Source organism: Staurois parvus, unplaced genomic scaffold, assembly GCF_062004578.1.
Source record: "Staurois parvus isolate SC_StPar_1 unplaced genomic scaffold, SC_StPar_1.0 ptg001615l, whole genome shotgun sequence".
NCBI lineage: Eukaryota > Metazoa > Chordata > Amphibia > Anura > Ranidae > Staurois > Staurois parvus.
In genome coordinates this window covers 226,955-299,043 of record NW_028319411.1, presented here as the reverse complement: position 1 = coordinate 299,043, position 72,089 = coordinate 226,955, and the positions used below count along the sequence as shown (strand labels likewise).

The 72,089-nt window shown below is 44.2% G+C and overlaps 1 protein-coding gene across 1 annotated transcript; it reads left to right on the top strand.

The window, feature by feature from the left end:
* The first annotated feature begins 28,390 nt into the window (after nt 1–28,390).
* Nucleotides 28,391–58,758, top strand: LOC149435085 (forkhead activin signal transducer 3-like). The gene is made up of 4 exons (XM_089663036.1): nt 28,391–28,467; nt 28,568–28,638; nt 29,051–29,178; nt 58,022–58,758. The coding sequence occupies exons 1-4, from the start codon at nt 28,391–28,393 to the stop codon at nt 58,667–58,669; spliced, it is 924 nt and encodes a 307-aa protein (XP_089519162.1). The 3' UTR covers nt 58,670–58,758.
* The last annotated feature ends 13,331 nt before the right edge of the window (nt 58,759–72,089 follow it).

Here is a 72,089-nt window from a genome sequence, read left to right as displayed (position 1 = left end):
ACTGACACCAATGACGTGGCACTATTCCTCCCACTGACACCAATGACGGGGCACTATTCCTCCCACTGATACCAATGACGGGGCACTATTCCTCCCACTGACACCAATGACGTGGCACTATTCCTCCTACTGCAAAATTACAGTTATGAAGTAGCAACGAAAATTATTTTATGGTTGGGGGTCACCACAACATGAGGAACTGTATTAAGGGGTCGCGGCGTTAGAAAGGTTGAGAACCACTGCTTTAGAGATACTACATCTAAGGGATGTGGACTATTATCTTACCATGTGGTGTGAAATATAACACCGAAACTCCATTAACGGTATCCTTACATCTTTTGATATTACAATTAGGAACTGTTCAAAGCTTTTCGAAAATTCTCTAAGGAAGTTTTTTTTTTTCTATCATACTTCTCTGCTTGTGACTGTCCAGGGACATCCTTATTTCAAAAAGATTTTTGATACAATATTCTATACCTGTGGCCTACCATGGCTTTCAAAAAGGGTTGTTTTAAATGCAACTCTTTAAAGCTTAAGTGATTTTAATTGAAGATGATCTTTTTTGCAATACAAAATAAAGATTTTTTTTTTCTTTTTATATATTTTCATTTTAGATATGTGGTCATAATACTTTCTAAACAAGAATGAAGGTAAAAAAAATCCAAAATGTTAAATTGTCACCTGGAGAGGTACAGAGGGGAAATCATCATCCAATGGGACAAGCTGTTCTAATGACAACTGTCTAAAGCTGGCCGTACTCTAGTAGATTTTCAAACTAATGTTTGAATGGCATTCTTCAACATATTGAATGTAACAAACAAATGTTCATACAAAGATACTTCAAAATTTCTTTTGCTTTTAACAGTTGATTTTGGAATGAATACATTTTCCTGAACAAAAAAATCACATACACTGTTAGAGATTAGTTTTTGTTTTATTTTAAACATTTTCTATCCTGCTCCTTTCAATTTTGTAGTCACTGCAGTCAAAACAAATGTTGATTCACTCCACTAAATCTAGCCATAGATGGGTAGAATTTAAATGACAATTCTTGGGAAAAGAAGGTTCTAAAGGTCATTTGTTTTTCTAATCATTAGTGCGGACAAATTGCTGTTCATTTTTGACCGCAGTGATGAGAAAATTCGAAGGAGTAGGATGGAAATGTTTCTTGAACAAACAAATTCCTAACGCCTAGTATATATGATGAGAAAATCGGACAAACAAACCTACAAGTGTAAAATTAAAACCTTGTCACATATTGTCAAAAACCAAACCCTTTTATTCTTTTTTAACCTCTCCTCACATTTTAACCTCCCAGCTTCATGTCTCTTGATTCCTGTAGTTGCCCCATGCTCTTGGCTCTCAGTTTCCACACAAATCCCATCCGATCTTGAACACTTAGGACGAAATGCTTTGAGAAACCCACCTGGACTATCTACAGCCATCTCACCCTGCTAGCCATTCCTTACCTGTCCTCAATCATGCAAAAGTGGCTGATGGACATTCTAGTCCTAGACACTGATGATAGGAGGGAGATGTGGGACCTTCCTTCCATGCATTTAGTCTCCATAAAGGATAAACTTATTGCATTTAAAAAGATACTTAGAGCTGATGACACCTTATACACGCTCCACGTGAGGCTTTCCTCAATCTCTTGGCCGGGGTGCTCTACAACTACTCACTGGGGGATTCTCACACATGTCTTCTAGTCCTGCCTGGCTGTCATGCAATACTGGCAGGACGTAATAAATGTTGTTGATGGGATAACTCATAACTGCTTTTCTCCCTCTCTATGGATCTGCCTGGTTGAGGACTTACGTGAATTTGCAATTCCGGGTAGGGGGCACGCACGCCTTAACCACACCACCATTGCAGGCCTTAGCTGTTGACCACCGAGTCCAGGCCGGTGATTCCCCCACCATCACCCAGAGATCACCAAGTATCGCTGATGGGAGAGGTCTGTATGCAAAAAATATAGATCTCTCCCCTGTCAGCTCCTGCACACTGCTTTGTATTGCAAGAGCAGAGCCATACAAAGCAATGTGCTGACACAAGCGCACACACAAGGTGCACAGTTAACCCTTTGATCGCCCCAGATGTTAACCCCTTCCTGCCCAGTGCTATTAGTACAGTGTCAGTGCTTTTTATTAACACTGATCACTGTATTGGTGTTACTGGGGATGTCAGTGGCAGTTAGTCAGTCCCCCCCAGTGTCGGAATGCCTGTTGCAGTCCCGCTATTACTAGAAGAAAAAAAATAAATATCAGTATCCATACCGCCATTGTAAATGCTATAACTTTCATGTAAACCAATTAATTTACACGTATTGGGATTTTTTTTTTTAGCAAAGCCATGTCGCAGAATACATTTTGGCCGAAATTTATGACGAAATTTATGACGAAATGTGATTTTTTTAAAAAAAATTTCTACTGGACATGTTTAATAGCAAAAAGTAAAAAATATTGTTTTTTTCTTAAAATTGTCAGTCTTTTTTTGATTACAGTGCAAAAAAATAAAACCCGCAGAGCCCAACAAATACCCCCAAAAGAAAGCTTCATTTGTGTGGGAAAAAAAAGACATACATTTCATGTGGTTGCAGCATTGCATGACCGTGCAATTGTCAGTTAAAGTAACGCAGCGCTGTATTGCAAAAAATGGCCTGGTCAGGAAGGGGGGGGGGGATCCTCTGAAGGGCGAGGGGTTAAAATCAAGCAGACTAATTTGCTCCAGCCTTTTTTTTCTCTCTTTCACTTTCTCTCTTCTCCTCTTTCTCTCCTGTGCTTTCTGACTTATTGCTCTTTCCTATCTCTTTGTCTCTCTTTTTGTTTAACCCCCCTGGCGGTATGATGATTTCAGATTTTTGGTGCTGAAAGCGGTACCATTATTTTGCATGGAAATATGTAGTTTTTTTATTGCAGGCTGTAATTTTTAGGAATAACTCACTGAAATCTGTCCGAACAAGAGTCTATTAAACATCCCGGGTAGGATAAAATTTGAAACACGAAATCATAAATTATAATTTAATAAATAATCATAAAAAATAATAATATAATAATAATACATTTAATTCAATAATATAATCAAACCAAAAACACTGATATTTGAAATAGAGCGCCAAGTTCGCACATCGCTGAGCAAAGTCGCAAAATCGTTTTCAGTGTCTGATGACGAATTTCCCCCACGAATCATTATCACTCAATTCTGCAAGTGGTTCTGATTTACTATCACTGTTCTCTAGCTGATCTAAACCTGCTTTTGACCTAAAGGGACGCTTTTTGGACGCCATGGACTTTTCTAAGTTTACAGGCGGAAAGAACAGACAAAATACAGGCAGGGCACAGGACAAAGCACTCGGGACAAAATGTATGTGAAATGGGTTGAAACAGCAATGTTTTACTATGTAAAATTTGTTTGGAAAAAAATGACTTTTTTTTAAATTTTCAAATTTCCCGCGGGTTCCGGCACCCGTACTTCCCGACGTCACAGGGACCGGAACACAGAAGCCGGATGCCGGCATCGGCAGGAGGAGATGGCTGGGGACGCTGCAGGGGACACATTGCGGGAGCGTAGGACAAGGTAAGCTCTGCAGGGAATCCCTATGCAGCGCCGCATGGTAAGCCCGAGTGTAGCTCGGCGTTACCGCTTTTGGTACTGAAATTTTACCCCGAGCTACACTCGGGAATACCGCCAGGGGGGTTAAACTACAGGGGGGTTTTGACATTTGTGTGTGCACTGAGTTGCCCTGTACACTGCCTTGGGATTGCATTTTCCCTGTACTACTTTGGAATTTATACATGCTTGTATCGCTTTTGATACCGTTCTTCTGTATTTTGTGTATGTTTATATGGATACATGATACGTGTCTTCTGCTGTTCCGTTGTTTTAAGTAAAAATAGAATTTGAAAAAAAAATAAAATCAAGCAAACTAAATCTTTCAAATGACAAACACATTTTCTGAGAATTTTCGTACAAAGTTCCTATTCCTAGCCTTCCTATTCCTTCTGTACTGAAATGTATTGTAATTGTATTGTCTCCCTTCTATTGTAAAGTGCTGAGCAAACTGTTGGCGCTATATAAATCCTGTATTATAATAATAATAGTAATAAAAAAGTTGCCTAAAAATTTTTGTTCAGAATTCTATTCATTTATGGTCAGCCTAAAAAACATTCAGAACACAAACATTTTCGAATTAGGTTCTACATAGAAACATAGAAAAATGACAGCAGAAATAAGTCTGAGCGGTCCATTGAGTCTGCCTGTTTTTTTTGTTTTTATTTAAACTTGTTTTTTTATTTGTGTTGTGTATTTTTTTCCCTCTTCTTTCTTTCTTTCTTTTTTTTTTTTAACTTTCTTTGTCTGAGTATAGATCTATGCTTGTCCCAAGCATGTTTGAAGCCATTTACTTTAGAGGAACTCACTACCTAGAAAAGTGAGGGCAGAAAAGGACTGAGTGGTCCATCAGGTCTGACCAGTTTTTTTTTGTTTGTTTTTTGGGAGGGGGGGGTTGTTTTGTTTTTGCCCCAAGCATGTTTTTAAGCCATTTACTGTTGACTTGCTCACTGTCTCTTTTGGGAGTTTCTTTCAAACATCAACTACCCTTTCAGTAAAATAATACTGTCTAAGGTTAGTTTTGAACTTTCCTCCTCCAGTTGAAGGTCATGTCCCGTGTTCCTGATCTTGGCTTCATAATGAAAATCCTGCCCTCCTGAGCCTTATTCACCCCTTTCATGTGTTTAAAGGTTTCAATCATGTCTCCCCTTTCCCTTCTTTCCTGCAGACAGACTGTACATATTAAGTTTCTGAAGCTGCTCTTGATATGTTTTATCTCCCAGACCTTTCACAATTTGTTTTACCCATCTCTGGACTGGTTCTATCTTATCAATATCTTTTTGTAAGTGAGGTCTCCAGAAATGGACACATGGGGGGGGGGGGGGGGATATTTGCTAAAACTGGAGCACTCCGAATATGGTGCAGCTGTGCATGGTAGCCAATCGGCTTCTAACTTCAGCTTGTTCAATTAGGCTGCATTCACACTTGAGTGTTTTGTAGTTCCAAGCTCCAAAAAAGCTCAAACTTAAAAAAATCAATTGTTCTCTATGGTGCCTGTCTGCTCAATCAGGTGTGAACAGGCACCATAGAGAACAATTGATTTTTGAAAAGTTTGAGCTTCTTTGGAGCTTAGAGTTTCAAGCTACAAAATGCTCAAGTGTGAATGCAGCCTTAAGCTTAGGCAATAAAACCTGAAAGCGGATTGGTTACGAAGCAGAGTTGCACCAGATGCTGACTGGTTATGATGCAGAGTTGCACCAGATGCTGACTGGTTATGATGCAGAGTTGCACCAGATGCTGACTGGTTATGATGCAGAGTTGCACCAGATTTTACATTTAGTAAACAACCCCCAATATTCTGGTCAGGTTCTACAAGTGTATGGCCAGCTTAAGAGTAGATTTCCATTCTTTTGGAAAGATGTCCTGTGTTGTCTAGATCAGGGGTCTCCAGACTATGACCCTCCAGGTGTTGAGGAACTGCAAGTTCCATGAGGCCTTGCAAATCTTTGACAGCCACAGCCAAGACCTCCAGAGTCAGAAGCATGATGGAACTTGTAGTACTTCAACACCTGGAGGGCCATAGTTTGGAGACCCTTGGTCTATAGTATAGGAAGTGAAAAGAAATCTTTTCACCATTTTCTACTCTATCCAAATTTTTTAAAAAAGGTTTTACTTTTTATACATTTTTATATTAGGTTTTGGACAAAGTGTGGAAGATCTTCCATTAATGAAGGCAGACAGTAAGACATCTGGACAAAAGGTTTTACCCCGATCCCACTCCATCCAAAACTCTGCTTCCTCTTCAGACTAAATTCATTTTCCACTTTTACAATAAACAGTTTTGGCCGGAGTTACTTGACTTTATTAAAGGCAAATAGGCTGTTCACTTTGCAGGATAATATACTCCAAGTGTGATGAGTGAGGTGAACTGGATGGACTTTTGTCTTTTTCAGCCAGACTAAGGCTGGCCATACATTATACAATTTTCTGTTCAATTTCTGCCCAATTTCCTTTATATTTACCTTCAACTATGTAGTGCAAGGGCTTGCTTAATTGGATACAATTGAAAGTGTTGTTTAGGTTTGACCTCATATTATATAGTGTTTGGTAAGTCTGAAGCAAAATTCTCAAGAAAATTGTATAATGTATGGCCAACCTTTGGCTGGCCATATATCATACAATTTTCTTCAGGATTTGGGTTTAGATTTACCAGAAAACTTAAACACTTTCAATTGTATCCAATTAGGCAGGCCCTTGCACCACATAGTTGATGATAAATCTAAAGAAAATTGAGCAGAAATTGTAAGGAAATTGTAAGTCTATACAATATTAGGCTGGCCATACATTTTACAATTTTCTTGAGATTTTTGGTTTAGATTTACCAAAAATAATAAATATAATAGAAGGTCAAACTTAACAACACTTTCAATTGTATCCAAGTAGGTGGGCCCTTGCACTACACAGTTGAAAAAAATACTAAAGAAAATTGGGCAGAAATTGGACAGAAAATTATATAATGTATGGCCAGCCTATCTATGTAACTATGAATCTCTGGACTTCCATCATTCAATCATGTGTATGCGAAAATACAGTTTTTAAAAAATATTATTCTTACACATGGTTGGGTTTTTTTTGCAAAGTGAATTTTTACCATATTCACGAAGTTAAAGGAAAATTCCCTTGCAAAGTGACCACCTGTTTGCCTTTAGCAAGTCAACCCCCATTGCACCCAGTTCTGGAGACCTCACTTACAAAAAGATACAGATAAGACAGTTCGAGTCCAGAGATGGGAAACAAAAATGGTGAAAGATCTGAAGGACCAAGCATATCAGGAGAGACTTCAGGAACTTAATATGTCCTGCCTGGAGGAAATAATGGAAAGGTTGGACATGACTGAAACCTTTAAATCCATGAAGGTGGTGAATAAGGTTCAGGAGGGCAGGAATTTCAATATGAAGGCAAGATCAAGAACACGAGGACACGGACTGAAACTAGAGGAGGAAAGTTTCGCGTAAACCTTAGAAAGTATTATTGTACAAAAAAAATACAGAACAGACATCCAGCGAAGGTAGAGATCTATACAATTTGAAAAAAGGAAAACAAAAACTCAAAAAAACCCCAAAACAAAACATAGAAAGGTGCACACTTGCTAGATTGCTTTGTCTTTCACCATTCCTTTGTTTCTACCCTTTCAACTTGTAATAAGTAGGATCAGTGGGGTTTATTGACTAAAGCTGGTACGCTCAGAATCTCCAGCACTTCTGCATAGAAACCAATCAGCTTCCAGGTTTTATTTCTAAAGCCTAATTGAACAAGCTGAGGTTAGAATCTGATTGGCTGCCATGCACAGATGCACCAACCAGCTGAACCATCTTTAGTAGATCAACCCCACAGTCACTATAGCCTAATAATGGTCAGTTTTATATAATTCAATTTAATATGTGGCCTTTGTTATTTTCCTTAATTTATATAATAGCAAACAACACATTACACCAGGGTTCCTCAACCATGGTTCCCCCAGAGGTTACTAAGGGTTCCTTGAGCGATGAGCAATTTCTGCCTCTCAGATAAGTTCACTCTGACACCAATGATCTATTTATCTGTAAAGGGGGGGAATTCTTCCCAATGATCATAGATAGCATATAGAGCGGGGGTCTCGAAACTATGGCCCTCCAGGTGTATGGGAACTGTGAGTCCCATGAGGCCTTGCAAGACCCTGACAGCCACAGGCAAGACTCCCAGAGGCAGAGGCATGATGGGACTTGTAGTACTTCAACAGCTGGAGGGCCATAGCTTGGAGAAAATTGTTCCGACTCACCTAATGGGGTTTATTTACTAAAATCAGACTCCCTTCTGCATAGAAACCAATCAGCTTCCAGGTTTCATTGCCAAAGCTTCATTGAACAAGCTGAGGTTAGAAGCTGATTGGTTTCTATGCAGAAGGGAGTCTGATTTTGGACTCTCCAGCTTTAGTAAATAAACCCCAATGTGTCATGAGTTGTATATATAGCAATTATTAGCAAGGGTTCCCTGAGACCACAGCATTTTCTCAAGGGATCCTCTGCATTGAAAAGGTTCAGAAAGGCTGCATTACTGAAAAAAATGTAAATTTTCAGGAGCTGAGCTCCACTTGGAATCTATCCATTAATAATAGATTATATTATCTGAAATGTGGCACCTAATGGTAACAATTGTGCCATGCCAGCAGCTCCAAAATTAATTTCCCCGTATTTATAAACTGACAAAAGTATTTTAATATACATTTTGCTTGATACAGTATATTTATCATTGCTGGGTATATAATTCCCTAGATGTTTTCTCCTGCTCCGCGTTCTTTCTCCACTGTGTTCACCAATTGCAGATTGTTCCGGGAAATATTGAGCTGCAATACATGTCCTTATTTATAACATATAAGATAGTAAATTCAAGGTATGTCTATCATAGATTTAAAATAGCCATTTTATTACTGGGGTGTCAAATGTTTTAAAAACATTTCTGCTACAAGCAAGAGAAATAAAGTAGCTTCAAAACTGATCCCCATTACCCCTAAACCAATAAGTAATATGGCTTATTTAACTCTCATTAATAATACATATGTAATGCCCATTAACCCCTTGCCTACCAGGCACTTATACCCCCTTCCTTACCAGGCCAATTTTCAGCTTTCAGCGCTGCCGCACTTTGATTGACAATTGCGCGGTCATGCAACATTGTACCCATATGAAATTTTGATCATTTTTTTCTCACAAATAGAGCTTTCTTTTGGTGGTATTTAATCGCCACTGGGCGCTTTACTTTTTGCGCTATAAAAAAAAAAGTGCAAAAAATTTGAAAAAAAAAAGTTTATTTGTTTCTTTTATAAAATTTTTCAAACAGGTATTTTTTCTCCTTCACTGATGTGCGTTGATGAGGCAGCACTGATGGGCACTGATAGGCGGCACTGATGGGCACTGATAGGCAGCACTAAAGGGCACTGATAGGCAGTACTAATGAGGTGGCACGGATAGGCGGCACTGATAGACAGCACTAATTAGGGATCACGGATAGGCGGCACTGATATGCAGCACTGATAGGCGGCACTGATAGGTGACACTGATTATGGGTACTGATAGACGGCACTGACTGGCATCACTGCTGGGCACTGACTGGCGGCACTGACTGGCACAATCCCTGGGCACTGACTGGTGGCACTGACTGGCAGCACTGCTGGGCTGCACTGGTGGGTGGGCATAGGTGGGTGGCACTGGTGGGCACAGGAGGGTGGGCACAGGTGGGTGGCACTGCTGGGCACAGGTAGGTGGCACTTCTGGGCACAGGTAGGTGGCACTGCAGAGTGGCACAGGTGGGTGCACTGCTGGGCACAGGTGGGGGCACTGCTGGGCACGGGTGGGCGGAGCTAGTGGGCGCACTGCTGGGCGGAACCTGCGGGTCTCACTGCTGGGCACCGATCATCAGGGCACTGATCATCAGTGCCCTGATGGTCGGTGCCGATCCCCGCTCTGACAACTGCCGGTTCTCGGCAGTACTTTCCTCACGATCTGACAGCGTGAGGAAAGTGCAGCCGAGAACCGGCACTTGCATTTCCCTGTGATCAGCGTGTCAATGGACACCGCTGATCACGTGGTAAAAGGCCGGTATGATCGGCCTTTTACTACATCTCGTGATCAGCTGTGTCCGTAGGACACAGCGATCACGGAGATCGCCGGGTGCGCGCCCCCTGGCAGGAGAGAGCGTTCTGGGGGGACGTCATATGACGTCCACCCAGAACTGGCCGGCCGCAGTGCAGCCGTCATTCAGCTATCTGCGGTCGGCAGGTAGTTAAATAAGAATTATTAATCAATTATTATGTACATAGTTACATAGTTAGTCTTGTTGAAAAAAGACAAAAGTCCATCCAGTTCAACCATTAAAAAAAAACAAAAACTATTTAGTCATAGTTACCCATTCCGTGTTAATTTGGTTATTATTAATACACCTCCCATGTTTAAAAGTCTAAAATATTATAAAATAATAAATCAAACAAACAGAAAACAATTGCAAATTTGTGTAAAAAGGCCAATTCTAATTTAATGAATGTACTCCCTAAATTAAAAGATCCTCCAAGAAAGTTACCTTTCCAAGTTTAAAAAATAAAAGTAATTACCAATTTGCAAATTGTCAGAACATCACAGGAGGGGCAGAGACAACACTCCAATAGGTTGATTTTTGTATTTTGTATATTCATGTATACTTAGACTTATACACAATTTTGATAAAAAAAGAACTCCAGCTAAAATCTTAGCACACCTGATAGGGGATCCTACCGTTTCTCACTCTATATAAAGCAAACATTTTTAATTTTGTACATATATTATCCATGTAAAATATAACCATTTATGATAATAGGGGCAGATCCGGGGAAATTATTTGTCTGTATTATAAATAGGCCGTAAGGATCGGTTACCCTGACCCGTAATAGATTTGTGTGAATTTGCTGTGCCGGCCTACGCCTCTAATGTCTTCTCACTCTTTGCAGGTCCTAAAAGATCCACTAAAGCCGCAGGCTAAGGGCAACTACTGGACGGTGGATGTGAGCCGAATTCCTGAGGATGCCATGAAGCTGCAGCATACGAGTGGCACCCGGCAAGAAGCCTACCCTCCTGACCTGGCTCCTTATATCCTGCATGGACAGCCCTACAGATTGTTAAACTTTCACCACCCCCATCTTTCAAACGGAAATACTGTGGTCAGATCAGATGCAGAGGCTGGTCCCTCAGTACAAACCCAACCCCCAAATATAGATCCTGCCGCAACCTTCCCAAACATCTTCTGGAACCTTCCAACATTATATTCACAATATGTGCCCCCTAATGTGGTGGCCCCTCCCAGCATACTCCCTCTCCTGCTTTACCCCAACTTCCCCTTTTCCTCTCGATATAACTACATGCCTACCCCATACTCAAGCTCCACCTATGCGGAGCGGAGGGATGTTTACACTCCCAGTCTGATGCCCCCAATGCCTCCCCCGCCCAGAACTTCCTCTTCAGATTTCCCTCCCCATAATACAGTCTTTGACATCCCCCACAACATGGGGGCTACATGCATACTCAAAATGTCTATGGGCCACAATTTTCTCAGGGTGGGGTGTACCCAGGGTACAGACCTAATTATTACTGATTGGCCAGTTGCTGAGACAAGGCTGGTCTTGGGCTAGTCACTTTTGCCTCAAGGACTAGCTGCACTTCAAGTCTTACCCAATGATGTTGGCACCCAACATGGCACATGGCCCAGCGGAGGTGGCATCAAACATGACCTACAGTCCAAAGGCATTAGTCAAAGATGTATATATCATAGTCATTTTCTATCATGTCTGTCTATTTTTACTTAAAATAAATTTGAATTTGTTTTTTAATCTCAAGTGATATCAAAGCTTTGTTTCGTTTTTTTTAAATAACAAACATGTCATACTTACCTTCTCTGTGCAGTGGTGTTGCACAGAGCAGCCCGGATCCTCTGCTCAGGTCCCCCACTGGTGCTCATGGCTTCTCCCCCTTGACCAGTGCCCCCAATAGTAAGCCTTTTGCTAGGGGGGCACTGGTGCGTGCTCACTCCTGAGCCCCACTCTGTGCATTCATAAGATACATAGAGCTGCGACTTGGTCCCACCCCCACTCTCTCCTCATTGGCTCACTGGCTGTGATTGACAGCAATGGGAGCCAATGGCTCCAGCTGCTGTGTTTCAGTCAATGAGAAGAAAGACATGGGACCCGTGTACATCGCTGGATCAAGAGGGGGCTCAGGTGAGTATTGGGGGGGGGGCTGAGGGGGGAGCAACACACAGAAGGCTTTTTACCTTCAAGCATAGAATGCATAAAGGTACAAATCCTTCAGCCTTCACAACCAGTTTAACTTTATCATCAGTGTTGTAATTCTCTAGTTATATACTCTGTAAAAAGTACTGGAAGATAAGATAGGTACTTTAGGGGGCGTGGTTTGCCGCAAGCTGTGATGGCCGCTTAGTCCCGGAACTCCCGCCGGCCGGAACGTGCTTTAGCCTTGCACTGCGGGGACGGGTGAGACAGGCTCTCCCAGCTATGGGGAAATCAGACCGGATGACCTCCGATGCCCGGTCATGGTCCCCACGGGGACCAAATCACCAGGGAAGACATATAAAGGAGCTCTTCCGCTCCCAACAGAAGGAAGGGCCGCAGCCTTCTCCCTCTCCCTCTCTATCCCCCTCCTCCGCTCCCCCTGCAGCCGCAGACATGGCCAGCTCTCTCTGCTCTGCCACGCACTCAGCACCAGACACAGTTCCCCAGCACGATCTCTCCTCCGCTACTCAATCCCTATCACTAAGGGATCTTCACACTGTGGCCGCGGACATAAAGGTCACTTTCACTATCGCCCTGAATGACTTACGTGAAGATATCCAGTCATTGGGCTCAAGATTGGATCAGGTGGAGTTCTCTTCCAGACATAATACGTCCGCCATAGCTGATATACAGCAACAGTCAGCGCTACACACTTCTACTATCCGTGAATTTTACAGGCATATTGATGATCTGGTCAACCGTGGACGCAGACATAATATTAGACTCCACGGCCTACCAGAATCAGTGGAATCAAATGATATTCCTAGGGCGGTAGTAGCCATTTTTAATGACCTCCTCGGTCGCCCCCCAGCAACCCCGATTGACCTTGAGCGTGTGCACAGGGCGATCCGTCCTGGTGGGGAGACACAGACCCACCCAGAGATATCATCTTCTGCCTTGTCAGTTTTCCTCTCACAGAGGATATCCTTAGTGCCAGGGACAGAAGACATCTCTTTTATGAGGGGGCAGAAATAAATCTATTTCAGGACTTATCCAGTATGACCTTGCGCCAAAGGTGAGAATTGCACCCCTTACTGGATACCCTCTGCTCACGCAATATTCCTTACAGATGGCGGTTTCCCTTCTGCCTCTGTGCACAAGCCAGCGGGCGCACCTCCAACTTAGAGTCCCCGAAGATTTGCCCACCTTCTGCACTTTCTTGGATATCCCACTGATCGACCTGCCTGACTGGTATAGGTCCATGAGGTTGCCGTCTGCTCAAGACACGAGTCATGAAGCTAGTGCAATGGACTGGCAAAGCCAACTCCCCCGCAGACGCCGCTCAGTCCCATCAACTCCTCCGAAACTCCCTGGAGGGGGCTCCGCAGCCACCTCCAGCCCGATGGCTTCACCGGCGCTTAGGAAGCCGCAACATGAAGTCTAGCAACCCTACATCCGCCCATACTCCTGATCCTCCTGCGCACTCTCCAACAGGTGACAGACACTTACTATTAATTCTCACGTCTCATTACTGCCTTGCTCCAAGAGTTTTTGCTGTCTCTCTACCTCCCTTACAATGCTCACTGGACTTCCATTTCTTAAATATCCTATACACTTGCACAGTATGTAACCAACACTCCAGAAGGTCCACTCGCAGTCACTGACCCTTGTATACTCTATGGGCCTTTCTCCTCCTTCTTTCCCTTCCACGGGGAAAAGTATTAACCATGCTGCAGTAAGCTCTGCCTCCCGCCTCGGAGAACCAATCCCAAACTCTACCTCCGCAGCTGGTACCGGAGCAGTCCTGGTCCCACTACGGGACCTTTTGCATCCATCTGGTGACTGAATCTGATGGGAGATATTATGCCACGGTGCAGGTGCAGGATGCCAGTGATCTTTCGATTGTCGGCTTAATAGACACTGGATCCCAAGCAACCATCATGTCACAGGAACATTTTGACAAAGTGGCGAATGTCATGCCCACCAAGCCGAGACTTAAAAGCTTTGACAGCTCATTGATTGGTGTAGGTGGAGACCCGTTACAAGTCACGGGTACCGCCTGGCTTAAACTGAAACTGGGTAATAAGGAACTGAGACACCCCGTCATCATTGCTAGCATATCACAGCACCACATGATAATTGGGATGGACTTCCTAAAAAGGCTGAACACCATAGTTGACTGTGTGAACCAAGTCCTGTGGTCACAGGTAAATACCCCAATTAAATATGGGAAACTTAAAACTCCCCATTCCCGACAACACTGCCACCTGGTGGAAGAAAGGCCTGGATCATTAGAAATCCATTTCAGGAACAGCCAACTTCCTGATGTAACGGTTATCAAACCTGATGACCATAACCCTATCAGAAGAGATGAGGAACACATTTTTAGAATTCCCCAAGATAAAAGATATTTCCCTCCAAGATGACATCCTTACGATATCTTTTCATCAGGAGGATAAACCAAGAAAAGGGGGAGATCATACCCAATTCTTGACAGGTATTGAAAGGGTTAACAGCGACTTGTTTATCCCCATCCGGATAAATGGTCTTAATAGGTCAAAATATGCCAAACTAGATTTGAGACAGGAACACAGCTTTGTAAGCCATGGGTTGATAAAACACCTGACCGAAATGGAAATGATCCGTTTCTCCACACCTCAGCGTCATTGGATTTCAGACTCCCTTGATGACTCTGATGATCACAATTCAATGGCTAGGTGTCTATTAAACATCACTGTAGGAAACAAAACAGCCACCCATGTGTTCCTAGTCTTGGATAATCCCCAAACTAAAATTTATTTTGGCAACGATATATTACATCGCTTTGCAATGCAAGTCGACCTAATTAATGACTGTTTATGGAGTCGACTAAAGGGGGACCCCGAAAAATACCAAAATCTGGACTTAGCTTTAAAATCCCAGCAACAGATGCCTTATGCTGTTGAAGTCCAGGTAGCCCAAAAGATTACAATTCCTAAGGGCATAAATAATTTCATACTCCCCATCCAAGTTAAAAAGGGACATAGACTGAAGGGGTCAGATGCATTAGTATGCCTCTCCCATAAAATGCAGGGGGAGGGACTGAACATTACACACACGCCCCTAGTCAACACACATCAATCCCCGATGTACATTTACATACATAATCTGTCCAATCAGGACATCGTCTTACCCAAAGAGACCCTTATTGGTCTAGCGGTAGAGACTGAATATTATACCTTTGGGGTTACTAACCAGGTGATTGGACTCATCCCCGATGAATATTTGTCGGAGGAACAATTAATTGAACAAACATTCCATTCATTACCAGAGGGTATTTTCACCATAGAGTCCATTTATCCATTCGATTCTAAAGATGGCACCTGTCGAATCGAAGAGACATCAATTGTCTTTGATCACCCAATCAAAGAACAAGAGTACCCCAAAGAACCTGGATGGCAGGAGAACACACACACACATCACATACCCAATGACCTCACCACGAAACTTGAAGAGGCATATGAGATAGGTCAGCCGGAAAGCTTTCCTGGATTCAAGGAGTTAGTGGAAGAGATGGTGGCCCTCGCCGACGCGTGTGCCAGTGATCTCGACCGACAATTGCTCCGAGAGCTTCTCCTTGAATTCCAAGAGATCTTTGCCAAGGATTCTTACGATTGTGGGACTACTGACCTACACATCGCTAGGATCCAAACAGATCCAGATGCCCCACCAGTATTCGTAAGACAGTATAGGTTACCATTAGCTTCCTATGAATCTCTAGCTGAGATTATCAGGAAGTTACATGAAAGGGGTATAATTAGGCCCATCCACAGCTCCTACAACCACCCGATCCTGGGTATCTTAAAACCCAATGGACAATGGCGTTTGTGCGCTGATCTCCGTCAGCTAAACAAACGTGTGTACATGTCAGGATGGCCTGTCCCATACATAGACCAGTGTCTCGCCCAGCTCCAAGGATCCCAAGTTTTCACAGCCTTGGATTGTGCACAGGGGTATTGGACCATAAAGGTGAGTGAGGAAGACCAATACAAACTGGCCTTCAGTTTTGGGAATCGACAATATTGTTGGGTACGAATGCCTTTCGGATTCATAAATTCCGGACATGAATTTGCTGTGTTCATGCACAAGGCCATGCCAGACGCCTTCGAAAGGGGGACGTTGGCATATGTGGACGATATCCTGATCAAAAGTACTGATATGGCCAAACACATTACAGAACTTCGGCATGTCCTGGGCCAATTAAAAGCAGCAGGAGTTAAACTGTCCTTACAAAAAGCCCAGTGGTGTCGCACGAAGGTAAACTTCCTAGGCCATGAAGTTACTGCTGAAGGTTTGAACCCACAAAAGAAGAAAGTTGAGGCGGTTCTGAACTGTAAAGTCCCTACTAACCTTAAAGAATTGAGATCATTCCTAGGTATGGTAAACTACTCGCGTAAGTTTATTGACAATTACGCCGAGATAAGCAAGCCACTGCTTCACCTACTGAAGAAGGATGTCGAATGGTCGTGGGGTAAGAAACAGGAGGACGCCATGAAGGAATTAAAGGAACGTCTCACACAAGCGCCGTGTCTCGGATATCCCGAAGGGGGTAAAAATTTCTATCTAGAGACAGGGTTTACGCAGGTAAGTATGAGTTCTGTTCTTTACCAGAAACGTGATGATGTCAGTAAGGTGATTGCCTATGCCAGTAAAACTTTGTCCCCGGTTGAAGTAAAGTTCAGTGACTGTGAAAAAGCTCTATTGTCCACCGTGTGGGCATTACAGAATTTTCGCAGTTACATTCAGGGAGAGAGAATCATTGTTGAAACGGCACACCAGCCTTTACAGTATTTAAAGAGTGAACGTATCAAGGGAGGAAATGTGTCTAATAGCCGCATCACTGCTTGGACTTTGTCTTTGCAAGGGTGGCCTCTTGAAATTCGGTACAAACAAAACAAGGAAAGTCCAGTAGCCCAGGGCCTAGCCGAGCTCCATGATTGTTCCGCAACTACGCCTGTTATGGAGGCCCCGGACACTGACTTTCTGGAAGAACAACTGTTCTCTCCCTACAAGGTTTACGATGAAGAATACTGTAAACAGCTGCCGTGTGTATATGTGGATGGTTGTGCTTTTCATCACAAGGATGGGGAACAGCTCCAACTAGTGGCAGGTATTGGAATCGTTTGGACCCAAGGTGTCACCCCAATTTCTGTGGGATACAAACTTGGACCAAAAAGCAGTCAGGTTGCTGAACTTACTGCAATTCTTAGAGCAGTTGAGATGGCTATAGAGTTCAACATCAGAGAGTGTGCCATCATAACCGATTCCAATTATGTCAGGAATAGTTTTGTGGAGTATTTCCCTAGGTGGAAGCGAAACAACATGAACAAGAGTAATCACAAACCCGTGAAACATGGTAAGCTCTTTTGTCACATCGATGAACTGGTAAGGTCCAATGATCTCACCCTGCACTTCAAGAAGACCAAAGGCCACTCCAAGGTTCTAGGTGCCGAGAAAGAAGGGAACGATCTGGCCGATTCTCTAGCCAAGGAAGGGGCAATCACCGGTGAACTGATAGACATTGACCAATTTTTAGGTACCGTACAGATTGAAGCTGTCACCAGGCAACAGGCCAGAACAGATGGTGATCCAAATGCATTACAATGGAGTCACGATTCTCCTAGTGAGGATTTAATTACTGCCCAAAAAGAAGACCCAATAATTGGCTTGTTTTATAGTCATATAGAAGATCCCAACCAAAATCCCATAAATAAGGAAGTATGTAGTGGGAAGGAGGATTTACGTATCTTAATGAAATCCAAATCCCAATTCTCTTTATACCAGGGATTGTTGATACGAACCTCAAAGGGTGGCGTACAACAATGGGTCGTCCCACTTAAATTTAGAGGTTTGATGCTACAGCATGCCCATGATGCTCCCACTTCCGGTCATCGTGGAGAGAAGATCACGTATGAGATCCTGCGGGATTATGCCTACTGGCCTCATATGTTACGTGATGTGAAGGAATACTGCCAAGGTTGCCTAATATGTCCCCAATTTCAACCTACCAAGCCAACTCACAGAGCACCTCTCCAGAAGAGGGGGATATGTATGCCTTGGTCAGACCTTCAGATGGATTTTATTGGGCCAGTAACAAAATCTTCACGAGGAAATCGGTATATGTTAACAGTTACATGTTTATTCACCAAGTATGTCGAATGTATACCAGCACCAAATAATAGCTCCGAGACATGTGCTGCATTACTAATAAATCATGTATTTTCCCGTTTTGGTTTACCTCAGAGGATAGAGTCTGATAGAGGATCGCACTTCACTAGCGAAGTGATGGCCAAATTGTGGAAAATTTTGGGGGTTAAAAGGAAATTGCATATCGCCTATCGGCCAGCCTCTAGTGGTGGTGTAGAACGATACAATCAGACCATCGTTAATGTCCTTAAGAAATTTGTTAAGGAAACAGGCAAAGATTGGGATGTCAAACTCCCGCTGGTCCTGATGGCGTTGAGGGCTACTCCGAATACAGTTACAAAAATGTCATCTTTTGAACTGATGACAGGTAGACGGATGGTACTGCCCCAGCACTTATTGTATCGCACTACAGATCAAAATTTGATCAATGCTACCACCACACACCAGTACATAGAGGATTTACGTAAACATCTGCAATATGCTTTTGCCTTTGCCCAGCGAAATTTGGAAAGAGCTGCAACTAGTGCTAAGACATACTATGATCTCAAAACCTCCAAGAAGGAATATGAGATTGGTGACAAGGTCTATCTATACAACTTTGCAAGAGACCAGATCAAGGAACGGAAATTCCTTCCATCTTGGAAAGGTCCGTTCTCTATCATTGATAAAATCTCTCCGGTCGCATATAAATTGCAGGTGACACGGTATGGTGAAATCAGTGATAGATGGGTGCACATTAACCAATTACGTGCTTGCCATCCGAAGTCTCAATTGCAGTTGTTGGAGGACTGAACCCACCAATTCCTATCTGGAGATATTGAGATCATTATTAAATTTCCTTTAAACATATAATTCATCTTTTGCCTTACAGGATCCAGTAACATAATTTTATGTATATCCATTACTCAAACTGTTCATTTTAATAATTTAGAAAGGAAGGCCCAGACTATGACCAGACCGGCGATCGGAGGTGTCAATGACCGGACCCTAGAAGGAAGCTATAATGTCCTGTGGGAAAGACCAGATGCCAGAGATCGATCCGGAGACGATAACCTGATGTCCCAGGCCACCAAGGGCTAGTCCAGAGGAAAAGACCCGCCTAGGAGACCGTCTAAGAGACCTGTCGTGCGGAGGACCCATGGACCCCAAGGTGGATGTGCCAGGCCAGGCCGGCCTCATCACAAGACCAGGATCGTCATCGGAAGTGTCCATCTAAAGACGCCGAGTCAAGTTGAGGAACAACCAGCATGACCGCTGCCATTTTATTATCGGAAATTTTTTTTTTATTATTTCAGTCCCTTCACCGGAGAAGACGAACAATCACCCTAGCCAAAAGCCTCACTCATGTTTTTCGATACAGACACCCCTATACACGTGCCTGTACCCCAAAAACAAAGGGGGATTTTGTTGTGGGCTTTTGGAATCATGTCAAAAATATGACTTTTATCAAGACATAATGTTATATAGCAAACAGCTCAGCAGAACCGGATGTTAAGAGTTAATTTTGTCTTGGTTAAACCTTCAAGAATTCTAGTTAAAGAACTGAAGAGAACAGGGAATTAAGACTTTTCCAAGACAATGGGATTGTTTAAACTGTCCACAAGGACTATTTGTATATGGAAGTGAGAAGAATGCATCTACAGAAAGTCAAACACATAGGACTCTGACTTGTAAACATTTCAACAATAATGAGACGGGAACTCAACTGTTTGAAAGCTTAACCAAAACCTGTAGAGTGTGATGAACCAACAAACCTCTGAAACTATTACTATCTACTATTGTTCACCAAGGGTGAAAGCATTAACCATTGTTTACCATGAGTCCAATACAAGGGCTAGGCAAACAGAGATTTTTTTTTCCCTACACAGAGGAAATGTTGATGCTGAAACCAAGGGGTGAAATTCAGGACATTTAAGTTTAAAAGTTCACTGTATATCATTACAAAAATGTACTACAAAAACAGATTATAAATAAGATGTCATAGACTTTAAACACCACTAAATACTCAGCAATGGGAACTATATATCACTAACTTGAGTATTGAGATGATGGGAAGTAAGATGTATTATAAACTAGCATTAGTTACATGTCTTATCAGGAAACAAACAGGATGATACTTCAAGGAGGAATAACCGAATATACACCTATATTCCATGGTCCCTATTTAGAATATCATAGGTATGACCACTGCTATATCTGGATAGAGCCGTATATTTTATTCCTGAAATTACCTGAAGATTCCACCCAAGGTATGAGTCATCTCAAATACTCACATTGTTCTGTGATACATGACCGCCACCTGGCGGGCAGGTGAGAAATAGCTTATGTACACACATTTCTCAACTAGCCAATCAGGAAGCCTGGTGGGAAGGTATCTTAGAACAATGGACTAGTGGATATAAAAAGCCCATGTGCTGTAACATAAAAAAAAAAAACCTCATGAAAAAGAAGAACCCTCATAAGACCTCATGGAAAGACCTGACATCTGAAGAAGATCTCTGCTGAAATAACTACTCTTCCATCTTTTCAAACTTCCTAAAACTTTAAACCTCTAAACTTATAACTTCCTACATTCTCCCCTATTGAATCTCACTTGCCTATATATCAGTCTAAAGGCGTTCCACTGCCAGCTAAATCCACGGGAGAGTTGCCTAGTCTGACGTCCGGGTGTGGTGAGATGTTTATTTGATTTGTATTAATTACTTTCTCTGTTGTGTAGAATCATAAAATTACCTTAGTGTAGTACAACAATATTGGATAGTTAGATATATGTAGTCAGATACTGTGTTACTGTTAAAAAAATTGTTTATTGCCATATTATAAATTTTTCCATATTTCATAATTTATTGAATATTAATAACCAGAGTATCATATATCAAGGGCTTACTTCTTGCAAGCCTATGGCCACGGCATGTAAGAATATAACCTTTGAGATATTCGAAATTATTAATTATTAATAAATTTAATAAATATCATATCATTTAAATTTGTGATTGATGTAATTAGTTAGAGACATTATTAGTGTGTCTTACATTGGTAAGATATATTTTTGATTGTGTGTACCAATATTCATTTATCACCAGTCTTTTGTGTTTTGTGTTAATATATATATAATTTTTGTACATAAATAAATTTTTATATTTATCTATTATAAGGCAAATTTTGTGTGTATGGTACGAAATCATATTGGCTAAAAGAATTCAAGGTACAATAATAAGTGGTGATCAAATTATCAAGGTGTCCAAATTATTGGTTTACTAAATATTTGCCGTATTTTAACGGCTGGAGGCACTGTAATATTTCATCTAAGGGAAAGGGACACGCCCTTTATAAATAATATATATCCTTACATAAACCACCACAACACTGGTTTCCGCTACGCATCCCTATTTAAGCTCATCCACATTTCAACATCACGAAAGCTTCCTGGATGACCATCATCCTCTGCCTTATCTTCCCTGAGACTCTAGAACGTCATTCCGCCGCATCCGAAGGCACCCTGCTGCATCCATGGGAACGCCCGGGCGCACTCGGCCCATCCTGCTCTGGCTTCGTGTCACTCTGCCTATCCTGTTCGGCTGGAAGCTATCCCTACCTATTCCGTATAGTATAATAACATATGTGAATGTAATGGAGGTCTTTTGCTTTTCCTGATTGAGGGATTGGGAGGCGGGAATACTGTATGTAAGGCACAGAGAGATGCTCCGAGGGGATTGCTGCAGCTAATAAGTTAACATGATTTTGGCTTTGTGAACGAGCATCACCTCTCTCCGCCCACCGCCTGATAACTCCTTTTAGAATTTTTTTTCTTTTTTCCTCTCCGTCCAGCCTGCAACCATTATCTGATCCTGTGTGGGAGAGTGGCCTGGGGCCTTCCATGCCTTTCTGAACTTTTCATGTAATTATCCCCTGCATCCTTGCTCCCTTTTCTCAGACATGCGAGAGGTGATGCTCGATTCCTCTGCCACAATAGGGGCCTTAACCAATCCACTTTTTCTTATATACTGCTCAGTTTTTCCCAATTGCATATGGACATTGTCAGGTTTTGATCCTATGGAGCATAGTTGGTCAGTGTATGTAGACGTGGGGCCTTATGTTATTTTTTCCTGTTATTGCACTGTTTTTCACATGCATTGCATATGTTGCATTGTTATACTTTTGCCTCTCTTTCAGGTATGCCTGTACTACTCACTATGGCCCCTATCAACACCCATTATAGACATATTTCTTATACCAGACCTGATCTCTTCTAGGCACACTTGACTTTCACTTATGTACCTGCTTCACATGCACCATGGTATTTTTTCCTTTGCAACAAGCAGCGGTGCTTCTTTGCTGGTTCCCTACCCCCCTTGTGGCACCCTTTTTCCACCCTCCTCGTGTGCAATCCCTATATGCTCTAAGACATGCCGTTTTTCCAGAGACGGTCCGTAAACAGGGGCGGACTGACCATTTGGAAACTCGGGCACTGCCCGAGGGCCCGGGGTCAGTAGGGGGTTCCATGAGATGTCCCTGGTACCTTTTTCATAGGCTATTTTGAGTTTGGGCAAGGACACATGGGCCCCATGATCCCCTATTGCCCGGGGGCCCATGAGTTGTCAGTCCGCCCCTGTCCGTGACTTTACCCTACATATTTGGCGCCGAGGGCCCATTGTTACATTTTCCCCTCTCAAACCCTTCCCCACAGAACCCTACATTTTTTTTCTTTACTCTTTGTAAGAAGCCACCGACCGGCGGTTGTTCTCTTCCTGGTTCAACGCCTACTTCGTTCCCCACACAGTAGGCTCTGTTTTTACTGAAACCTTTTTTTTTCGGCTACTATTATTATTACTATCCTTCTTCCATACTCCTTTTCCCCTTTGTCTTCCTTTTTTTTCCTTTCTGATCCTTTTATTCTCTTCTTGATTCTTCTTCTCTTACGTGGAGAAGCGGGTCTTCTCCTCAAGCCGATTATCTCTAATCAAAGGGTCGGAAGTCCTCCTGCGCTATAAAAGGAAGTATATTTAACCTAAAGCTGCCAACACTCAAAAACTGATACCAAAAACAGTGTTAATCATATACAGTTGCAAGAAAAAGTATGTGAACCCCTTGGGATTACGTGGAGTTTTGCATGAATTGGGCATAAAATGTGCTCTGAACGTCATCTAAGTCACAACAAAAGAAGAACACAGTCTGCTGAACATAATACTACACAAACATTAGATATTGCCATGGTTTAATTGCACATAACATGTAAACATTTTCAGTGCAGGGAGGAAAAAGTATGTGAGCCCCTAGCTTAATGACTTCTCCCAGAGCTAATTGGAGCCAGGAGTGAGCCAACCTTGACTCCACTCAGTGTGATGATATCGATGTGTTGCTGACAGCTGTCCTGCCCTTAAAAAACACACACCTGTTTTGGGTTTACTGGTTTCAAGAAGCACTGTCTGATGTGAACCATGCCTCACAGAAAAGAGCTCTCAGAAGACCTACGATCAAGAATTGTTGACTTGCATGAAGCTGGAAAGGGTTACAAAAGTATCTCCAAAAGCCTTGATGTTCATGTGTCCATAGTAAGACAGACTGTCTACAAATGGAGAAAGTTTAGCACTGTTGCTACTCTCCCTAGGCTTGGTTGTCCTGTAAAAATGACTGCAAGAGCACAGCGCAGAATGCTGCATGAGGTAAAGAAGAACCCCAGAGTGTCAGCTAAAGACCTACAGAAATCTCTGGCACATGCTAACATTTTTGTTGACACATCTATAATAAGGAAAACATTAAATAAGAATGGAGTACATGGGAGGACACCACAGAGGAAGCCATTGCTGTCCAAAAAGAATATTGCAGCACGTTTGAAGTTTGCAAAAGAGCACCTGGATATTCCACAGGACTACTGGCAAAATATACTGTGGACAGATGAAACCAAGATTGAGTTGTTTGGGAAGAACACACAACACTATGTGTGGAGAAAAAAAGGCACAGCACACCAACATCAAAACCTCATCCCCACTGTAAAACATGGCGGAGGGAGCATCATGGTTTAGGGCTGCTTTGCTGCCTCAGGGCCTGGACAGATTGTTGTCATTGATGGGAAAATGAATTCCAGAGTTTATCAAGACATTTTGCAGGAAAACGTACGACCACCTGTCCGCCAACTGAAGCTCCGCAGAGGATGGGTGATGCAACAGGACAATGACCCAAAGCATACAAGTAATTCAACAAAACAATGGCTGCAACAGCACAGAATACGCCTTCTGGAGTGGCCCAGTCAGAGTCCTGACCTCAACCCGATTGAAATGCTGTGGCATGACCTTAAGTGAGCGATTCACACCAGACATCCCAAGAATATTGCTACACTGAAACAGGTTTGTGAAGAGGAGTGGTCCAAAATTACTCCAGATCATTGTGCAGGTCTGATCTGCAACTACAGGAAACGTTTGGTTGAGGGTATTGCTGCCAAAGGAGGGTCAACCAGTTATTAAGTCCAAAGGTTCACATACTTTTTCCTCCCTGCGCTGTGAATGTTTACATATTATGTGCAATTAAACCATGGCAACATCTAATGTTTGTGTAGTATTATGTTCAGCAGACTGTGTTCTTCTATTGTTGTGACTTAGATGACGTTCAGAGCACATTTTATGCCCAATTCATGCAAAACTCCACGTAATCCCAAGGGGTTCACATACTTTTTCTTGCAACTGTATATATAAATAGTGTAGCGCTCATATCAAATAAATGCATACAGTGTGACTCTTCACTGCAAAATACTAAGAGAATAATGAAATTAAAATAAAATAATGAAAATCATATAATGTGACTCATCACTCCAATAGTGCAAAAACATGTATAGTGTCAGACCTAAAATAAATATCTGTGCCCCTCACTTCAAACCGTGCTCACACACTAAATTAATACAATATCTAAAAATGTGCCTTCCACTTGAAAACAAACGTGCTCATACACTTCATATATTAAATATTAGATCATGTATCAACACACCCCCTAACACTTGTCATGAATATTTGATTAATGATTTTATATCCTGTAAAACTGAGGGAGTTGTGTATTGTTTGGAGTGTGATTGTGGACTCCAATATATAGGCAGAACAAAGAGGCCACTGTGGAAAAGGCTCAGGGAGCATGTTCAAAATATTAATAAAGGATTTACAAAACATAGTGTCTCGAGACACTTTGCCATATATCATAATAAGGACCCCAGCAAAATGAAATTTTGGGGGATTGAGAAATTTAAGAAGCATTGGAGGGGGACTAATAAAATAAAATCGCTGAGTCAGGCTGAGTCCAGGTGGATGTATTGCATGAACACACTAGTTCCCAAAGGGTTAAATGTCGAATTCGACTTAAATTGCTTTATCAGTGACTTTTGAATTAGATATAAATTGCGTTACCAATATTTCTCTAATTTTAGTATAGATATTCTAATTGGTACTTATATGTGGTTTTACTATTATAATCAATTTCTCTTTTTATAAATTTCATTTAATTTTAATTTTATTTTTTTACTTTTAATTTTATGGCTGTTATAATTATTTAGTATGAAATATTGATTCTCTATGCATCAACTGTATTTATTAGGGTTGTATTCAATCATGTTAATGTGTGGGTAGATTGCATGATGAAGGGATAGATTTTTAGAATGTTTCTATTTTTATATATATATATATTTATATATTTTAATTATATTCTGAGTGTCAGGTAGAACATAAGGTCATCCTCTCCATCCATCCCCTAGTGGTAGGTTGCAATTTAGCTCCTCAATATCTTTATATTGATGGGTATTATTTTTATATATATGTCCAATTTGTATAAGTCTTATTAATTTTAATATTATTGAAATAATGTATATTTTAATTATTTAGTTTACCGGGATTCCGGGACTCCGGTAAATAATGAAATCAGCGTGGGTATGTGGATTAAAGATTACGTTTTTTTCCCCACATAGTCTAAGGTGTAATATGTGGCATTTCAAATAAAGAAGGTCACCAAGAAAGTGGCCGCGGTTAGAATAGGGGTATGTCTCCGAGAAAATGGCCGCGGTCACCGCTGAATACATGCAAGGTATGCCGTGATTGCCGTTAATTAATAGGTCCAGTATAAAGGGAGGAGCTGCATTCATAATGCGATACCCCAAGGAAGTCACGAGCAGACAGTGACGTAACGCGTAGGTACGCGAGTACGCAGTTTCCGGTGCGCGGTGACGCACCTCCAGCGTGCGACGCCATCTTGGTATACCCAGGAAGTCCCACACACATGCAGTATACCCACACATCGGTGAGGAGGGAGAACTGCGAACTATGTGAGTGTTATTCCTTCTTTTGCAATAAAGGAGTCATATTTGCACTAATACTACACTTAGAGGGTCTCTTTTTTTGGCTCACTGGGCGGGTGAGCCACTGTTCTCTAGAGACATCTGGGCTGATTAGGGGCAATAGGAGCCCCACAAGGAGATCCACTGGAGGAAGAAGGCTGCTGAACCATATGATTTAAGGATCCAGGGTGATCCTGCAAGCGTGTTGGCCCCTAGGGGTCACAGGGAGGAGGTGAGGAGGCAATCTAGCCACATACAGAAGAAAAGTTTTGGCACAATCACGGAATTGTTGAACACCATTACACATTGCATGATTTTATTCATCACTGATTGGACATTTTTTTGATCATTTTGAAGAGTGGACACATTTCTTGCACTTCAGCACTTTATGTTTAGCCCCATGTTTGTTAGGGGGTGTGTTGATACATGATCTAATATTTAATATATGAAGTGTATGAGCACGTTTGTTTTCAAGTGGAAGGTACAATTTTAGATATTGTATTAATTTAGTGTGTGAGCACGGTTTGAAGTGAGGGGCACAGATATTTATTTTAGGTCTGACACTATACATGTTTTTGCACTATTGGAGTGATGAGTCACATTATACGATTTTCATTCTTTTATTTTAATTTCATTATTCTCTTAGTATTTTGCAGTGAAGAGTCACATTGTATGCATTTATTTGATATGAGCGATTATCTCTAATACTTTTTCTTCTCTGTCTATTTCTCTTCCCTGGGACTGCTCCTTCCCTCTCCCCCCCCCTTTTTTTTTTTTTTGTTTGTTTGTTTTTCTTTCCTTCTCTCATTCCCTCTTCATTCCCCTGACCCCCATGTGTTGCATCATCAGATTTATACGACATTGAACTGTAGATATGCCCTCCCCCAACTCTTTGCCAGGACAACTGTCCTTGAAAGTTCTCTCACTTAATGTTAAGGGCCTGAACACGCCAGAAAAGCGCTCCATGCTGCTTTCCTACTTGCATAAACAAAAAGCGGATGTAGTCTTTATCCAGGAGAAGCACTTCCGTCAAGATTCTATTCCCAAGCTTTTTAACTTCCGCTTTCCTACAGTTTTCCACGCCACTAATCCCTTAGCTAAATCGAAAGGGGTCGCCATCCTGCTCGCCAGACATCTCCCCTTTAATATGACAGATACTCTTCTGGATCCCAAAGGTAGATATCTGTTTATAAAGAGCTCCTTCGCCAATCGACCCAACACGTTTGCTAACGTTTATGCTCCCAATGCCAAACAGGTTTCGTTCACATGCTCGCTCAGCTCTGCCCTAGCCGCTTTCCAAACGGGTGTGCTGATATTGAGGGGAGATCTGAATGTCCCTTTAAGCCCATTGTTGGACTCCTCTTCGGGCAGCTCCTTTTTGCCTTACAAAGCTCTTAAGCAGATACGCTTACAATTACAACACTTGCAACTACACGATTCCTGGCGAACTCTCTACCCTACTGTTAAGGACTACACTTTCTGTTCCACACCACATAACAAATACTCTAGGATAGATTACTTCTTCTTGTCACAGTCAGATTTCCCACTCCTTCATGCTGCCTCCATAGAACCGATGGTCCTCTCCGATCACCATCCCATAACCATGACGTTGCGGTTTCCCGAAAAACACATATGCTCGAAGTACCGGCGCCTGGACGCTTCCCTTCTTACTGACATTGCTATTGAACAAGAGATCCGTTACAACCTGACTGAGTATTTCTCCTTGAATTGCTCTTCAGACACCTCTCCCCTCACGCAGTGGGAAGCCCATAAGTGTGTCATTCGCGGTACACTCATAGCTATAGCGACAAGACGTAAAAGAGACAGACAAGCGTTTGAAACTCTTTACGGACAGGATTCAATCTTTGGAAAAAGCCCATAAGCAGACTCTAGCTGCGTTGACCTTGTCAGAACTTACGAACACCCGCATACAACTTCTCACAGAATTGGGTACGGTGGTCAAAAAAAGATACATTCTTTCACAAAAATTGTACTATGAAGTCGAAAATAAGAGCAGGAAGTTTCTAGCTAGTGCTCTTCACGAGAAACGGTCCAGCATGACGGTACATAAAATCAGAGGCTCCGATGGCACGGTGGCTACATCCAACCCCGACATTGCCTCCCATTTCGAACAGTTTTATAAATCCTTATATAATCTCCCTCCTGAACATCCCCCTCTGCAGACCGACAAAATCCAGAGCTTCCCTGATCTCTGAATTCCTTCATCTTTATAGCCCAGCTGCTCTCTTTGAGGAACAGGCTCACTCTCTGGAAAAAGATCTGACCCTGATTGAGCAACTGCGCTGTAAAGCAGATGAAACCTGGTAAGAGCCCGGGTCCTGATGGTTTTTCAGTAGCATATTATAAATCCTTCCTAGACATCCTAGGTGCCCCTTTTCTTTCCGCTTTCAATACTCTCTCTCAGTCTCCCCAGTCACATTCCCGACTTTTAGAGGCTTACATTATGGTTATCCCCAAAAGCGGTAAGGACGATACTCTGGTTCCCAATTACAGACCTATTTCCCTGCTGAATGTTGACATCAAATTGTTCGTGAAAATTGTTGCTAAACGGCTCCTCCCCTTGCTTCCCGCCCTGATCAATTTAGATCAGGTGGGTTTTATCCCTGGTAGAGAAGCAAGGGACAACACCATTAAGGCCCTTAATCTCCAACATTGGCTTTGTAAATCTAACACTCCTGGATTTTTTCTTTCTTTAGATGCTGAAAAGGCCTTTGATAGGATTGCATGGGACTACTTGAAGGCGTCTTTGATGGCGTTGGGTTTGGGGGAGAGAATGCTAAACTTCATAATGGCCCTATATGCTGATCCAACAGCTCGAGTCCGGGTAAAGAGACACTTATCAAACCCCTTCCACCTAAGAAATGGAACACGCCAGGGTTGCCCCCTCTCCCCGCTCCTGTTCGTCTTATCCCTTGAGCCTTTGTTAAGGAAAATTTGCTCAAATCCTGATATCAAAGGGATCAAGGCAGCAAAGAATATACTGTAAGCTTGCTGCTTATGCGGATGACATCCTCCTGTTTCTTGTCGACCCCCATACCACATTGCCGAATCTATTGAAAGACTTCGCTTTCTTTCAATTTCTGTCGAATCTTAAAATCAACTTCTCTAAGTCCTATGCTCTTAACATCTCTCTTTCCCCTGACCTGGTTTCATTTTGTCAGTCTCACTTTCCGTTTCAGTGGGAAAGGAATGCCCTCTCTTATCTTGGTGTTGTTGTGGTGGTTTATGTAAGGATATATATTATTTATAAAGGGCGTGTCCCTTTCCCTTAGATGAAATATTACAGTGCCTCCAGCCGTTAAAATACGGCAAATATTTAGTAAACCAATAATTTGGACACTTTGATAACTTGATCACCACTTATTATTATACCTTGAATTCTTTTAGCCAATATGATTTCGTACCATACACACAAAATTTGCCTTATAATAGATAAATATAAAAATTTATTTATGTACAAAAATTATATATACATTAACACAAAACGCAAAAGACTGGTGATAAATGAATATTGGTACACACAATCAAAGATATAACCTACCAATGTAAGACACACTAATAAGGTCTCTAACTAATTTCATCAATCACAAATTTTAAATGATATGATTATTTATTAAATTTATTAATAATTAATAATTTCGAATATCTCAAAGGTTATATTCTCGCACGCCGTGGCCATAGGATTGCAAGAAGTAAGCCCTTGATATGTGATACTCTGGTTATTAATATTCAATAAATTATGAAATATGGAAAAATTTATAATATGGCAATAAACAATTTTTTTAACAGTAACACAGTATCTGACTACAGATATCTAACTACCCAATATTGTTGTAATACACTAAGGTAATTTTATGATTCTACACAACAGAGAAAGTAATTAATACAAAATCAAATAAACATCTCACCACACCCGGACGTCAGACTATGCAACTCTCCCGTGGATTTAGCTGGCAGTGGAACGCCTTTAGACTGATATATAGGGCAAGTGAAAGATTCTCAGTAGGGGAGAATGTAGGAGGTTATAAGATTAGAGGTTTAAAGTTTTAAGAAGTTTGAAAAGATGGAAGAGTAATTATTTCAGCAGAGATCTTCTTCAGATGTCAGGTCTTTCCATGAGGTCTTTATGAGGGTTCTTTTTTTTTTAAAGCACATGGGCTTTTATATCCACTAGTCCATTGTTCTAAGATACCTTCCCACCAGGCTTCCTGATTGGCTAGTTGAGAAATGTATGTACATAAGCTATTTCTCACCTGCCCGCCAGGTGGCGGTCATGTATCACAGAACAATGTGAGTATTTGAGATGACTCATACCTTGGGTGGAATCTTCAGGTAATTTCAGGAATAAAATATACGGCTCTTTCCAGATATAGCAGTGATCATACCTATGATATTCTAAATAGGGACCATGGAATATAGGTGTATATTCAGTTATTCCTACTTGAAATATCATCCTGTTTGTTTCCTGATAAGACATGTAACTAATGCTAGTTTATAATACATCTTACTTCCCATCATCTCAATACTCAAGTTAGTGATATATAGTTCCCATTGCTGAGTATTTAGTGGTGTTTAAAGTCTATGACATCTTATTTATAATCTGTTTTTGTAGTACATTTTTGTCATGATATACAGTGAACTTTTAAACTTAAATGTCCTGAATTTCACCCCTTTGTTTCAGAATCAACATTTTCTCTGTGTAGGGAAAAAAAACTCTCTGTTTGCATGGCCCTTGTATTGGACTCATGGTAAACAATTGTTAATGCTTTCACCCTTGGTGAACAATAGTATATGGTAATAGTTTCAGAGGTCTGTTGGTTCATCACACTCTACAAGGTTTGGGTAAGCTCTCAGACAATCAGTTTGGTTCCTCTATTGTCATGTCCAGACCTTGTATATGTTTACCTGCTTATTGAAGTCTGAATAATGGTGTTTGATCACCTGTAGAACTTTAAAATAGTATTGTCTCTAGGAGGAAAGAAAAACAATCTCTTCACCCATTACATTTCTCTAGCTAGATGGTTCAACCAAGACAAAATTAACTCTTAGCATTCGGCTATGCTGAGCTGTTTGCCATATAATATTATGTCTTGATAAAAGTCATATTTTTGAGACATGATTCAAAAGCCCACAACAAATCCCCCTTTGTTTTTGGGGTATAGGCACGCGTAGAGGGGTGTCTGTATCGAAAAACATGAGTGGGACTTTTGGTTAGAGTGATCGTTCGTCTTCTCCGTCTTCTCCGAGTCAAGTTGAGGACCAACCAGCGGTGATGCTGGTTGGTCCTCAACTTGACTCGGCGTCTTTAGATGGACACTTCCGATGACGATCCTGGTCTTGTGATGAGGCCGGCCTGGCCTGGCACATCCACCTTGGGGTCCATGGGTCCTCCGCACGACAGGTCTCTTAGACGGTCTCCTAGGCGGGTCTTTTCCTCTGGACTGGCCCTTGGTGGCCTGGGACATCAGGTTATCGTCTCCGGATCGATCTCTGGCATCTGGTCTTTCCCACAGGACATTACAGCTTCCTTCTAGGGTCCGGTCATTGACACCTCCGATCGCCGGTCTGGTCATAGTCTGGGCCTTCCTTTCTAAATTATTAAAATGAACAGTTTAAGTATGGGATATACATAAAATTATGTTACTGGATCCTGTGAGGCAAAAGATGAATTATATGTTTAAAGGAAATTTAATAATGATCTCAATATCTCCAGATAGGAATTGGTGGGTTCAGTCTTCCAACAACTGCAATTGAGACTTCGGATGGCAAGCACGTAATTGGTTGATGTGCACCCATCTATCACTGATTTCACCATACCGGGTGACCTGCAATTTATATGCGACCGGAGAGATTTTATCAATGATAGAGAACGGACCTTTCCAAGATGGAAGGAATTTCCGTTCCTTGATCTGGTCTCTTGCAAAGTTGTATAGATAGACCTTGTCACCAATCTCATATTCCTTCTTGGAGGTTTTGAGATCATAGTATGTCTTAGCACTAGTTGCAGCTCTTTCCAAATTTCGCTGGGCAAAGGCAAAAGCATATTGCAGATGTTTACGTAAATCCTCTATGTACTGGTGTGTGGTGGTAGCATTGATCAAATTTTGATCTGTAGTGCGATACAATAAGTGCTGGGGCAGTACCATCCGTCTACCTGTCATCAGTTCAAAAGATGACATTTTTGTAACTGTATTCGGAGTAGCCCTCAACGCCATCAGGACCAGCGGGAGCTTGACATCCCAATCTTTGCCTGTTTCCTTAACAAATTTCTTAAGGACATTAACGATGGTCTGATTGTATCGTTCTACACCACCACTAGAGGCTGGCCGATAGGCGATATGCAATTTCCTTTTAACCCCCAAAATTTTCCACAATTTGGCCATCACTTCGCTAGTGAAGTGCGATCCTCTATCAGACTCTATCCTCTGAGGTAAACCAAAACGTGAAAATACATGATTTATTAGCAATGCAGCACATGTCTCGGAGCTGTTATTTGGTGCTGGTATACATTCGACATACTTGGTGAATAAACATGTAACTGTTAACATATACCGATTTCCTCGTGAAGATTTTGTTACTGGCCCAATAAAATCCATCTGAAGGTCTGACCAAGGCATACATATCCCCCTCTTCTGGAGAGGTGCTCTGTGAGTTGGCTTGGTAGGTTGAAATTGGGGACATATTAGGCAACCTTGGCAGTATTCCTTCACATCACGTAACATATGAGGCCAGTAGGCATAATCCCGCAGGATCTCATACGTGATCTTCTCTCCACGATGACCGGAAGTGGGAGCATCATGGGCATGCTGTAGCATCAAACCTCTAAATTTAAGTGGGACGACCCATTGTTGTACGCCACCCTTTGAGGTTCGTATCAACAATCCCTGATATAAAGAGAATTGGGATTTGGATTTCATTAAGATACGTAAATCCTCCTTCCCACTACATACTTCCTTATTTATGGGATTTTGGTTGGGATCTTCTATATGACTATAAAACAAGCCAATTATTGGGTCTTCTTTTTGGGCAGTAATTAAATCCTCACTAGGAGAATCGTGACTCCACTGTAATGCATTTGGATCACCAGCTGTTCTGGCCTGTTGCCTGGTGACAGCTTCAACCTGTACGGTACCTAAAAATTGGTCAATGTCTAACAGTTCACCGGTGATTGCCCCTTCCTTGGCTAGAGAATCGGCCAGATCGTTCCCTTCTTTCTCGGCACCTAGAACCTTGGAGTGGCCTTTGGTCTTCTTGAAGTGCAGGGTGAGATCATTGGACCTTACCAGTTCATCGATGTGACAAAAGAGCTTACCATGTTTCACGGGTTTGTGATTACTCTTGTTCATGTTGTTTCGCTTCCACCTAGGGAAATACTCTACAAAACTATTCCTGACATAATTGGAATCGGTTATGATGGCACACTCTTTGATGTTGAACTCTATAGCCATCTCAACTGCTCTAAGGATTGCAGTAAGTTCAGCAACCTGACTGCTTTTTGGTCCAAGTTTGTATCCCACAGAAATTGGGGTGACACCTTGGGTCCAAACGATTCCAATACCTGCCACTAGTTGGAGCTGTTCCCCATCCTTGTGATGAAAAGCACAACCATCCACATATACACACGGCAGCTGTTTACAGTATTCTTCATCGTAAACCTTGTAGGGAGAGAACAGTTGTTCTTCCAGAAAGTCAGTGTCCGGGCCCTCCATAGTAGGCGTAGTTGCGGAACAATCATGGAGCTCGGCTAGGCCCTGGGCTACTGGACTTTCCTTGTTCTGTTTGTACCGAATTTCAAGAGGCCACCCTTGCAAAGACAAAGTCCAAGCAGTGATGCGGCTATTAGACACATTTCCTCCCTTGATACGTTCACTCTTTAAATACTGTAAAGGCTGGTGTGCCGTTTCAACAATGATTCTCTCTCCCTGAATGTAACTGCGAAAATTCTGTAATGCCCACACGGTGGACAATAGAGCTTTTTCACAGTCACTGAACTTTACTTCAACCGGGGACAAAGTTTTACTGGCATAGGCAATCACCTTACTGACATCAGCACGTTTCTGGTAAAGAACAGAACTCATACTTACCTGCGTAAACCCTGTCTCTAGATAGAAATTTTTACCCCCTTCGGGATATCCGAGACACGGGGCTTGTGTGAGACGTTCCTTTAATTCCTTCATGGCGTCCTCCTGTTTCTTACCCCACGACCATCCGACATCCTTCTTCAGTAGGTGAAGCAACGGCTTGCTTATCTCGGCGTAATTATCAATAAACTTACGCGAGTAGTTTACCATACCTAGGAATGATCTCAATTCTTTAAGGTTAGTAGGGACTTTACAGTTCAGAACCGCCTCAACTTTCTTCTTTTGTGGGTTCAAACCTTCAGCAGTAACTTCATGGCCTAGGAAGTTTACCTTTGTGCGGCACCACTGGGCTTTTTGTAAGGACAGTTTAACTCCTGCTGCTTTTAATTGGCCCAGGACATGCCGAAGTTCTGTAATGTGTTTGGCCATATCTGTACTTTTGATCAGGATATCGTCCACATATGCCAACGTCCCCCTTTCGAAGGCGTCTGGCATGGCCTTGTGCATGAACACAGCAAATTCATGTCCGGAATTTATGAATCCGAAAGGCATTCTCACCCAACAATATTGTCGATTCCCAAAACTGAAAGCCAGTTTGTATTGGTCTTCCTCACTCACCTTTATGGTCCAATACCCTTGTGCACAATCCAAGGCTGTAAAAACCTGGGATCCTTGGAGCTGGGCGAGACATTGGTCTATGTATGGGACAGGCCATCCTGACATGTACACACGTTTGTTTAGCTGACGGAGGTCAGCGCACAAACGCCATTGTCCATTGGGTTTTAAAATACCCAGGATCGGGTGGTTGTAGGAGCTGTGGATGGGCCTAATTATACCCCTTTCATGTAACTTCCTGATAATCTCAGCTAGAGATTCATAGGAAGCTAATGGTAACCTATACTGTCTTACGAATACTGGTGGGGCATCTGGATCTGTTTGGATCCTAGCGATGTGTAGGTCAGTAGTCCCACAATCGTAAGAATCCTTGGCAAAGATCTCTTGGAATTCAAGGAGAAGCTCTCGGAGCAATTGTCGGTCGAGATCACTGGCACACGCGTCGGCGAGGGCCACCATCTCTTCCACTAACTCCTTGAATCCAGGAAAGCTTTCCGGCTGACCTATCTCATATGCCTCTTCAAGTTTCGTGGTGAGGTCATTGGGTATGTGATGTGTGTGTGTGTTCTCCTGCCATCCAGGTTCTTTGGGGTACTCTTGTTCTTTGATTGGGTGATCAAAGACAATTGATGTCTCTTCGACTCGACAGGTGCCATCTTTAGAATCGAATGGATAAATGGACTCTATGGTGAAAATACCCTCTGGTAATGAATGGAATGTTTGTTCAATTAATTGTTCCTCCGACAAATATTCATCGAGGATGAGTCCAATCACCTGGTTAGTAACCCCAAAGGTATAATATTCAGTCTCTACCGCTAGACCAATAAGGGTCTCTTTGGGTAAGACGATGTCCTGATTGGACAGATTATGTATGTAAATGTACATCGGGGATTGATGTGTGTTGACTAGGGGCGTGTGTGTAATGTTCAGTCCCTCCCCCTGCATTTTATGGGAGAGGCATACCAATGCATCTGACCCCTTCAGTCTATGTCCCTTTTTAACTTGGATGGGGAGTATGAAGTTATTTATGCCCTTAGGAATTGTAATCTTCTGGGCTACCTGGACTTCAACAGCATAAGGCATCTGTTGCTGGGATTTTAAAGCTAAGTCCAGATTTTGGTATTTTTCGGGGTCCCCCTTTAGTCGACTCCATAAACAGTCATTAATTAGGTCGACTTGCATTGCAAAGCGATGTAATACATCGTTGCCAAAATAAATTTTAGTTTGGGGATTATCCAAGACTAGGAACACATGGGTGGCTGTTTTGTTTCCTACAGTGACGTTTAAGAGACACCGAGCCATTGAATTGTGATCATCAGAGTCATCAAGGGAGTCTGAAATCCAATGACGTTGAGGTGTGGAGAAACGGATCATTTCCATTTCGGTCAGGTGTTTTATCAACCCATGGCTTACAAAGCTGTGTTCCTGTCTCAAATCTAGTTTGGCATATTTTGACCTATTAAGACCATTTATCCGGATGGGGATAAACAAGTCGCTGTTAACCCTTTCAATACCTGTCAAGAATTGGGTATGATCTCCCCCTTTTCTTGGTTTATCCTCCTGATGAAAAGATATCGTAAGGATGTCATCTTGGAGGGAGATATCTTTTATTTTATCTTGGGGAATTCTAAAAATGTGTTCCTCATCTCTTCTGATAGGGTTATGGTCATCAGGTTTGATAACCGTTACATCAGGAAGTTGGCTGTTCCTGAAATGGATTTCTAATGATCCAGGCCTTTCTTCCACCAGGTGGCAGTGTTGTCGGGAATGGGGAGTTTTAAGTTTCCCATATTTAATTGGGGTATTTACCTGTGACCACAGGACTTGGTTCACACAGTCAACTATGGTGTTCAGCCTTTTTAGGAAGTCCATCCCAATTATCATGTGGTGCTGGGAGATACTGGCAATGATGATGGGGTGTCTCAGTTCCTTATTACCCAGTTTCAGTTTAAGCCAGGCGGTACCCATGACTTGTAACGGGTCTCCACCTACACCAATCAATGAGCTGTCAAAACTTTTAAGTCTCGGCTTGGTGGGCATGACATTCGCCACTTTGTCAAAATGTTCCTGTGACATGATGGTTGCTTGGGATCCAGTGTCTATTAAGCCGACAATCGAAAGATCACTGGCATCCTGCACCTGCACCGTGGCATAATATCTCCCATCAGATTCAGTCAGCTCACACATGAAATTAGTGTGGTTGAAGATCTGTGGGCCCTTCAATAACCTATGACTAGCTCTTATCTCACCGCATGTGGTGGACACATCACCCTTATCCTCCCTGGTGGGATTCTTGGACTGTCTCAAGACAGAAGCACAACTAGAAGTTGGTGCTCCGTCTGGCTTGTCAATCCTGATGACTTCCGATGCCGCGACTATATTAGGGGCAATAGATGGACACTGAAAAGCAGGAGAATCATTAATAACCAACAAATGGTCCCCCTTTGCCTGAGGACTAACTTCTCCATTAGTAGGCGTGTCAGGGACGGGGCACACATCTCCTGTCATTTGACTCAGTGTCCTCCCCTGTTGGTTTAAGGCTTGGTTGCCTGTTAATTCTGTGACCCTTGGTTGGTCACAGGAGCTGCTCCTAAAAAAGGATTGGATGGAAATTGAGTGACAAGCCTGTCCATTTGTTCAGCCATTTTGCTGACCTGTGCCTCTATTTGTCCAATACGCTCAGAGGAGTCATTCTGTTGATTCTCCCTTTTCCTATACTTGCGCTTGTATTTTGGACGAGACTGGTAATGAGACTCAGAGTCAGAACTACTGCTCTGATCCCGACGCCATTGTTCTCTCTGAGGTTTTGGGGTCTCCCTGTTATTAAAGGGAGCCTGGGGTACTGTATCCCCCCTTTGAGCTTGAGGGTGTTCTTGGCGTGGAGGAAATCTTTGGAAGTCGGAGTTTTTATTAAAATTGGGATTCTTATTGTAATTATGGGGCCTGTTGAAATTGGGGTTCCCATAAAAATTCCCATGTTGGTTTTGGCGAGGATAATAGAACCTCTGAGGATACCATTGCCTCCTTTGATTCTCATCACTATACTGGCCCTTACCATACTTTTTATTCTTCTCACTTCCACTACCGTAGTTCCCTGGCTTTTGTCTATCCTTTCTCACCCACTGGTTTTGGGGTGCAAAGTTATGGACCTCCTTCACTTGCTGGGTTTGAGGTACAAATCTAGGGGAACCATTGGTTTTACCCCCACGGACTACTTCCGCATATGATTTCTTCTCTGCCTGCAAATTTGGATTTGGAGGGGAAACGGTAGTGGCTGCTACTATCTTGGGGCTATTTTTGGGTTCTCTTTTTATCCCGCCCTCACTGGACTGTTGGATCGAGAATAAATAGTCACTCTCTCTCACCAACCAATCAAGAGAGCATCCCTTTCTGTAATCCTTTGCAAGTCCCAATTTTATGTAAGCAGGTAATGCTTCATAGAATAGTGTCTTGAATTCTGGCTGGTTAGGATTGGGATCCTTTTCAGCCAGGAAATAGGCATTTCTGAGGACAGCCAGAAATTCTGCAGGGCTTTGGTGAGGACCACACTTTAAATTGTAGGCCGCAGCCTTGGCAGAGGTTACAGTTTTATAAGGCCCAAATTCCATGTGGCACTTATGTTTAACCTCTCTCCAGGACTGATTGGAATAGGCCCTCAAGGTCTCAAAGAATTGCCGGTATTTCTCTTCAAACACCCATGGCAGCAATTCTATTTTGGTGTGGTCATCTCTAATGCCCAGAATCTCTAACGTCTGTTCATATGTTCTCATGTGTTCGGTGATCTCAAGGGACCCTTTCTTAGAAAACATAGGAACAGTGTCCTTCAGGAACTTAATAACCTTTGGGGTGTCATATCTCCTGAATGACCCCTGGGATTTCCCTTCCTGCCTATATGAAACCTCATATTTTTCTTCAGAGCGCTCTGGAGTGTATCTTGAAAGCTTAGGAGGTGACCTATATTCTGACCCTGACTCACTATCAGATACTTCGCTGTGATGCGGGTATCTCCGCTCATCAGCCTCTGGCTTGACTGGGTTGGTCCGTCTTTGGACCCCAGAATTTATTTGGGCCGTCAACCTTATAATCTGCTCCTCCAGAGTTTTCTGCTCAGATTTTATCAAGGTAAGTTCTGACTGGTCATGCTTATCCCCTGGGTGAACTTTAATTTTGACAGGAGATAACCTCTCTGATCTGAAGTACTCCACCTCATCTTTTAAGTCCTGATACTTCTTTTGAAGTTGTTTTAATTCCTGAAAGTTTCTCTCATACAGGTCCTGAGCACTTCGAAAGTCTCCGACCAATCTATCATAATGTTTCTCGGATTCGTCTAAACGAACACCGGCATGACCAAGCTTCCCTTTCAAAGACTCAATGTCCTGATTTTTGCTTTCTAACAAGAGGCGGGCCTCTGACAACTCTTCCCTTAGAGTCATGGTCTGTTGGGCAGCTCCAGCGGTCATGAACCATAACATGGGCCAAGCTTCTAGGAGAAGTCTGTCACGGCTTCTATCACTTTCTGCTCCAGCAAATGCTATTAAAAACCCAACAACCTGGCCCTTTTGGTTGAACAGGTCCTCAAAGGTACTCATGGCCTGCTCTTTCTCTTCATCCACAAATTCATTATTACTATCCCCCAAATTCAATCTCTTGCGGAGATAATTTATTACTTCATTTTCAACATACTTCTGCCAAGCACCGGCAGCTTTCCGAGCTGGCTTCATTACTTCCTGCTCAATGCCTTGAGCCGCCATATTTTCCTCGTTATGCTTGGAAGAGGTGGATCCGTGATTACTGGATGCCATTTTGATACAAAATATATGTTTGATAAAGTGTACAAATATACAATCACCAGTGCGTTTTGTGTTATGGTACGATTTCTATGGATCTCAGCAGTGCCTCCAAATTTATGTTGTGGTGGTTTATGTAAGGATATATATTATTTATAAAGGGCGTGTCCCTTTCCCTTAGATGAAATATTACAGTGCCTCCAGCCGTTAAAATACGGCAAATATTTAGTAAACCAATAATTTGGACACTTTGATAACTTGATCACCACTTATTATTATACCTTGAATTCTTTTAGCCAATATGATTTCGTACCATACACACAAAATTTGCCTTATAATAGATAAATATAAAAATTTATTTATGTACAAAAATTATATATACATTAACACAAAACGCAAAAGACTGGTGATAAATGAATATTGGTACACACAATCAAAGATATAACCTACCAATGTAAGACACACTAATAAGGTCTCTAACTAATTTCATCAATCACAAATTTTAAATGATATGATTATTTATTAAATTTATTAATAATTAATAATTTCGAATATCTCAAAGGTTATATTCTCGCACGCCGTGGCCATAGGATTGCAAGAAGTAAGCCCTTGATATGTGATACTCTGGTTATTAATATTCAATAAATTATGAAATATGGAAAAATTTATAATATGGCAATAAACAATTTTTTTAACAGTAACACAGTATCTGACTACAGATATCTAACTACCCAATATTGTTGTAATACACTAAGGTAATTTTATGATTCTACACAACAGAGAAAGTAATTAATACAAAATCAAATAAACATCTCACCACACCCGGACGTCAGACTATGCAACTCTCCCGTGGATTTAGCTGGCAGTGGAACGCCTTTAGACTGATATATAGGGCAAGTGAAAGATTCTCAGTAGGGGAGAATGTAGGAGGTTATAAGATTAGAGGTTTAAAGTTTTAAGAAGTTTGAAAAGATGGAAGAGTAATTATTTCAGCAGAGATCTTCTTCAGATGTCAGGTCTTTCCATGAGGTCTTTATGAGGGTTCTTTTTTTTTTAAAGCACATGGGCTTTTATATCCACTAGTCCATTGTTCTAAGATACCTTCCCACCAGGCTTCCTGATTGGCTAGTTGAGAAATGTATGTACATAAGCTATTTCTCACCTGCCCGCCAGGTGGCGGTCATGTATCACAGAACAATGTGAGTATTTGAGATGACTCATACCTTGGGTGGAATCTTCAGGTAATTTCAGGAATAAAATATACGGCTCTTTCCAGATATAGCAGTGATCATACCTATGATATTCTAAATAGGGACCATGGAATATAGGTGTATATTCAGTTATTCCTACTTGAAATATCATCCTGTTTGTTTCCTGATAAGACATGTAACTAATGCTAGTTTATAATACATCTTACTTCCCATCATCTCAATACTCAAGTTAGTGATATATAGTTCCCATTGCTGAGTATTTAGTGGTGTTTAAAGTCTATGACATCTTATTTATAATCTGTTTTTGTAGTACATTTTTGTCATGATATACAGTGAACTTTTAAACTTAAATGTCCTGAATTTCACCCCTTTGTTTCAGAATCAACATTTTCTCTGTGTAGGGAAAAAAAACTCTCTGTTTGCATGGCCCTTGTATTGGACTCATGGTAAACAATTGTTAATGCTTTCACCCTTGGTGAACAATAGTATATGGTAATAGTTTCAGAGGTCTGTTGGTTCATCACACTCTACAAGGTTTGGGTAAGCTCTCAGACAATCAGTTTGGTTCCTCTATTGTCATGTCCAGACCTTGTATATGTTTACCTGCTTATTGAAGTCTGAATAATGGTGTTTGATCACCTGTAGAACTTTAAAATAGTATTGTCTCTAGGAGGAAAGAAAAACAATCTCTTCACCCATTACATTTCTCTAGCTAGATGGTTCAACCAAGACAAAATTAACTCTTAGCATTCGGCTATGCTGAGCTGTTTGCCATATAATATTATGTCTTGATAAAAGTCATATTTTTGAGACATGATTCAAAAGCCCACAACAGTGTGCAACTTACCTGTAATCTTGACGACCTCTACACCAAAAATTTCCTTCTCGCCCTTCGTTCTATACAGGAGGATCTCACTAAATGGCATCGCCCTTGCTTCTCTTGGTTCGGAAGGGCGGCGATACTAAAAATGAACATACTCCCCCATCTACTCTCTCTTTTTCAAACATTGCCGATTCTTCTGCCACTCGCTTTTTTTGCCTTCTGTAAAAAATTGTGCTCCCTATTCCTTTGGGACCATAAGCGGCCACGCATTGCATTCTCCCAACTGATCCTTCCTAAACTTAGAGGAGGAATTGGGCTCCCTGACCTTCACCGCTATTATTGGGCTTGTCACCTTTCCCGCATAATCGATTGGCACGTCCGCTCGGCTACCAAAGATTGGGTCCATTTGGAGAATGCCTTTTTACCCTCACCCTTGGCGTCGATCCCATGGCTCCTACCAAGGCATACCCCTCAAGTCCTTCTCACACACCCTCTGCTGGGGCCCACCTTAAAAATTTTCCGCTTGGCTTGTAAGTCTGTATCCATTTCTGATATGCCCAACTCCTTAACCCAGACTTCCCTCCTGGCATGCATGAAGCCTTCCTGTCCAAACACTGGCCGCACCCTCAGATTATAGTAAAACACTTTCTTCATAAAGGCAGGATAAAAACATTTGCTGAATTACTAGACAGCCTGGGTATCTGTGATTTCCCTGTCTGGGCTTATCTCCAGATGAGACACTTCTTGCTTTCGCATAAAGACCGTCACAACTGGGCCCGTCCTCTTACCCTTTCGAATCCGCATGCTCTAAAGCCGAACCCCAAAAGCATTTGATCTCAGAGGTGTACCCCCTCCTTGTTGGGAGTAGGACCTACAATTCTCTTCCTTCATGCCGTGCATGGAACAGAGAGCTGGATACCAACCTGTCGGATTCAGATTTGGACCTAATTTTTAGTTACTCCCACAAATGCTCCCTCAATGTTTCGACGCAAGAAAACAGCTACAAACTGGCCTCCAGATGGTACCGAACTCCTTCAAGAATTCATCGCTACAACCCTTCCTTGCCCAACAGCTTTTTTTTTTAGGATACTTTACATAAGTATAAAAAAACATGATACTCGTTATCGGGGTACAGCTCACCCTATACTGCGACGCAGCGCACCACATTGCAATATAGTTCCAGGCATACGATAAATACATTCGATAATACATTCACTCAGCGGTATGATGCCTGACGTGATGTGCGTGGCGGACGAATCCCCAGACCAACACGTCATGCATAACGCCGCTTACCCCGAGACCATAGCATCCTAAGACAAAGAACATTTCCTACCATTACAAAGTCATGCAAGATACGATTAGTTACAATATACAATAAGCATCGGGTGTGGGGGGGGGTGGGAAAGGGTCACAGGCCCGAAGCTTTATTGAAGGGACAAAGACACGCAAGGGGGAGTAGGGGGAAGGGGAGATCTTCAGATGTCCTCTTCCGCCTTAAAGTCCATCAAGGTATAGTCCCTGAGCAGACTGAGGATCAGTCTGCGGCAGTCCTCAATGTACATCCTCTCCCGCTGGTGGATGAGGTGCTTCCTGGCGCACCATAAAGCGTCCTTAAAACAACACAGCACCCGCCAGGCGCTGTCAATGTCCTCCAGAGAAAACGTTCCACAGAAAAGTCCATTCAACACTCCAAAGTGTGTGATGGTTGTCTGTGGCACAAAGTGCTTGAGTTCAGGTTCCAGGGCCCTCAACAGGTCCTGAGCAAAAGAGCACTCCCAGAAAACGTGATGAACCGTTTCCTCGTGGATGATGCAGAAGGGGCAGTGTCTGTATCTGCTCAGGTTCCTGGCATGCATAAATGTCCTGAGAGGCAACCCCCCTTGGATTGCCATCCATGCCAGGTCCTTGTGCCTGTTGGTGAGGATGTTTGAAGAAACATTCCTCCAGACCACCTTGCAGGTGTCTGAAGGCAGGCCTGGAACCGACTCCAAAATGTCACTTGCTCTGATGAGCTTGTAAATGATCTTTGGCTTCCACAAGTCAGGCTTGACTCCCTGTAGCCCCTGCTCCTTGATAAACTTGAAGGTATCCAGGTAGTACCAAGGAGTGTCCCAGTTGTAGGGGATGGAACTGTCCCAATTGTCCCATCCGAGGGACCTCCAGAGAGGCAACAGGAAGAAGCGTGACATTACGTTCCTGCCAGAGTCCATAATCCTTTTTGGCAAAGTTCTGCGGATGCAGTTGCAGGCAAAGAACACCCTCAGTTGGGTGGCGATGTCGGGCACGCCCTTACCGCCCTTGAGGGGTTCCTTGAACATGACTGCCCTCTTCACTCTGTCCATCTTGGAGCCCCAGATGAAGTGAAACACCACCCTGGTGATGGCCTTACAGGTGTTGACCCGTGGGGGCCAGGCCTGGGCGAGGTACTGCAACACAGGGAGAATCTCGCTGCGGAGTACCAGTGTCTTCCCTTCGATGGTGAGGTCTCTGAGGCTCCAAAGTCCAAACTTTTGTCGCATCTTTGACAGTCTCTCCTCCCAAGACTTCAGGGCTGCACCCTCGGCACCAAACCAAACTCCCAGGATTTTCATGAAGTCTGTCTTGATGCCAAAGGGCATGGATGCAGAAGAAGGCAGGAACCACTTTCCGAACAGCATGACTTCTGACTTCCCGCAGTTGACTTTTGCCCCCGAAGCTTGGCCGAAGTCCTCGCAGGTCTGGACGAGCAGGTCGATGGAGCGCTGGTTGGCACAGAACACCGTCACGTCGTCCATGTAGAGCGAGCACTTCACTTCCCTTCTGTCTGGTCCCGGCGCGGTGATTCCCCCGATCTCTGGATTCCGTCTGATGCATTCGGCAAAGAGCTCTATACAGCAAACAAAAAGCAGAGGTGAAAGAAGGCAGCCTTGTCTGACCCCGGAGAGGACCGGGAAGGGGTCAGTTTTCCAGCCGTTCACCTGCACAGTACTACAAATGTCGTTATACATCAGGTCAACATACCGACAAAACATTTCCCCAAGACCAAACCTGCGCAGGGCTCTGCACATACACCCATGGGAGACACGGTCAAAGGCCTTTTCCTGATCAAGACTGACCAGGGCCGCGTGCACACGGCGGTCCTTGATGTATTGGACCGTGTCCCGGACGAGCGCTAGGCTGTCTGCAATCCTGCGGCCAGGAATGCCGCAAGTCTGATCCGGGTGGATGATCTGTCCGATGACGGCCTTCAGCCTGTTAGCCAGGACTTTGGCGAGGATCTTGTAGTCCACGTTCAGGAGAGAGATGGGACGCCAGTTTTTCAAGTCACATCTCTCCCCCTTACGCTTGTACAAGATCGTGATCATTCCCTCCCTCAACGAAGGAGGCATCCTGCCCTCCACCACCATCTCCTCGTACAGCTTGAGCAGGTCCGGGCCCACGAGGTCCCACAGCGCTACATAGAGCTCTGCTGGGAGACCATCGCAGCCCGGGGTCCTGCCCCGCCTGAAGGATTTAGCCGCAGAGTGCAGCTCCTCCAACGTCAAGGGGGCGTTGGTGGCCGACAAACCTGCAGGATCAATGGTGTTAGTGATACCTGACAAGAGAGAATCCTTGCCCAACAGCTGTTGGAGATGCTGGACGTCAGATGGGTCATTTCTCCACATCTGGTGGTCTTGCCCAATCATTCAACCATTCTGGCAAGAGGTCTATCGGATTGTGGTGTCTGTAACTACCTTACCATTGATTCTTTCTCTGACTCAGTTCCTCCTCCACTATTCCTCCCTTCCGTGGGGACAGTATTTTAAATCCTTAGCTATGCATATGTCAACGCAGCCAGACTCTGCTTACCTGTATTTTGGGGCTCCACTCGCCGTCCCTCCATACAAGATTGGCTTATCCGCTTGGGCAAAGTGGCGGAGATGGAAAAACTGATTGCGACTGCACTTGATACCCTGACCAAATTTTCCCACACTTGGGCCTGTTGGACTCACTTTCAGACCACCCCTGCATATCAGTCCCTCATGGACCAATCTACTTGATCTAATTCAGCTCACCCTCCTATGACACCCCTTTCTCTTTTTCCGAATGGCTGGCAATGTGTTTCCTTAAGTGTATCTGCCTCCATTTGCATGTCCCCTGTGGCGGTTCAGGTTCTGTCTACTTCTGTTTATATCCTAACGTATAGACGATGACACTTAATTCGCACGTTACTCCTCCCCTTATTCCACCCTCTCCCTTTGTCCTTCCTCCCCCTTTCCTCTACCCCCTCCCCCCCTTTTTTTTTTTTTTTTTCTCTTTTTCTTTCTCTTCTCTTTCATCTCTCCCATCTCCCACACTCTTTTCCTTTTCTTCTCACACACTCTTCTGCACTTAATGTAGTCTTCAAGAGATCATTGGGCATAACTACATCAATATTATCTTATACTTATTAGAGTCTCTACGACAGTTTTCATTTGTATTCAGATACCTTTGCTACATAACGACTGTCGCCACATTTTTTGTATGTGCACTACATTCGCCCCCCCATTGCGGGCCTATGCCTTGAGGTATATCTACATGAGGTTCTCTGTTATCAGCCTCTATTATGCCTTTTCATGCTGCCTGAGTATTACATGCATAACCCGGTTGTGGCCTAGTTATTTGTCGCTGTCTATGTTCTTGCATATGATCTCTGTTTTCTCATGTTGTACCTATTGATGACTGCCTTATCCTCTTGTATTTTACAAGTTCCTTTGTAATTCTGTAATTCACCAATAAACTTTTATGAAATAAAAAAAGATAGGTACTTTATTGTCATTGCAACGTAAATCACAATGAAATTCTATAAAAAAAAAAACTCCACACACACATGAACATATAACATTCTCAACATGCACACATGTGAACATTGTCCCCATCCCCCCAGATAAAAGCCTAAAAGAAACGACGACCACAACATCAAGCCAAGTCACTTGGAGCGAGATAATAATACTCAAAATGACCATTTAGGGCCTTGATAGCTATTGGAAAGAAAGAAACCTTCCTCGAGTCGTTTTGTCCTCACCTTTTTTCTTTTTCCAACCTCCTGCCAGATGGTTTCCAGGTTTAGTAATTTATATTTACTAAAATAATTGCATTTCCATGTTCTGTGTACTGTGGGAGACCAGATATAGTGAATGCAGGGTCTGGGGAGAGCGGATATAGTGAATGCAGGGTCCGGGGAGATCAGATATAGTGAATGTAGGGTCCGGGGAGACTGGATATAGTGTATGCAGGGTCTGGGGAGACCAGATATAGTGAATGCAGGGTAAAGGGAGACCAGATATAGTGAATGCAGGGTCCGGGGAGACCAGATATAGTGAATTCAGGGTCCGGGGAGACCAGATATAGTGAATGCAGGGTCTGGGGAGATCAGATATAGTGAATACAGGGTCCAGGGAGACAAGATATAGTGCATGCAGGGTCCAGGGAGACCGGATATAGTGAATGCAAGGTCCGGGGAGACCAGATATAGTGAATACAGGGTCCGGGGAGACCAGATACAGTGAATGCAGGGTCCGGGGAGACCGGATATAGTGAATTCAGGGTCCGGGGAGAGCGGATATAGTGAATGCTGGGTCCTGGGAGACCAGATATAGTGAATGCAGGGTCCGGGTAGAGCAGATATAGTGAATGCGGGGTCCGGGGAGAGCAGATATAGTGAATGCAGGGTCCGGGGAGAGCAGATTTAGTGAATGTAGGGTCCGGGGACACTAGATATAGTGAATGCAGGGTCTGGGGAGACCAGATATAGTGAACGCAGGGTCCGGGGAGACCAGATATAGTGAATGCAGGGTCCAGGGAGACCAGATATAGTGAATGCAGGGTCCATGGAGACCAGATATAGTGAATGCAGGGTCCATGGAGACCAGATATAGTGAATGCAGGGTCCATGGAGACCAGATATAGTGAATGCAGGGTCCAGGGAGACCAGATATAGTGAATGCAGGGTCCTGGGAGACCAGATATAGTGAATGTAGGGTCCAGGGAGACCAGATATAGTGAATGCAGGGTCCTGGGAGACCAGATATAGTAAATGCAGGGTCCAGGGAGAGCAGATATAGTGAATACAAGGTCCGGGGAGACCGAATATAGTGAATGCAGGGTCCGGGGAGACCAGATATAGTGAATGCAGGGTCTGTGGTTTAGTAACACTTTAATACCTAAAAACTTAAAAGCAGATACCGGCTCTACTACGTCTCCTCTGGTGTAGAATGGAACCATGTCAGTCTTGGTCTTCCTAAAATCAGTTTTTAACTCCTTGGTCTCCCCAGTGTTTAGGGACAAATTGTTTCCCTCACACCACTCTACTGAATTGGCCACTTCTTCCCTGTAATGCTTCTCATCCCCTCTTGTGATGCAACCTACTATGGTGGTGTCATCTGAAACTTTGATGTTACGTTTTGTAGAAAAGCAAGGAGTGCAATCACAAGGGTATAGAGAGTAGAGAAGGGGACTCAATACACAACCATGTGGTACTCCTATGCTGACCACACCCTGGGATGACACATGCTTACTCAGTGTGACCCCCTGTGGGTGCTCTACCAGGAAATCCTTTATCCAAGAGTAGGGGTCTCCAAACCTTCTAAAGAAAGGGCCAGTTTAGTGTCCTTTAGACTGTAGGGGGGCCATGGGAGTAAACAATGCCCGATCTTTGGTTTTATGGGGAGAAATAGTTGGTGTTAGTTGAAGGAATAGTGCCCTATTGTTGGTGTCAGTGGCAGGAATAGTGCCCTATTGTTGGTGTCAGTGGCAGGAATAGTGCCCTATTGTTGGTGTCAGTGGCAGGAATAGTGCCCCATTGTTAGTGTCAGTGGAAGGAATCGTGCCCCACTGTTGGTGTCAGTGGAAGGAATAGTGCCCCATTGTTGGCGTCAGTGGCAGGAATAGTGCCTCATTGTTGGTGTCAGTGGCAGGAATAGTGCCTCTTTGTTGGTGTCAGTGAAAGGAATAGTGCCCCATTGTTGGTGCCAGTGAAAGGAATAGTGCCCCATTGTTGGTGTCAGTGGAAGGAATAGTGCCCCCTTGGTGCCAGTGGAAGGAATAGTGCCCCCCTTGTTGGTGTCAGTGGAAGGAATAGTGCCCCACTGTTGGTGTCAGTGGAAGGAATAGTGCCCCGTTGTTGGTGTCAGTGGAAGGAATAGTGCCTCGTTGTTGGTGTCAGTGGAAGGAATAGTGCCTCGTTGTTGGTGTCAGTGGAAGGAATAGTGCCTCGTTGTCGGTGTCAGTGGAAGGAATAGTGCCTCGTTGTCGGTGTCAGTGGAAGGAATAGTGCCTCGTTGTCGGTGTCAGTGGAAGGAATAGTGCCTCGTTGTCGGTGTCAGTGGAAGGAATAGTGCCTCGTTGTCGGTGTCAGTGGAAGGAATAGTGCCTCATTGTCGGTGTCAGTGGGAGGAATAGTGCCTCGTTGTCGGTGTCAGTGGAAGGAATAGTGCCTCGTTGTCGGTGTCAGTGGAAGGAATAGTGCCTCGTTGTTGGTGTCAGTGGAAGGAATAGTGCCTCATTGTCGTTGTCAGTGGGAGGAATAGTGCCTCATTGTCGGTATCAGTGGAAGGAATAGTGCCTCGTTGTCGGTGTCAGTGGAAGGAATAGTGCCTCGTTGTCGGTGTCAGTGGAAGGAATAGTGCCTCGTTGTTGGTGTCAGTTGAAGGAATAGTGCCTCGTTGTTGGTGTCAGTGGGAGGAATAGTGCCTTATTGTCGGTGTCAGTGGAAGGAATAGTGCCTCGTTGTTGGTGTCAGTGGAAGGAATAGTGCCTCATTGTTGGTGTCAGTGGAAGGATTAGTGCCTCGTTGTTGGTGTCAGTTGAAGGAATAGTGCCTCGTTGTTGGTGTCAGTGGGAGGAATAGTGCCTTATTGTCGGTGTCAGTGGAAGGAATAGTGCCTCATTGTTGGTGTCAGTGGAAGGAATAGTGCCTCATTGTTGGTGTCAGTGGAAGGAATAGTGATTCATTGTTGGTGTCAGTGGGAAGAATAGTGCCCCATTGTTGGTGTGACTGGCAGGAATAATGCCTCAAAGGCCAGATAAAGGCAATCAGAGGGCCACATCTGGCCCCAGGGCTGTAGTTTGGAGACCACTGTCCAAGAGCAAAGGGAAGGGGGCATATTCAGCTTCAGCATCTTCCCCACCAATAGATCTGGGATAACGGTATTAAAAGCCGAACTCTAGTCAATGAACAACATTCTTCCATAGTTGCTGGAGTGTTCCAGGTGACATAAAGTGTTACTAAACCCACAACAGTACAATCAGTCTGGCATTGTATGCTGGCTGATCACTGAAGACTGGGAAATGTGAAAACATTTTACTTCTGACTGCTGCTGACTGCTGGTGCTTGTAGTTGTTTTATTTTCTTCTTTGGGTCTTGCTAAAAGATTTTACTTTTTTAAATCCCTTTTTCTGTCACTTTTTTTTCTTCCTTTCCTTGTCTTCCTTCACTCTTCTAATTAAGGGGCGGGGTTAATTGGTCCCAGGTGATACAGGTCCTATATAACTTGCTGTGGAGCTCACTCTGAGCTTGCCTGTATTTTGCTTGCTGGACCTTTAACTAAGTCAGCGGTTCTCAACCTGGGAGTCGCGACCCCTTTGGGGGTCGAACGACGCTTCCACAGGGGTCGCCTAAGACCATCGGAAAACACATATTTCCGATGGTCTTAGGAACTGAGACACCGCTCCTCGCCACCGCCGCTGCCACCGCCGTCTCCAGGTGTGGGCGGGATGACATGCCGCCCCTGTCATCTGGACACACCTCGAGATCAATCCTCGCCTGTGATTGGCCGCCGGTACTGTAGCTCAGGAGAGGCACACAGGCGGCCAATCACCGGCAAGGAGGTGGAGCTTGGAGAGGAGGAGCCGAGCGGCACCGCGAAGATCGAGCGAGTGAAGAGGAGGACAGCGGCCGGAGAAGGAAGACATCTGACAGGTAAGTGTCGGTACCATGGGAGAGGGAGGGAGCGAGCGAGCCCAGGCTGGAGCAGGAGTCTGCAAGGTAAGTATCATTGGTGTCAGTGGGAATAGTGCCCCATCATTGGTGTCACTAATACCAATGATGGGGCACTATTCCTCCCACTGACACCAACGATGGGACACTATTCCTCCCACTGACACCAACGATGGGGCACTATTCCTCCCCCCACTGACACCAACGATGAGACACGATTCCTCCCCCAAATGACACCAACAATGGGGCACTATTCCTCCCCCACTGACACCAAGGATGGGGCACGATTCCTCCCCCCACTGACACCAACAATGGGGCACAATTCCTCCCCCCACTGACACCAAGGATGGGGCAGAATTCCTCCCCCCACTGACACCAAGGATGGGGCAGTATTCCTCCCCCCACTGACACCAAGGATGGGGCACTATTCCTCCCACTGATACCAATGATGGGACACTATTCCTCCCACTGATACCGATGATGGGGCACTATTCCTCCCACTGATACCGATGATGGGACACTATTCCTCCCACTGATACCGATGATGGGACACTATTCCTCCCACTGATACCAATGATGGGACACTATTCCTCCCACTGATACCAATGATGGGGCACTGTTCCTCCCACTGATACCAATGATGGGGCACTATTCCTCCCACTGATACCAATGATGGGGCACTATTCCTCCCACTGATACCAATGATGGGGCACTATTCCTCCCACTGATACCAATGATGAGGCACTGTTCCTCCCACTGATACCAATGATGGGGCACTATTCCTCCCACTGATACCAATGACGGGGCACTATTCCTCCCACTGACACCAATGACGGGACACTATTCCTCCCACTGACACCAATGACGGGACACTATTCCTCCCACTGACACCAATGACGGGGCACTATTCCTCCCACTGACACCAATGACGGGGCACTATTCCTCCCACTGACACCAATGACGGGGCACTATTCCTCCCACTGACACCAATGACGGAGCACTATTCCTCCCACTGACACCAATGACGGGGCACTATTCCTCCCACTGACACCAATGAAGGGGGCACTATTCCTCCCACTGACACCAATGACGGGGCACTATTCCTCCCACTGATACCAATGATGGGGCACTATTCCTCCCACTGACACCAATGATGGGGCACTATTCCTCCCACTGATACCAATGATGGGGCACTATTCCTCCCACTGATACCAATGACGGGGCACTATTCCTCCCACTGACACCAATGATGGGGCACTATTCCTCCCACTGACACCAATGACGTGGCACTATTCCTCCTACTGCAAAATTACAGTTATGAAGTAGCAACGAAAATAATTTTATGGTTGGGGGTCACCACAACATGAGGAACTGTATTAAGGGGTCGCGGCGTTAGAAAGGTTGAGAACCACTGAACTAAGTGGACATTTAATAAGTGGAGTTAAATAAAAAATGGAGTTGGAAACAGGAGATTATAAGAGGAGTCTACTAACCTGTAAGTGACAAGTGATCTTTCCTGTTAGTATTGTGATGGGATATGAGTGCTAGCGGGGTGGAAGGTTTGTGCAGTGCACAGTGTGCCGCATGTATGCAACAATGGAGCAACAGCTCCGGGATGGATACCGCTGTGACAGATGTGAGCGGCTTGCCTTTCTAGAATCTCGTGTTAGAGTTCTGGAGGAGAAAGTTGCAATGCTGGGCAGAGCTATCAACCTTGAAAGGGGTCTTCTGCTCTCTGAGCAGGTAGCTAATGGGACTGATGTGGAGGGCAGAGGGGATAATTAGGATTATCAGGTAGGAAGATGGGTTACTGTAATGAGGGAGTGGTAGGGGCTCATAGAGAAGGAAGGCTGGCCCTGGGTTTGAGCACCCAAACAGGCTGGGCAAGTTGGTTGAAGATGTGGGGGTGGCACCCCTGGATGTCACTGCTATCCCTAACAGCCGGGATGGCAGACCATCTGGGAGGGGTGGTGAGGGTAGTGCAGGAAGGCTTAGACAGCTGGTGGTAGTAGTAGTAGGATTCTATGACCAGAAGGACTGATAGAATTTGTCGCCAGGATCACCTCAACCGAATGGTTTGCTGTCTCCCTGGTGCCAGGGTTCGGCATGTGGTGGACCGGGTTAATAAATTACTGGGAGGGGCTGGGCATGACCCAGCGGTCTTGGTTCATGTTGGAACCAATGACAGAATACATGGAAGATGGAGGCTGCTTAAAAATCAATTTAAAGAATTAGGCTGCAAGTTGCAGGAAAGAACCTCCAAGGTGATATTCTATGAAATATTACCTGTGCCATGCGCAACTCGGGAAAGATGGGGAGATTAGAGAACTCAATGCATGGCTGAAGACCTGGTGTAAGAGGGAAGGATTTGGGTTCCTAAAGCACTGGGCTGACTTTTCATTGGGGTGCAACCTATATGTTAGAGATGGTCTGCTGTGCTGGGGGAGAGGTTTAAGGGAAGGCTGGAGGAGTATTTAAATTAGGATCAAGGGGGGAGGGAGAATTAGATTATAACTGGGTAGACAGATCAGACGGGTCAGTACTTATTGGTGGGTGGAATGGGGGAAGATGGGGGGAAGGCTATGGCTGATAAGACCGTTCCCATGATGCAAACAACCAGTGGAATCGGTACCATTTGTATGACAATAAATATGCAAAATACGTGTGAACAAGGTGTCAGTGTTTGTTCAACAATGCCAGAAGTCTGTCAAGCAAAATAGGTGAGTTGGAATCTTTTTTGCATGGAGAGCTATGATTTAATTGGTATTGCTGAATCTTGGCTTCATTCTTCGCTTGACTGGACCATTAATATTCCTGGCTATGTTCTCTTTCGGAGAGACAGAGTAATAGGAAAGGTGGTGGTGTCTGTCTCTATATGAGAAGTGATCTCAGAGCGAGTGTAAAAGAGGACCTAGTTGATGGGGAGTGTGATGAGGCTGAAGTATTATGGGTGGAACTGCACATGGGGGTGCATACTAAGGTAGTCATTGAAGTTTGTTATAGGCCTCCCAGTGTTAATGAGGAGATGGAGACTCGGCTCCTTACACAGATCTAAAGGTCTGGGACAGTGATAATAATGGGGGATTTTAACTACCTGGAAATTGACTGGAGTAATGGTACTGCAGGAACAGTTAAAGGGCAAACCTTTTTAAACCTACTACAGGACAATTTTATGGTACAATTCATAGAGGCCCCAACTAGGAATGATGCTCTGCTGGACCTGGTAATCTCAAACCATGCAGAGCTTTTTACGAATGTGCATATAAAAGAACATCTGGCCAGCAGTGACCATAACATGACTTCATTTATTAACTGTAAACGGCGAGCACATACAGGAAAAATAAAAACCGCTTAAGTTCAAGAGGTAATTTTCCAAGACTTAGACTGGGAGGGAATATTGGCATTGATGAACACAACACAGAAATGGGAGTTCACACTGCAAAATATAATCCCATGGGCAACAAGTTTAAAAGGCTAAAAATCAAACCTATGTGGCTGATAGCCAAAGTTAAAAAGGCTATAGATAATAAGAGAAGAACTTTTAATAAATAAAAAAATGAAGGATCACTATTATCGTTTAAACATTACAAAGAATATAACAGAATATGGAAAAAGGAAATAAAGGCCGCAAAAATTGAAAACTAACAACAGATTGCAAAAGATAGCAGGACCAACCCCAAAAAATTCTTCAAATATATTAATAGTAAGAAGGTCCGGTCCGAGCATGTAGGCCCTTTACTAAATAATCTAGAGGGGGTGACTGGGGACAAAGAGAAGGCAAATTTATTGCCTTCTTCAGCTCTGTATATACAAAGGAGCATGTGGGAGCTCTTGTTCATAATGGGCATGGTACTGATACAGCTCCAGATGATCCACATTGGCTCACAATTGATATGATCTAAAAATATTTATACAGAATAAAGGTGACTAAAGCCCCTGGACCAGATGGCATACACCCACAGGTCCTTAAAGAATTGAGCTCTGTCTTTTCAAAGCCATTGTTTCTAATTTGTAGGGGCTCTTTAATGACTGGCATAGTACCACTGGATTGCTGTAAGGCCAATGTGGTGCCTATATATAAAAAGGTCAAAATCTTTACCAAGTAATTACAGACCTGTTAGTTTAACTTCTATAGTTGGGAAGATACTGGAGAGTTTAATAAAAGACCACATAGATGAGTTCTTGCTGGAAACAAATATTTTAAGCAACAGACAGCATGGATTCATGAAAAACAGAAGTTGTCAAACAAATCTGATTTCTTTTTGAGGGGGTGAGCAAAACCTTGGACAGGGGTGGCGGTGGACGTGGTATACTTGGATTTTGGAAAAGTGTTTGACACAGTTCCCCACACACGGCTAACTTGTAAGGTAAAGTCTACGGGCTTGGAAAAATCCATATGTAAATGGATAGAAAACTGGCTAAAAGATCGTGTTCAGAGTAGTTAATGAATGGTCTGGGGTCATCAGTGGTGTACCCCAGGGTTCAGTGTTGGAACCCTTTTTTACTAGGGGGAGTACAACTGGGGAATCAATGGTGAAGGATCTGGGGGTTCTGGTAGATCACAATCCTAATAATGGCATGCCATGCCAAGCTGAGGCTTCTATAGCTAGCAAAATCCTCTTGTATTAAGAGGTATAGACTCCAGAGAGATCATATTACCCCGGAGCAAATAATTAGTAAGACCTCATTTGGAATATGCAGTTCAGTTTTGGGCACCAATTCACAAAAAGAACATTGGGGAACTGGAGAAAGTACAGAGAAGGGCAACCAAACTGATATGAGGCATGGAGGAGATCGGCTATGAGGAAAGATTAGAGGAACTGAGTTTATTCTCTTGAAGAGGAGATTAAGGGGGGATATGATCACCATGTATAATACACAAGGGGGGGATATGATCACCATGTATAATACACAAGGGGGGGATATGATCACCATGTATAATACATAAGGGGGGATATGATCTCCATGTATAATACACAAGGGGGGGATATGATCACCATGTATAATACACAAGGGGGGGATATGATCATCATGTATAATAAGGGGGGGATATGATCACCATGTATAATAAGGGGGGGATATGATCACCATGTATAATACATAAGGGGGGGGGATATGATCACAATGTATAAATACATCAGTGGTTCATATAGTGAACTTGGTGTAGAGTTATTCACCCTGAGGTCATCAGAGGACAAGGGGGCACTCTTTATGTCTGGAGGAAAAGAAATTTAATCTCCAAAACACAAAGGTTTCTTCAGTGAGAGCTGTGAAAATGTGGAATAGACTCCCTCAAGAGTTGGTTCTGACCAGCTCAGTGGATTGCTGTAGGAAAGTCCTGGATTCTTTCTTGGATACACAGAATATAACTGGATATAACATTTATAGGTAAAGTTGATCCAGGGAATATCCGATTGCCTCTCGGGAATCAGGAAGGATTTATTTTTTCCCCAGCAGGTGCAAATTAGATCATGCTTTGCTGGGGTTTTTTGCCTTCCTCTGGATCAACTGTGGGTATAGGATTATTACTTTTTTTTTCAGCCTAACTAACTATATGCAGTAAAGAATGCTTGTTATACTCACCGTGGAACCTAAGGGGTTAATCCTCTGCGGTGTGTAAAAATGCTGTTTGATCCTGTCTTCTGATTCTCCCCTTAGTGTTCCCCCTGTTACATCCTGATAAGACATATCGTGTGAAGACACTCTGCACATGCTCAGTTTGGTGTGTATTGCTAGAGGTTTTTTCTTGGGACAGTACATGAAATTAGCACAGGGCCAATCAGCATTGTCCAGAGGTCAGGGGTTCTGCATGCCACTAAAGAAGAAAGTAAGCTCCTACAAGCTTAAGCCAGTGCTCTACTGGACACTGATAGAAGTCAAGACTGCTATATACTGCTGATGAGAAGGTATTTAGCAGTTTATATTTACTAAAATAATTGCATTTCCATATTCTGTGTACTGTGGGAGACCAGATATAGTGAATGTGGAGTCCAGTGTTTAGTAACACTTTAATACCCCAAAAAAACTTAAAAGCAGATACCCACTCTACCACTTCTCTGGTGTAGACTGGAACCATGTCAGTCTTGGTCTTCCTAAAAACCATTAACTCCTTGGTCTCCCCAATGTTTAGGGACACATTGTTTGCCCCACACAACAAGCATCTAAACTACCTGGTGAAGCTGTTTTGATGCATTTTTAACACCAATCCCTCAAAGAACTTCATTATTACCGGGGTGAGCACAATTGGCCTATGGTCCTTCAAACTATCTGTTTGCTACTTTTGGTTTGGGAGTAATAGTAGATTTTTAAGCAGGTTGGAATCACAACCAATGATGATGATTAGTTAAGACCCCTGCAAGGTGGTTGGCTCAAGAAAATTGTATAATGTATGGCCAGCCTAATGCTGGTGCACTCAGAATCTGGTGCAGCTGTGCATGGTAGTCAATCAGCTTCTTACCTCTGCTTGCTCAATTAGGATTTGTCAGTAAAACCTGGAAACTGATTAGGTATTTATGCAGAAGTGAACTTGATTTTGCACTCTCTAGCTTTAGTAAATACACCCCGGTATGTGTAGATGTCCACTCTGCTTCATTACTCTACCTTGTGTTTTTACCCTCCCTCATCCTCCCATTACCCCACACTGATTCTACCTATTGCATCATTATATTCTTCATATGACCACCCCAGGGCATTGCCACCACCTCTACTGCAGGTTTGACCCTCTTCTTCCTTTCAGCACAGAGTATTGTCCCCCCCCCCCCCCCAGCGCAGGGCATTGCTCTATCTTCCAGTGGAGGGAATTGCCCCTCCTGCAGCAACCATTCCTTACCATTCTCCCAGAATTTTCAAATTGCCAGAAACATCACAGGAGGGGCAGAGACAACACTGCAATAGGTTGATTTTTGTATTTTGTATATTTGTGCATACTTAGATTTATATACAATTTTGATTAAAAAAAAAAGAACTCCAGCTAAAATCTTAGCACACCTGATGGGGGATCCTACGGTTTTCCACTCTATAGAAAGCAAACCTTTTTAATTTTGTACATATATTATCCATGTAAAGTATAACCATTTATGATAATAGGGGCAGATCCGGGGAAATTATTTGTCTGTATTATAAATAGGCCATAAGGATTGGTTACCTGACCCGTAATAGATTTGTGTGAATTTGCTGTGCCGGCCTACGCCTCCAATGTCTTCTCACTCTTTGCAGGTCCTAAAAGATCCACTAAAGCCGCAGGCTAAGGGCAACTACTGGATGGTGGATGTGAGCCAAATTCCTGAGGATGCCATGAAGCTGCAGAAAACGGGAGGCACCCGGCAAGAAGGCTACCCTCCTGACCTGGCTCCTTGTATCCTGCATGGACAGCCCTACAGATCTGTAGACTTTCACCACCCCCATCTTTCAAAAGACAATACTGTGGTCGGATCAGATGCAGAGGCTGGTCCCTCAGTACAAACCCAACCCCCAAATATAGATCCTGCCGCAACCTTCCCAAACATCTTATGGAACCTTCCAAAGTCATATTCAAAATGCATGGCCCCTAATGTGGTGTCCCCTCCCAGCATTCACCCTCTCCTTTACTCCAACTTCCCCTCTTCCTCTGTGACTACATGCCTACCCCATACTCAAGCTCCACCTGAGCGGAGGGATATTTACACTCCCAGTCTGATGCCTCCCCTGCCCAGACCCTCTGAAGCCAGAACCAGAATATCCTCTTCAGATTTCCCTCCCAATAATACGGTCTTTGACATCCCAGTGTATCCACACCACGGGGGGGGGCTACATACTCAAAACATCTATGGGCCAAAATTTTCTCAGGGTGGGGTGTACCCAGGGTACAGACCCAATGGTTACTGATTGGCCAGTTGTTGAGACAAGGCTGGTTTTGGGCTAGTCACTTTTGCCTCAAGGACTAGCTGAACTTCAAGTCTTACCCAATGATGTTGGCACCCAATGTGGCACATGGTCCAGCGGAGGTGGCACCAAACATGACCTACAGTCCAAAGGCATTAGTCAAAGATGTATATATCAGTCATTTTCTATCATGTCTGTTTCTTTTTACTTCAAATAAAATTGAATTTGTTTTTTAATCTCAAGTGATGTAAAAGCTTTGTTATTTGAAAAAAAAAAAAAAACATGTCATACTTACCTTCTCTGTGCAGTGGTTTTGCACAGAGCAACCCGGATCCTCTTCTTCTCAGGTCCCCTGCCGGTGCTCATGGCTCCTCCCCTCTTGACCAGTTCCCCCAATAGTAAGCCTCTTGCTATGGGGGCACTGGTGCGTGCTAACTCCTGAGCCGCACTCTGTGCATTCATAAGACACAGAGCAGCTGCTCAGTCCCGCTCTGAGTCATTTTGTCCTCACCTTTTTCTTTTCTGAACCTCCTGCCAGATGGTTTCCAGGTTTAGTATTTACTAAAATAATTGCATTTCCATGTTGTGTACTATGGGAGAGCTGATATAGTGAATGCAGGGTCTGGGGAGAGTGCATATAGTGAATGCAGGGTCTGGGGAGAGTGCATATAGTGAATGCAGGGTCTGGGGAGAGTGCATATAGTCAATGCAGGGTCTGGGGAGAGTGCATATAGTCAATGCAGGGTCTGGGGAGAGTGCATATAGTCAATGCAGGGTCTGGGGAGAGTGCATATAGTCAATGCAGGGTCTGGGGAGAGTGCATATAGTGAATGCAGGGTCTGGGGAGAGTGCATATAGTCAATGCAGGGTCTGGGGAGAGTGCATATAGTCAATGCAGGGTCTGGGGAGAGTGCATATAGTCAATGCAGGGTCTGGGGAGAGTGCATATAGTGAATGCAGGGTCTGGGGAGAGTGCATATAGTCAATGCAGGGTCTGGGGAGAGTGCATATAGTCAATGCAGGGTCTGGGGAGAGTTGCAGGGTCCGGGGAGAGTGCATATAGTGAATGCAGGGTCCGGGGAGAGCGCATATAGTGAATGCAGGGTCCGGGGAGAGCGCATATAGTGAATGCAGGGTCCGGGGAGAGTGCATATAGTGAATGCAGGGTCCGGGGAGAGCGCATATAGTGAATGCAGGGTCCGGGGAGAGCGCATATAGTGAATGCAGGGTCCGGGGAGAGCGGATATAGGGAATGCAGGGTCCGGGGAGAGCGCATATAGGGAATGCAGGGTCTGGGGGGACTGGATATAGGGAAATGCAGGGTCCGGGCAGAGCGGATATAGGGAATGGGGGGACCAGATATAGTGAATGCAGGGTTTAGTAAAACTTTAATAGCTAAACACTTAAAATCATATACCGGCTCTACCATGTCTCCTCTGGTGTAGAATAGAACCATGTCAGTTTTGGTCTTCCTAAAAACCGTTAACTCCTTGATCTCCCCAATGTTTAGAGACAAATTGTTTGCCTCACACCACAATGGTCACCTGGTCACAAAACTACCTGGTGAGGCTGTTTTGATACGTTTTAACACTAATCCCTCAAAGCACTTCATTATCGGGGTGAGCACAATCCTTCAAACTATCTATGTTTGCTACTTTTGGTATGGGAGTAATAGTAGATTTTAGGCAAGTTGGAACCACAGCCAATGATAATGATCAGTTAAATATATTAGTAAAGACCCCTGCAAGGTGGTTGGCTCAGGTCTTAACAGCCCTCCCTTGGACCCCATCTGGACCCACAAATTGACAGATTTAAATGCCTGACTCACCTCGTGTTCCTGTATCACAGGTGCGGCATCACCCATGTGCGAGCTCAAGAAATTGTTTGCCGGGGTACTGCATCCTCTTGTGAGAAAAAGCTGTTGAATTCTTCAGCCCGTTGGTGTCAGGGCAGGGGCCGAGGAACGGACAGGCAGGCCTAACAATGTAACGCACTGGCTGACGACAACCACCACCCACAGACCGAAGTCCCTCAGGGCGCGGAGTCTAAGTCCCAGGCTGCCCTTCACCAGGGCCCCGATGGTGGGGATGGACTTGATGCAGCCAGGAACCAGGTCGCGGCCCCTGAGGCACCTCAGCTGCGGTAATGGCCGCCGCCAATGGCGTGTAGCTGGTGGAAGAGGCAAAAGAGTAGTCAGACAAGCCGGGTTCAGCAACAGGACAAAACAGTACAGGACAGCAGACGAGAATCACAGGTCACGAGCCGGGTTCAGCAACAGAGGGTCAGATCAAAGGAGAATACAAAGAATAGTCAAGTCACAAGCCGAATCAGATACCAGGAGAGTCAGAACAGAGTAATAGCAACACAAAGACACAAGTGCAAAGAGCATGTGCGGGCCACAGGCTTATATGTCATCAGCCACACCCCTCTGGGGGATGGACCACAAAGACCTGAAGGCATAAAAGGATTCCCATCATGCACAGCAGAATCCAAGATGGACGCCAGCACATGGAGTAACATAACCTCAGGGAAAAGGTAGGACCTTGACAATTGGATAATAAAATGTGCACCCTGGTGAGTGTTCTCTCTGTGGTTTAGGATATCCTGTATCCCTTTCCAACCTTCCCGTACATCAATCTCTCTGCAGTATTCAATTTTAGGTTTGCTCTAGCAACACTATACTTAACCGTATCCCCATCCCTAAAGGCACCATCCCGTTCTTTCAAGACAACGTACTCTCTTGGTCATCCAGGGCTTCTGATTAGGAAAAACCTTGATATGCTTCCTAACCAGGGGCCTATTTACCACAAGGCACTTGCCTAGGGTGGCATTTTTCAAGGGGGCAGCTCCTCTTACACCCCCTCCCCCTGAAGAAAGGATGAAAGAGAGGGAGACGCGCACTGTGGGAACCAGATGGGATCCGATAGACTGATGGTGTATGTAGAGCCTAACTTTTGTTCGCAGGGATGTCCAGAACTGTGAAGATGAGTGTCTCTACCACTGGGGGGGGGGGGTAGTGGAAGGCTCTTCCGGGTTGAGGGCAGAGGTGTTGTTGGTCAATGTTGTCAGGCTCTCTCTGCAGGAGGGGGAAGGGGGACAGGTTCTGTTGGTCGGTGTCCCTGGGGGCAGACAATGTTTGTGTTGCCTAGGGCAGCATTAAACCTAAATACACCACTGCTCCTAACTGTAACAAAGTCTACACAAGTGCTGATGTAACTCAGTATTGTATCAGTGTACGTATTTAGGTCTAGTGATGGGCCGAACACCCCCCTGTTCGGTTCGTGGTTGAACATCCAAACCTACAGAATGTTCAACCGCAAACTTCAAACACAATTTACTGAGCGGTATCTTACCACCTGAGTATGTGGGAGGATCCCGCTCAGTTACAAATATCCGGCATGAGTCATATTAAGTCACACGGTATTATAGTAGTGAGACATTCATTAATGTCTCCGCTGTCAGTGGGATTCTGACAGCTGAATGTAAAAAGAATTGTTGGCATTGCCCAACAATTAAACTTTTTTTCTTTTTTAAACGGCGTGGGGTTCCCCCTCCCATCCATACCAAGCCCTTCGGTGCTGCTATGGATTTTGAAGGCAACCCCCACACCAAAATAAAAACAAAAAAAAATGGCATGGGGGGTCCCCCCTAAAATCCATACCAGACCCTTATATGAACATGCAGGTCAGGAAAGGCGTGTACGAGCAAGCACCCCCGCCTGAACCATACCAGATACATGCCCTCAACATGGGGGAGGTACTTTGGGGCATGGGGGGGCTCCCCTTCCCCAAAATACCTTGTCCCCATGTTGATGGGGAAAAGGGTTTCCTTCCCACAACTCTTAGCTGTGGTTGTGGGGGGCTTATTAGAATCTTGAACCCCCTTTAAAAAGGGGGCCCCCAGATCCCTCCCCCCCCCATGTGAATGAGTATGTGGTACATGGTACTGTTGGTATGGTCAGGTGCATTGCTTTGACCAATCACAATGCACTGTCAGGGCGCAGTGCATCGTGGGGCATGGCAGGCGAACAGCCTACCGAACACCTGTACTGTTTGTGTGCTCAGCCAACACACAAATGGCCCGTGTTGAAGTCGAACTTAGGTTCAACTAGAACATACAGCCCAACACTATTTAGGCCATGTTTAAAAATTTCCCATTTGGTCCTCTCAAAGCAGTCCTGTAACTGCTCGAGAGCCACCTGACCAAATCCTTGTCTCCTTGCTTTCTGGAACAATTCTCTGCCTGATTGGGCTGTACAGTGGAATGAGAGAGGAATAATCTGAGTGGCCAAGATGAGGTAATGGAACAGCTTTGTATGCTTCCCCAACAGAGTATACCATACAACCAATTTATTTGTCCTGGGACTTTAAATGAGGCACAACACACGTCTAACAAATAACTTGTTTCCAACATAAATATCTAATAAATGAATAAACTTCTCATTGCTTACAAAAGGAGGATAATTTATATAATGTATATCCAAATTTCTTTCCATAGTAACTACTTTGAAAATGGGTGTGCAATTCTGATAGCACCCAATCCGCTTCTGGTTTGTCCCCTTGGGTTCTCACGGAGTCATCCTTCCACAGCTCCCAGGTGAGACTCCCCTGGCCATCACCATTTGGAAATACGGTCATATATTTTTAGCTGATTTGTTAGTATTAGGGACCCTCTGGTGACCCTTGAGATTGGAACTACTTCAAATATTACAAGATATTATTAGGTTGTTATATACTTGATGATTTACCTTGCACATATTATATCTGCATCTACTCCTGAAGAAGTGAACTAAGAGTCACGAAACACGGCGAGTTTTTGGATGCAATTTTAATGTCATTCTGTATTGACATCTGGATTGTATACAGTCAATTGTATATCCAATGATGTATGGAATGCATTAATATGGATTTATTATAAATCAGCTTGTTACCATTTTATCCTTTTGTGAGCGATGAGAAGTTTGCTCGTTGGTCGTGTGTGTTGTGCCTCTTTTAAAGTCCCAGGACAAATATATTGGTTGTTTGGATATATTAAGGGATGGAGGCACATCACTGGGTGCATCAGGTCACATTCTATTTTTGTTATATTAATTTGGGTGGACACCCCAGTCCATAGTGGCCTCTTGCACCATGCAGATGTACAATAATGACATTGCGAGATACTGACCAGAATTTATTGTATTACTACACAGATTATGTAAACTTCCCAGTATGACATTTCTGGTTGGGATTGATGGCCAGGGTCTGCCTCATCCTCCAGATGTGATGCATTGAGGAGACTTTTGACTTTTTTTTTCCGCCCAAGCCTGCTTATACAGGTGGGGTCTGGGCCGCATCGGCACCATGTCTGTGCTTGATGTGTGATGTCAGCGTCATTGCGGCATCATCACACCAATGCGCTTTGTTTCATCTTGCTGCAGCCTTGAGGGGTATGGTACTCACGTCGCCGTTGTGCCTGTGTGGCGGTGGATGCCTCGTTGTTGAACGCTTCCCCTTTTAGACTGTTGGGAGGGACCAGCGCCTAGCCCCTGGGGACAAATGGTGGAAGCAGATGAAGATTTTTTTTTTTTTTCCTTTGAGGACACTGAGAAGCCACACTTGTTGTTGAGTGCCTCCCCTCTTTGATTGCACACGCAATGTTGGGAGGGACAACTGATTAGCCCATCCCCCCGGGATAAATAGTTGTAGCTTATGGGGGTGGTTTGCCCCATGAGGATACTGAGAAGCAACACTTTGATGTATAGTGTTTGAGTCATGGTTTGGCTGCTTTTATGTATGTTTTTGCATATGGCCTTGGTGGTCTATTTTTCATTGGCATATTCTTTTATCTTTGAACTGGATTCTGTGATTTGGGTCCTCTTTTCTTTTTTTCATACCACCAGGTGCAGTACATTTCATAAACTGATCTTGTTTCCTTTTATTATTGCTAAATTACAGCCAGGGCTGCATTCCATTTTTGTTGTATTGTTACTCAAATATCCAGTATTACAATGACCGCTTCTGATCCATGGTGGTTTATGCTTTTGTCTGCCTACATTTTGTTTTCGTTCGGCTCTGGGTACTTGGTGGTCTTTCTTTCTTTATTCCCACATTTTATTTTTGTGGGAAAAAAAATGAAAAATGTCATTTGTGTACAGCGTTGCATGACCATGCTATTGCCAGTTAAAGAGAAGTGGCGAATAGCAAAAAAATGACCAATGTACCCCATACTCATTCACATGGATGGGGGGGGGTTTAGGTTGGCAGGATCTGGGGGTCTCCCCCCTTTACTGGCCAGCCTGGCCACATGCTCGGATAAGGGTTTTTTTTGGCATGGGGTTACTCTCAAAATCCATACCAAACCAGGACAAGCAGCCAGCTACATGGCCCCCTCCTTACCCTCTTCCCGTCCGCCCATTCTACATAGACGGCAGACGGGAAGCAGCGCCGATGCGGGCTAATGTTCCTGTACGTTAGGCTGCATCGATGGCTCGTGTGCGGCTCACAGAGCGCTCACCATGAAACCCGGTGATCGGTGTGTCACCCGGACACAGTGGATTATATTGTCTTTTTGTTCACTAAAATTCATTAAAGTGTTTTTTTACCCAGAAATATGCTTTTGAAAAACCACTGCGCAAATACCACGTGACATAAAATATTGTAACTCCCATCATTTTATTCTCTAGGGCCTCTGCTTAAAAAATATAATGTTTGGGGGTTCTAAGTAATTATCTAGCAAAAAATATATAATTTTTCCATGTAGGAGAGGAATGTCAGAATTGGCCCAGTATGCAAGTGGTTAAATAATAAACATGTCTATACTTACCTGCGGTGTGCAGTGGTTTTGCACAGAGCGGCCCGGATCACCCTCTTCTCGGGTCCCCCGCAGGTTCTCCTGGCTCATCCTGTCTGTCGGGTGCCCTCACGGAAAACAGCTTGCTATGGGGGCACCCACTGCTACGAGTGTCCATTCACACATGGTGCCATGGCTTGGCCCCACCTCCTCTATCTCCTCATTGGCTGACTGGCTGTGATTGATAGCAGTAGGAGTCAATGGCTCCTGCTTGCTGTCTCTGCCAATGAGGAGGCAGAGACCTGGGACAGTGAGGCTGTCATTCATATTGCTGGATCTTGATGGGGCTCAGCTAAATTTATTCTAAAAATATTCTTCCCATATATATATTGACATATTTGAAATACTATAACTTTGGCTATATTTAAAATAAATAAAAAACATATAATATATACTGTATGTTGAAATATGTCTTTTTATATATTTCCAAATATATGAACATTTTTTTAAAAAATACATTTTCAAATATACTGTGTCTTTAAAAATAAATTGAATCTACATTTTTAGAGTGCATTTACAAATATATGCTAAAATGAGTTCTGTAAAGCAAAATCTGAAGGATATATTTTAAAATATTTTTCATATATTTTGTAATATATAAAAAACACATTTCAACATACGGTATGTGTGTGTAAAATATCCTTTTTTTTAATTTAAATATATTGAATATGGCCAAAACTGTAGTATTTCAAATATATGCCAATATATTTGGGAAGAATATTTTTCTTCCATGTGTGTTGGCACACCTTTCTGTGAACTAGACTGGGACCTAGATGTCTTTCCATTTTTTTACCACTAGGTGCAGTCTTGCACCTTTCATATAATCGCTCACTATGTCTCCCTACTCACTTCTGCACTGCAGCCAGCATTACATGTTGTTTTTGTCGTTTATCACTCATCTTGATTTGGCCATCACCATTTGGAAATACGGTCATATATTTTTAGCTGATCTGTAAGTATTAGGGTCCCTCTTGTGACTCTTGAGATCAGAACGACTTCAAATGTTACAAGATCCCACTAGGTTGTTATATACTTGATGATTTACCGTGCAGATATTATATCTGCATCTACTCCTGAAGAAGTGAACTAAGTCACGAAACACGGCGAGTTTTTGGATGCAATTTTAATGTCATTCTGTATTGACATCTGGATTGTATACCGTCAATTGTATATCCAATGATGTATGGAATGCATTAATATGGATTTATTACAGATCAGCTTGTTACCATTTATCCTCTTTTGTAAGCAATGTGTCACGATCAGGGGTCAGGTTCAGAGACCAGTTGCTATAGCAGTGGAAAGGCTTACCTGAAACCAGCAGGATAGGTACACAGGCAGGTCACTGTGGCAGAGGAGTGGGATCACCCGAGGTGTGGAGTCTAAGTACCAACCGGTGTTCACCAGAGCTCCTAATGGTGGAGATGGATTTGGCTGCGTGTTGGTACCAGGTCACAGATCTCAGGATCACCCCACCAGGGAATGAGTAAGCCGGAATCCAGTAGCAGATCGAACAAGTTAGGGATCGAGCAGAAGCAGAGTCAGTCAACAAGCCAAGGGTCGGTCACAAACGGTAGTAGATGAGGCAGAATCGTAGTCCAGGAACAAGCCAAAGGTCGGTAGCGAAGGTATAGATGGCAGTAGGAGAGACAAGCAGGATATTAGCTGGTGAAGGCACAATAATCTGGCAAAGAGGAAATGCAGAGACATGGCTTTTATCAGGAAGTTCATGGGAGGAGAAAAGGGTTCAAGACAGACAGGGCCAAGGAAGGATCATCCAAACAGTTGTCAAGGGAGCTGTCCAGCATTCCAGGTTGCTCAGCAAATAGCGACATTGCCTCTCACCGCAGAAGGCCCAGGTTTGATCCCAGGCTCTGACAGTCTATAAGCAAGCCTGTACTCCGAGGTCAAGATAAATATATGATTGCAGTAATGCCGGGGATTTTTTTTACACAAGAGTCGGGACACGTGGTTGGGGGAGTGATAAAAAAAGGTGGTCGACCTGTATTTACTGACCTCCCCAAGCTGCAAAGGTAGCTTAGCAAAAATGCATGCCGGAAGTAATTGTCTCTGTTGAGTTTGTAAGGCAGCTGCGGTGAGGGATTTTAGGAGTTCAAATAGGCAATAGGGAGGTGATGTAATGTCAACTCACTGCCTTTCAATAGTCCTCTGAAAAGTGATCTACCACAGATTGCTTTTTCAGAGGGCAACACAAGGGTAAATGAGAGTAGAGAGACGTACTGAGAGTTTGTTGGGTGAACTATGTGCAGGAGAGGAGTGTGGAGGGTATGACAGGGGGAAGTATGTGCAGGAGAGGAGTGTGGATGGTATGACAGGGGGAAGTATGTGCAGGAGAGGAGTGTGGAGGGTATGACAGGGCAGTATGTGCAGGAGAGGAGTGTGGAGGGTATGACAGGGGGAAGTATGTGCAGGAGAGGAGTGTGGAGGGTATGACAGGGGGCAGTATGTGCAGGAGAGGAGTGTGGAGGGTATGACAGGGGGCAGTATGTGCGGGAGAGAATTGTGGAGGGTTTGACAGGGGGAAGTATGTGCAGGAGAGGAGTGTGGAGGGTATGAGAGGGGGAAGTATGTGCAGGAGAGGAGTGTGGAGGGTATGACGGGGCAGTATGTACAGGAGAGGAGTGTGGAGGGTATGACAGGGGGCAGTATGTGCAGGAGAGGAGTGTGGAGGGTATGACAGGGGGCAGTATGTGCAGGAGAGGAGTGTGGAGGGTTTGACAGGGGGAAGTATGTGCAGGAGAGGAGTGTGGAGGGTATGACAGGAGGCAGTATGTGCAGGAGAGGAGTGTGGAGGGTATGACAGGAGGCAGTATGTGCAGGAGAGGAGTGTGGAGGGTATGACGGGGCAGTATGTGCAGGAGAGGAGTGTGGAGGGTATGACGGGGCAGTATGTGCAGGAGAGGAGTGTGGAGGGTATGACGGGGCAGTATGTGCAGGAGAGGAGTGTGGAGGGTATGACGGGGCAGTATGTGCAGGAGAGGAGTGTGGAGGGTTTGACAGTGGGCAGTATGTACAGGAGGCGAGTGTGGAGGGTAAGATGGGGCAGTATGTGCAGGAGAGGAGTGTGGAGGGTTTGACAGGGAGAAGTATGTGCAGGAGAGAAGTGTGGAGGGTTTGACAAGGAGAAGTATGTGCAGGAGAGGAGTGTGGAGGGTATGACAGGGGACTGTATGTGCAGGAGAGGAGTGTGGAGGGTTTGACAGGGGGCAGTATGTGCAGGAGAGGAGTGTGGAGGGTTTGACAGGGGACTGTATGTGCAGGAGAGGAGTGTGGAGGGTATGACAGGGGCAGTATGTGCAGGAGAGGAGTGGGGAGGGTATGACAGGGGGCAGTATGTACAGGAGAGGAGTGTGGAGGGTATGCCGGGGCAGTATGTACAGGAGGTGAGTGTGGAGGGTATGCCGGGGCAGTATGTACAGGAGGTGAGTGTGGAGGGTATGCCGGGGCAGTATGTACAGGAGAGGAGTGTGGTGGGTATGCCGGGGCAGTATGTACAGGAAAGGAGTGTGGAGGGTATGACGGGGCAGTATGTATAGGAGAGGAGTGTGGAGGGTATGATGGGGCAGTATGTACAGGAGAGGAGTGTGGAGGGTTTGACAGGGGGCAGTATGTGCAGGAGAGGAGTGTGGAGGGTTTGACAGGGAGAAGTATGTGCAGGAGAGGAGTGTGGAGGGTATGACAGGGGACCGTATGTGCAGGAGAGGAGTGTGGAGGGTTTGACAGGGGGCGGTATGTGCAGGAGAGGAGTGTGGAGGGTTTGACAGGGGGAAGTAGGTGCAGGAGAGGAGTGTGGAGGATTTGACAGGGTAGTTTGTGCAGAAGAGGAGTGTGGAGGGTATGATTGGGCAGTATGTGCAGGAGAGGAGTATGGAGGGTATGACGGGGCAGTATGTGCAGGAGAGGAGTGTGGAGGGTTTGACAGGGTAGTTTGTGCAGAAGAGGAGTGTGGAGGGTATGATTGAGCAGTATGTGCAGGAGAGGAGCGTGGAGGGTATGATAGGGGGCAGTATGTGCAGGAGAGGAGTGTGGAGGGTTTGACAGGGGCAGTATGTGCAGGAGAGGAGTGTGTAGGGTTTGACAGGGAGAAGTATGTGCAGGAGAGGAGTGTGGAGGGTATGACAGGGGGAAGTATGTGCAGGAGAGGAGTGTGGAGGGTATAATAGGGGACTGTATGTGCAGGAGAGGAGTGTGGAGGGTATGACAGGGGACTGTATGTGCAGGAGAGGAGTGTGGAGGGTTTGACGGGGCGGTATGTGCAGGAGAGGAGTGTGGATGGTATGACAGGGGGAAGTATGTGCAGGAGAGGAGTGTGGAGGGTATGACAGGGGGAAGTATGTGCAGGAGAGGAGTGTGGAGGGTATGACAGGGGGAAGTATGTGCAGGAGAGGAGTGTGGAGGGTATGACAGGGGGAAGTATGTGCAGGAGAGGAGTGTGTCTGCATGACTAGGGGCGTGGCAGGGGTGGAGCTCTTTACCTGCTTTGGGAGGTATGGTGACATCACCACCAACAGGAACTCCATCCCTGGAATTCATAGAGGGTCACAAATGTGGCCCCTCCTAGTGTAGGATGCTGGGTAAATTTAGCTTTTGGCTCCTCCTGTTATCAAGATAGCAGTGATCATTTCTCTTGGTCTCTTTAGTGGTTTCACAGGCTGGTTCGCTTTCCCTGCCTCTAGAAGAAGCTTCCAGAGCTTAGGGAAGGAGGTGCAAATAGCCAGCTTGGATATTTATCATACTCCAACCAATCCCTGGAGAGGAGTGTCCAGTAGGGGGCTGGAAAGGTGATAAGTAGTCTGAAGCGCCAGAGAGCTGGGTCTCTCTCTCAGGTGAATTCTAGAGCCGGAGGGGCTGCTGCCCTCAGCCAGTTCATGGACTGTGTAGCTGCTGAGGGTCTGGTTGGATTTTCTTAGGAAGTGATTGTAGGACCTCACCACAAGGGATCTGCTCTGGAGAAGGACTGTCTCACTCACTGGACTGTGTTTAGAGTTAGCTGGAAGGTGGCAGCTGTACTGGGGACTTATGAGTAAAGACCCAAAATTGATCCCTGTGACTGTGCTGTGTTCTGGATGACACATTGGCTACAAGTAGTTGTATGTAGGCACAAGGTAGCCAGAAGCCAAAGAAACTTGCCGCATGTTCTCCAGCTGTGAGGCTTTAGACTGTTCAATACTCCCAAGCCTGTCCTGTAATTGCTGTGCGCCATTCGTGTTGCAGTCCCCCCACCCCCGAACCCTCTCCTGTTAAAGTTTCTTCACCCAGTAAATCTTAAAAAGCCGTCCCCTAGACCAGGGGTCACTAAATGGTGAGCTGCGAACAGCGCCAGCAGTGCTGCCCCCCGGACCACCAGCCCTCAATGAGAGATCCGCCACTGAGCAGGGCGGTCATCATGGCAACATGACATCACGTGTGCGCCCCGCACCTTTCATCACACTGTCTCTACGGCTCCCTCTCCCTGCCTGTACACAAGAGTCCAGCAAGGATCCCGGTACAGCCCCTGGCTGCCCTCAAGGTAGGGTGTAGTCTTACAAGGGCACTCTGATGGGCACAACATAGAATATGTCCATCAGAGTGCCCCTTAACATAACATGTGCCCAGCAGTTTCCCTTTACATAACATGTGCCCATCAGTGCCCCTTTACATAACACGTACCCATCAGAGTGCCCCTTAACATAATGTGCCCATCAGAGTGCCCCTTTACATAACATGTGCCCATCAGAGTGCCCCTTTACATAACATGTGCCCATCAGAGTGCCCCTTTACATAGCATGTGCCCATCAGAGTGCCCCTTTACATAACATGTGCCCATCAGAGTGCCCCTTTACATAACATGTGCCCATCAGTGTCCCTTAACATAACGTGCCCATCAGAGTTCCCCTTTACATAACATGTGCCCATCAGAGTGCCCCTTTACATAACATGTGCCCATCAGTGCCCCTTAACATAACGTGCCCATCAGAGTTCCCCTTTACATAACATGTGCCCATCAGAGTGGCCCTTTACATAACATGTGCCCATCAGAGTGCCCCTTTACATAACATCTATCCATCAGAGTGCATACAAAAGGAGAAGTTGTGAAAAGAGATTCACAAGAAAGCGGCTACATTTTGGACAGAATACGATACTCAGAATAATTTCCAAAAATGATGCTTTATTAAACATTAATAGTAGACAATAGGGTAATTACCCCGGTTCACCATCACCTCAGTATGAGATATTACTCTCAGACCTAAAACCACATCAAGACCAGTATAAATATGGATGTGCTGCAAAGACAATGACAAATACCTGTCTAATGCATTTGCAGCACTGTCACATTGGTTACACTACCAGTAGGAGGTATTTAAAAAAATTGTACCATCAGGTATTATGATAACACGCTAAGCAAAATGGCTAATATAGTCACCATATGGTCCTGACGAAGCTGAGTGAGATCCGCCCATAGGCGAAACGTGTTGACGTCATACGTCAGATACGTCACTTCCGGTCATGCGCATTGACGTTACACACGCCGACCAGCAAGGAGGCGGCCATTTCTACATGCCACGAGCTATGCAAGGCTGTATTGGCGCCAGGG

What these genes read in the sequence shown, in the direction of transcription:
- LOC149435085 (XM_089663036.1), top strand. Translation starts at nt 28,391, where the DNA reads ATGACGGTACATAAAATCAGAGGCTCCGATGGCACGGTGGCTACATCC. An exon ending in CCTGATTGAGCAACTGCGCT is followed by an intron (nt 28,639 to 29,050) that starts GTAAAGCAGATG and finishes TTCTTTCTTTAG; the next exon opens with ATGCTGAAAAGGCCTTTGAT. An exon ending in ATCCAACAGCTCGAGTCCGG is followed by an intron (nt 29,179 to 58,021) that starts GTAAAGAGACAC and finishes CACTCTTTGCAG; the next exon opens with GTCCTAAAAGATCCACTAAA.